Source organism: Lagopus leucura, unplaced genomic scaffold (genome assembly GCF_019238085.1).
Source record: "Lagopus leucura isolate 7727_CA_CO unplaced genomic scaffold, USGS_WTPT01 Super-Scaffold_73, whole genome shotgun sequence".
Lineage (NCBI taxonomy): Eukaryota > Metazoa > Chordata > Aves > Galliformes > Phasianidae > Lagopus > Lagopus leucura.
In genome coordinates this window covers 81542934-81607532 of record NW_024962252.1, presented here as the reverse complement: position 1 = coordinate 81607532, position 64599 = coordinate 81542934, and the positions used below count along the sequence as shown (strand labels likewise).

Here is a 64599-nt window from a genome sequence, read left to right as displayed (position 1 = left end):
AAAAAAAAGAGAAAAACAGCTGATGATAAAAAATGGAGTCATTTCTGTACTGTTACATTTCTCTGTGAGGATCAAGACTCTACATAGGTATAAATGCCAATTCCAGCCAGACTGGGAAGGAGGAAAAGTAAGTTCATCAGACAGAGGAAGAGTTTCTTTTTGATGCAAACTGTACACAGATTGTAACCTAAGTATCACACCATTATTAAGCCCTATCCACTTACCTACTTCGTTAGTTCAAGGATTGTGGCACTTTTAATCTTTGCAATCTGGGTCACTGCAGGATTCAGGCTAATGGTTGAATCAATGCAGTGTTCCAGTTCCCACTTCCACTCATGTTCTTTGCAGCTTGTCTGTCCTCACTCAAGCTGAGTAAACATGAAGGAAGGCAGATTTCTAAGCTTGTCTCTTTACTTTTAACACTCGCATCAGCTATGGTTTTCCTTGTGTAAATGGCCGAAACCCAGTAATTGGGAATCAAAATCCCACTACAGCCACCCCTTTGCTTCCCCAGCTTGCAGACATGCAAGCTTGGAGGTGTTTGGGGTGAAAAGGAGTTTTCTGAGCTGGGATTGTTCCATGAGCAATGCTTTGAAGCAATTTGATACCTACTCTGTCTGCAGAGACAACATCACTGAGTATAGGTGGCTCTCCTATGGGGTTGCTGCAAAGTCACATTCAAATACCTGGTAAATAGCAATGTGCCAGAGCCTGAGAGAAAATGTCTGTGGGGAAAAATAAGGTCAATTCGTAGGGAAACCTCTTTGCAATGGAAAACAGGCTGGTGAGGCAGTCTGATGGCAAGACAAAAATTATACCTCTCATGAATTGTGTTAATTCCCTGTATTCATTTCCTTTATGAAAATGTGGGAATAGGCAAGAACCTCTGTTGCCTAACACCCACCTGTCCTGCTGGAATAACTGGGCTTGCTTTGGCTGCCTACTGCAGCTGGTTAGGTCACCTCTGATAGGAAAGAGGAGGATGTGTGCATGGGGAGGAAACCTGGAATTTAAATGACCAAACCAGTCAGTGTGATCCTTGGGCACTGTGAGAGGACTGGAGGAGCCCAGGCTGGATCCAGGCCTGGGTACAGGTTCGGGAGCTATGGAGATACCTGGAGGTACAGCAGGGAAGGCAAAGGGGGGTGGTGATAAATAGATCTCCAAGGGAAAGAAATAAGCATGTTCGCACAGACGTAACTTTGGTCAGCATTTATATCTAGTTGGCACTGAAGTTTTATCATGTAGAATATGATTTTGCTGTTGATATATGCATTGCCAACAAAACCTGTACTCTGCATACAGAGTGAAAAAATGTTCATGCCAATACACTCTGTTTTGCTTTGTATACCTGGACTGAAACATACCAATATAACTGCTGCCACGCCAGGAAGGCTTACTGCACTGCGCTGGCTTAACTAAAGTAGAACTTATGAGCACAGATGAATCTTTGAAGACCTGGGGATCTTGTCTGGAGTCAACAGATCTTCTGCTGGTGGTTTTTTTTTTTTGTTTTGTTTTTTGTTTTTTGAGATTTTTTTTCTCTTCTAGTTTTTGCACTGAAATTCTTCTGTATTGTCAAATAATCCTTCTCAGAGTACTGTGTGCACTTAACAGTGTGTGCTGATTTGTTTCCCAAAGGTTTCTTTTCAATGTGCAGGGCTGCTGAAGCTTTGAAGAGAAATCTTGGATTACTTTTTTAATGAGGTGTGGAAAGCAAACTGTGGGAATAAGTGGACTTGGCTGGGCTCTAACTTCCCCAGGTCCCTCGGGAGCTTTGAGTATCCAAGGGATGCAAGAGCTTGATGTTAAGAATATCTCAGAAACATGAAGTTCCTGAAGGAAATAATAACCATCTTTTCATGCATCCTAATCCCTTGCAGCTCCTGAGATTTTAGGCATTTATACTGTATTCCTTGCTTCAGAGGAAATATGCCTGAAAGGAGCACTTAGATGATTTGCAATAAAGTCTGTAAACATTATAAGGCAATAAGATTCAGTTCTAAAGCAATTAGTATCATTATAATTCATAATACGTCTGAAATACTGGAACTTCAGCAAAGCATCAGGGAAGATTGTGACCTCCCTCACCTCCTGAGCAAAGCAGAGGCACGGTCCTGAGTGCCAGGGAAAAGAATAACCCAGGATCGTCATACCTCAGCCCTTGGGAAAGATAAGCGAGGTCCAGAAAGTATGAGAAGCATTTCTGCACACGTCAGTGCAGAGAGGGGACATACTTTTCTCCAAAGTGCTTGAAATACTTCATCTGTTTAGGAGGAGATACAGCAGCAGTAATCAATGAGATGTTGGCTAAGAACTTGTGAAGTAGTGGGGAGGATTTTATATTGAGAAAAAATGCGGGGGCTTGTACACGTTTGCAACCATCTCTCTTTAACAGGAATGAGATCGAACGGTCCAAGCACTGCTAAAAGCAAAAAGGTTTCCTCCCTGCTCGAGTGGGAAGGATCTTGCCTTCCCTACCAGCGGCACCCAGGAGCTGCCCAGGAAGCATGCATGGCTCTGCACACGCGGTGCGTGCTGAGTGTGCAGCCACCGCCTGCCCAGCGCTGACCATAGCCTCTCTCAGTGCCTGCTCCAGCATTCCTCCGGGAGGAGAGGCTCCCAGCAGCTCTGTTAGTAGTGGGAGGGTGAGTGCGCAAGCTTTATTACCTGCCGCCGCCAGCTCACCAGGAAAGTATGCCATTCCTGAGTCGACAGATATGTAGCTGCTGCTTCTGTTTAATTATCATGGGCTGCCCTGCCAGAAGCACTGGCCCACAATGTCCTTCAGCTTTCCATTGCTGTATGCAAAGCAGGAGCCTCATGCTGCTTTGAACGGGGTGTTATTACAGCCGCTGCACGGACTGAAGTGCAGAGTAGCAATGGCTTTGGCTCTTTGCTGATGAAGAGGAACTGATTTTGGTATGTCTGTGACTCACAAACTCTGTGCCTGAAATTTCTATGACATTTGAGATCTCACCATTCTTAAAAATAATGATTGAAAGTCCTATCTGCAAATGTGGTGCATTTGTGGGTTTAAATGGAGCATGTGGTGCATTTGTGGTTTAAATGGAGAATGTGGGAGAATGGTACAAATGTGGGTTTAAATGAGGAGGTTCTCTCTGTCCCTTCCCATGCCCATGGATGAGTGCTGCCTGCTCAGAGGCTGACTGATGTTGCTTCCATTTCAGTGCTGTGCTAAAGTCTGGTTATACAAACACTGCTACAAGCAAAGAAAAAATACAGCAAAAGAAAGCTGAAGGATTAAGAAGAGAAAAAGAGCACAAAACCCAGCCAAGCCAAAGCCACAGGAAATGGAGTCTGAATCCAACCTCAGGAGCTAGACTGAAAGGGATTTAGCTGGAAAGAAATTGTAGCGAGGACTTCAAGGAGAACGACAAGGCTTAGTCCTATAAAAGTCTTGCACGTGATGAGTCCTTATCCCACAAATAAACTCATCTGCAAGGCACTGCAGGAGCTTGTTAGGTCTGGGATTGGGGGAGGCTGACAAAAGGGTTAGTAGTGCTGAGAGCGGAATTACAAGGTAGGAACAGAGTAATGTGGGGAATGAGGATGGCTGCTGTCAGCCTCTGGGTTGCAGCAGCCTCACCTCACAAAGACGGGCTGCACGCGCTCCTGCAAGTGAGGAGGAAGTTGTTTGCAAAACAGCAGCTCTGGTTGTGATCTGTGTGGTACGCTTCACATATGCTTATTTGCCATTTCTTCTGTTTCAGGCAGGATACTCCTTGTTACACTGGACTGCTTCCCAGCCTCCTGTAGGTTTTGGAAAGTGTCCCGTTCAGCTGCCATGTGGAAGGCTTTGAACTTTAAATGGGAACAGGCGCAGTGCAGCTGAGGGGGAGTGGGGGGGGGTGGTGCTGGCAGTCCTCCCTCCTCTCCTTCCCTCCCCAGTGCCACCTCAGGAAGCTATCCTGCAGCTCTGGAGCCTTGGGGGAGGCTGCAAGGAAATGTTCTACACAACGGGAATGTGTCCTGAATCAACAGGTGACAGTGGGATTGCTCTGTACAAGATCTGCTGTTTTCTTCCCCCTCAAGGAGGGGGCACACAGGTGGAGAAAGTGCCACCTGTATCAGCTCCCCTCTGACTTTGGGCACCTGCCCAAGCAAAGCCTATTGCTGCTTTGTACCCAGTGGAAGCGTAGTCATACAATCATAGAATCATTTGAGTTGAAAGGGATCCTAAAAGGTCATCCAGACCATCTCCCTTGCAATGAGCAGGGACATCTACAGCTCAGTCAGGTTTCTCAGAGCCCTGACCAGCCTGACCTTGAGTATCTCCAGGGACGGGCATCTACCACCTCTCTGGGCAACCAGTTTCATAGCCTTACCACTTACATATCACATATTTATTTGTTGATAGGTGTGATGCTTGCATAGTGCCTGACCTAAAGAGATGAAGAAGTACCCTGTGGTATGGTCAGTGTTGCCATTGATGCACCCTGTGCTGTCCTTACCTGCCACAGTGTGTTTCAGAAGATCTCCTCATGGGCCTAAGGAGCTGCAGGAAGTTGTTGGTGCGCTGCAGCATGGCAAGCTGCTTTCTCCACTTCCTTCCTTGCACTATTGTGTAAAGTTGTAGTCAACAGCATAGAAGAAAAACAGAATGCATATTTTTTCATCTTTCTTTCAAAAGGCCTCACTGGGCTTGTTCTTTGATGCGGCAGGACTGTGCTTCGGTTATACTGCCTCAGTACTGCTCCTGGTACTCAGCACCCCAGCTGGGGAGGTACAGCCATCCTGTCCACCCTCCAGCATTCCCTGGGATGGATATCAGAAAGGCAGATTTCAGAAGGGATAGAGAAAGCATGCCATCAGCTCACATGGGGATTTCTCATTCAGATGTGCCTTCAACAAAGAAGCTCAGACATCATGGGGCTCAGGTCCACGATGCTAGTGGGCTTGTAGGTTTTGGAACATTCAGGATAAGAACTTTTTCCTTTATGGAATGCATCAGGAAGAGAGAAGAACCTCACTTGGGTGGGGTACAAATGGAGCAATTTAAGAGCAGCTACTTTTACAATACTTATACTTTTGAGAAATAAATTCTTTCCGTTATGTTTAAACGCCAGCTTGGTTCTCTTGGGCAGCAAAATGCCTTCTGGCTGAAATGCTGGACTGTACACAGAAGTGGGCTAATTTACTGACGGGAGACACTAATATTTAAAAACTGATCTTGAGGAATGTAATCAAGTTAACTGACACAAGAATAGCACAAGAAATATGGCTTATCTTGTCTTTTCCTTCAGTAATGTGGAAAAAAGAAGTAAATACAAGACACCTTTTGACATGTTTTTGTCTTTTGTCATAACACCCAGTGAACTTTGTTGAATATCTGAGTGAGGGAACAGCGCTGTGTAACGTGGACAGTTGTGATGTTTTGTTCTTGCTGTATTTCCCATCAGTTCAAGTGTGTCCCTGCCTGTGTCACACTACTGAGCTGACAAACCCACAGCAGCCCAGAAGCTCTATGGAATTGCCCCTTATTAGGCACCCTGGGGTGGCACTTCGCCTCCTTCTTCTCTCCTGCCTCACTCCAAGGTGCTTTGTCGTGAAAACAAACCTTAGTTACTTAGTTGCAACAAGACAGAGCTGAATGGTTGCACTAGGAAGGTTACCTAAATGCGGACCTCATATCCATTTCAAACAGCAACGCAATTGAAAGATCAGTGGTCAGGGATTTGTGAAATGATTTACTGTGTTGGTGACCATGGAGATACTTCATGCTGATGGAGTGTTCTTTTCTGTCACAAGAGAACAGCTGTTTTCATCTAGGGCCAAAACCTGAAGCCATTATTCATTTTATTACCTAGGCAAAATTCTCATTAAAGCCTTGAGGGACTTGCTTAAGGCTCAGTATTTCAAAGGAGTAATTCTGTGTTTAGAACAGAAAATAGAAGATAAATCTCTGCAAACATCCAAGCATCTCTTTAGGCTCTTACAGACACAGAAGGTCCACCACAACGGAAAGGGGGAAAGTGGATTCAGCCACAATTCCCGCACTTACTGCTTGCCAAGGGATGAGTGCATGGGCTCCTCCTGAAGATCATACTATCAGAGCTCTACCAAGATATTCCACAGCCTTGAGGCTGTGTACAGATTTCACACTGGCCTGAGGGTCCCGCAGAGAGAGACTGAAGGAGCAGAGAACTAACTGATCAGCAGATATTGCTGGTGTGCACCGGGTGTGCATGGTTTTATCTCTACCTCATTTGGAGATGTGGTGTCTGTGTGCACACAAGTTTCCAGTTGATTCTGCATGTATATCCTAAAGATTAATTGGGTACATTTAATATGTGTAAGTGGCTTACCCACAATACGTTATACTTCCATCAACCTTGCCTAGATTTGGCAGTTCCTTAGGGCAGGAACTATCTTTCGTTGTGGTGCATATATGGATGATAACTAAAAATGTAGTAATGTATGTAAGGAGAACAGGAAATGACTGTAATTGGCTTGATGTTTCCCGAGAGTCTTAAAAGTTCCTTGTGCAGCAGACTACAGCAGAACAACATCTGTACAGTGAGATCTGTCCGATTTCAAAGGCCAGTTCTCAGTGTTTGATTTTCTTCCTGTGAATTTTACCATCTTTCATCCCAAAAACAATTTTTCCCTCTTCATCCATATGTTGCCTCCCTCTTCACCCATATAGTGAAACATAAGAGTGACATTATTCTCTGATTTCTGAAAATTGAATCGATGAATAGAAACAGTAGCAGCCTGGGTTTCTTGATAATAAAGACAGGCTGCCGAGAGAAAAAGTGGAGTCACTATCCCTGGAAATGTTCGAGAACCGTGGAGATGAGTCATTGAGTGACATGGGTTAGTGGGCATAGTGGGGATGGGTTGACAGTTAGACCACATTATCCTAGTGGTACTTTCCAACCTAAATGTTTCTACAGTTCTGTGATTCTATGAAAAGAGATTTTTTGAGTATCCAAATTAGCATGAGATTGTAGCAACATAATTCACCTTTGCACCGTGAATGGATGAATTACTATTTGCAGGCTGTTTTGCAGTGATCCTTCCCTGGGCCCCTATCATCCCCAATGAGGTGCCAGGAAGAGTGAGAGGTGACTGTTGAGCATATTCTGGCACTCCCAGCTCCAAGGCAGGAAGCCCGTGGTTACATTAACACTCTGAATTTGGGAGCAGTGTACATTCTCTTCTCTTCACCAGCTGGAGCAAAGTGCATCTCCAGATGTGTCCCTCTCCCTCCAGAAATGTTATGCATTTGGCAAGGGGCAGTCTCCTCCAGCATTAGGTGAAATGGAGAGGAACAACCCCCCCTGTAAGGGAGGAGAAACAAGCACAGATGTGTAAGATGGCCTGCAGAGAGCCCTGCGGAGAGGAGGGCTTGCCTCAAGACTCTTGCCCTGTGGACACTTGCAGGTATCCTTGGAGTGTGCCTGGCACAGAGCTTTATCTGGTGTAGCAAGTGACTCACTCACAGGCTTGCTATGCAAAATTCATTATCTGTGATAAGGCTAAACACAGACCATAACTTCCTGCTGTATGCAGCACACTGAGAAATGCAAGAGCCTATCAAAAAATCAGAAAAGTGGCAGAAGAAAGTGTTGGTGTTAGCTACAACCCAGTGAGCATACCTTTTCTTTTTCTGTGGGCTTTTCTGTCTTTCTTTTTTGAGGTGGGGCTGTCTGGGACTGCAAGCTGTGCTTCCAATCTGCCTGCACGCATCACAGCTGTGTGAAAGCTGCCGGGGGACAGCAGAACTGTGGTCGGTGAGGTCAGGCTGCTTGCTTGGGTTGCACTGCATATTCTTTCCCCTGCCAACACACTTCTCTGCACCCCTCCAGCACACTTTGGAACAAGCAGGCTCTGTGCAGTGGTTCTCCTCGCGTTGCAGAGAAACCTCCTTGGGCGGTCGTCAAAAAGCCAGGCTCAATTTAAATGAGGTGTACTGGCAAGGAACAGCAAAGGTGAAGCTTTTCCTTTGAAAAAGTGTGAAGCTGGCTGCTGCAGTCTGCTGCAAAGAAGATTTTATTTAGAAACACACAAATGTGGTCATGTAAAATACCATTCAAAATGTAAGGCAGCAGAGCGCTTTCTTGCTGTGGTACAAATGGTTTGAGGTTTAAGTTAGACAAGAAAAAGACAAGAACATTTATCTACTGTGTTTCTGCTTTTCTGTTGGGTTCACATGATGCTGTCTGATCCCATTTTTTTTGCATCAGTTCCCCTCTCCATAACATGAGTTTTCTGCTTTCTCCATGCTTTGAAATGCTTTCACAGGAAGGGTGGTAGGTCTCTCTTATTTAAAGATGGGTATTGATCGTAGAAATATAAAAAAACCACTTCAGTACTTACAGCTAAATAGGAAAAAATGCTTGTAAGGTATCTTTTTGCCATGATTGGATGCTGCAAAGACTAACATATTAATGTTTGTTTTACGCAGCAGGACTTCGGTGATGGAAGAAAATCAGTGTGTAAGTGTTGCAGCACAGGGCATGGAGAGCAGCAAATGTTTTCACAGACTGATCTGTCTGATGATTTGAACAACCAGTGAGTTCTGCCTTTCAAGCATTACAGAAGAGCATCCAGGGCTTCTGCTTGAAGACACTAGTCTTTCCTTTCCTAGAGCTGAACAGAACTGAGATTTTTATTCTCATTAACTCAACCTCTGTAGTTCCCTCTAATGAAAAAAGGTTTCTAGTGTGTTGATGATGATATGATGATGATGCCCAAGTGGGGCATCTAGCAAGGAGGATAAAAGGTAGGCATGGAAACTCAACTACATCTACCCTTGGATCCGCCATCAGGCAGCACTTGGACTTGCAGAGACCCATTGAGAATGTGGTGGCTCCATGGCCTGAACCTGTTTAGAGACACCTGTATGGAAAACTTACACAGTGGCCTTGTGTTCTGACACCAGGTAGAGGCTCTTCACCTGCACAGGATAGGATCCAGAGCCTAGCTACCCACAATTACTCCTCTCCATTTACTGACCTAGGTCTTAATGTTGAAATGTTCCTTGATGCTGGAGGTCCTCAAAGGTCCTCTTGCCTCCTATATTCACACATCACTGCAAGAGCCACCTGCATGTCCAAGGGATGAAGGCTCCTTAAGAGTACAAGATACTGAAGATACTCTTCTGAACAGGTGAGAACCAAATGGCTGGTACCTGATCTTGTTGGTACCTGTCCATGTTACTGTGCTTTGTACTTCTCTACTCTGATGGTAATAGTGTCATTTTGGTTTTGTTTTCCTTTCTTCACCAGGTGCAACATGAAATGGAGGTGATTTAGCTGTCAGTTGGCTGCCAATCAGTCACCAGGGATGTGCTGCTCCTTGACTGCTGTCAGCCGGCATTACAGGACCGGTTCTGATGATGTATTTGTGCTACATTACAGATCTTCAACTCAGAAAAGAAAACTCTCTTCCACTGTCAACAAATTTGGCAAACCACAGTGGTTTGATGCTAACTCTTGTACTGGCAACTCTGCTGTGCTAGTGGGGGTCACAGTGCCCCAGTCTTGCTGAGTGATGGAAAAATCTTTCACAGCAGAAATTATTTTTTCTACCAAGCTTAAACCACGAGAAGTGCTATAATGTATTTGGTAAGGAGACTGAGAAAGCTAAGCAAAGCTAACGTACCACTATACAACTGGGGGTGTTAGAGAAAGCACTGTGTACTCTAGCTTTGTACAATTTAATAGCCATCCTGTTTCACACCTGCAGTGGTTATTCTGCAGTCATGGAACCACTTCATTTGTGTTATAGGCAAAGGCAGCCTGCAACAGGCTTCAGTTAGATGAAGAGATCATACTGTCAACAAGAACAATATTTGATTACTAAGAGATGGAGTCCCAGCCAGGAACAACACATCTCCAAGTTTTACGCCCTTATGATCAGAAGGATAATCTATTGATAATCTGATTTTTAGGAAGAGTAACTGGAAAAACAGTCCGGGAGCAGCTGAGATGGCATTCTGTTGTGTGTGTCTGGTGAAAGGATGTATTATCACAGTCCCCAGCGCTTAATCATTGAGTGCAATATGCAGAAATAGTCAGAAAGTTGCAGACTGTGCTGAATGGGTTGAAAGGTTGTGGGAACATGTTCTGGCCCAACCTTGTGCTGTGGTGAGACACAGAAAAACCCTCTTCTCTTGTTCATTCAGCATCATTTTGCTTCCTGGAGCAGAAATAATTTCCATTACTCGTTTAGGGTAACACTTTTCTAATGCATATTACATGGAAATTTCTCAGCTGCAGATTTTTGGCCCTGCTCAAACACTGTGAAAAACCTTTAGTATATTACACAATGAAGTATTTGTAAACACAGCTGACTGAAGTTTAACAGGAACTTTGGCCAGTTGGAAAATAAACCAACAGCATATTACATGACAACACACCAGTCTGGCATGAAACCTGCCTGTGGCTCTTACCAAAATCCTGAGACCCTGGAGTGCGTCCAGAGAAGGGCAACGAAGCTGTGGAGGGTCTGGAACACAAGTCTTATGGGAAGGACCTGAGGGGAAGCTGGGATTGCTTAGCCTGGAGATGAGGAGGCTCAGGGCAGATATTATTGCTCTATACAACTGCCTAAAATGAGGTGGCGGTGAGATGGGGATCAGCCTTTTCTCCTGGGTAATAGTGAAACAATGAGAGGGAATGGCCTCAAGTTGCACCAGGGGAAGTTCAGGTTGGATATTAGGAAACATTTCTTCACAGAAATAGAGGTGATGCACTGGCACAGGCTGCCCAGGGATGTGGTGAAGTCACCATCCTGGAGGTGTTCAAGAAATATGCAGGTGTGGTACTGAGGGACATGGTCGACAGGGATGAGGATGTTGGGCTGAGATTTGGGTATGGTGATCTTAGAGGTGTTTCCCAACTGTAATATTCCTATGAAAACTGCTGCAACAGACCCCAAGGCCCACTGCTGGAGCAGGTGGGAGAGCAGATACCCGAGAAAACTAGGGTGAAGAGCTTTTTGGTTGCCTACCTGTGCTATATGTGCAGAAAAGGCCCATCAGGACTGGACACTGTGCCAAACTAATGCCCAGTTAGGTAACTTAGTAACGCCTTGCTGCCTGCTTAAGCCTACTTAGGTGAGGGAAAGCAGCCCACAGCCCACACTGTGAAAGGCCCAAGAGCAGTGGGAAAGCGGAGTCCAATTTTGTGCCAGTCCAGAAGTGAGACAAGGTGAGGAGGCTGCCAAAGGGCACCATCAGCTGCTCCCTCAGCTGCAGGCTGGCGGGAGCCCACTAACAGCCACACATGTGATCAGAGCTACTCATACAACAGCTGAAAACTCACTTTCATGTATAACTGTTTCCCAGCTGCCTTCTCGTCACAGAATCACAGAATGGTTTGGGTTGGAAGGGATCTTAAAGCCCACCAATCCCAACTCCCTGCCACGGGCAGGGATGCCCCCCCAGCAAAGGCTGCCCAGGGACCCATCCAACCTGGTCCTGAGTGCCTCCAGGGATGGGGAACCCACAGCGGCCTTCCAGATTGCATTCACTTAGTCAGAGTGGGCTGGCATGTGTGGACAACTGTCCCCATGCACAGAGGAAAGAAACTGGAGGATATGGATAGGAGCCTAATACTGAGGCACAGAGTGGGCCTCACAGGCCCTGATCTTTCTTATATGTACCCAACAAGCACGTGAAAGCTGTTTCTCCTGCCAGTGGCACCTCTTATGCAATGTACTTTGTTCTTTCAATTTTGTTCTTACATGGAGTGATTTTCCCTCTGCTCAATTCTGCCAATGTCAGAGTTCTGTTTATCATTGCAGTCCCACTTCTTAGAATAATTGCATATGCACGAACAACCAATTTCTAGTAATGCAACACTCAGTTTTCACATGACCACCTTGCTATCAATTACCTACAGCAAATCAGAGCCTATACAAGCAAATTAAGACTCATTTCATTTATTTCAGTCGCGTTTTCAGGAGTCCAATAGATTCCTTAATCTCCCATACACACTGTCACTTCCTCCACCAGTAAATTAGCAGAACAAAAGTAATGGTGACACTGAATAATTCACTAATACACTCTGACAGTATTTTATAAGCTCATCAGCACAGCCTACTTTGCTTGTGCTTCAGTGTATGATACAACTGGCCTACAGGGTATTGTAAGTTTTTGTTTTTTTAATACTTATCACCTTTTGCAGGAGCAGAAACAGAATGATGAACAAAGGTTTTATCCTAATGGTGTCAGAGATAGAAGGATGAAACCCCAAGCAGACAAGAGCGTACTGTATTTCACTAGTTACAGGTAAGTTGATATGAAAATGACCAGCTTTACTCAGTGAGCTTTGTCTTTGCTGCTTGGATTTGTGAGTCCAACTCTTCTGCTGTACTCTCAACAGTACGTGCGAACACACTTGCAGGGCAACCAAGGAGTTACGAAATTTATGGTCCAAATAAAAAATCCAGGCTTGGTTACAGAAGTGGATTTTTGAGGATACTTTACCAAACAATTCAGTCTTTCTTCCTTAGACACAAGGGGAGAAGTACAACATAAAGTTGACTCCTCAAGGTGAATGAAAGACAGTGGCTTTGTCTTAATGCTGGTAGAACGACTACAGTAGTACTTTGGTATGAAGGAATGGAGCGCTCCCTTCACTGTTTTACTTAGACTTTGGGAATATTTTGATCTTGTGTATGTGGAATCTATTAAGCTCATTAAAGAGACCAAGAGATAATTCAGTCTCATATCTGGATTTCTTTCATATTGGATGAAAAGCCTATAGTAGTAGAAATATCTTAAACCTAAATGAAATAAATAAATAAATAAATAAAATAGTCTGAGCTAATAACTGAAAGATAAACAAATTCAAAATGCAAATCAGAACCTTTTCACAGCGAGTATTTCACCTCTAGAGTAATTTATGTACAGGTGTAATGGACCTGTATCACCCGTTGTCTTTAACTCAAGAGTGAACTAAGAAATGCTGTAACTTAAGCAGAGTTAAAGATGTTATGCTGAAGTTCATGTAACAGGGTATTTGAACTTTGTTATGCATATCTAAGTCTAACTACCTGCACTAGCCTGGGGTAATAGGTCTCCTGTCATAATCTTGCTGTATTTTTAGTCCTTGGAAAAACCTGCAAGATGTGTAAGATGAGACCTGCGTATATATACAGTTTGGGAGACCCCTCTCAACTATGGAGTAGAGTTTTTTATCAAACTTTCAGAAAGATAATTTAGAGATATGGCTTGCTAGCTCAAAACAGCTCATAGCCCTTGATACTTAGTTTGACAAGTGTCTCAAGGAGAGCACAACTTATCTTAAAACTTAACTTGAAATGTGATTTGTACATGTGATTCTTCTTCTGTGCTCCTGCAGTGATTATTTTATCACATTGAGATCAAGGCACTTTGACACAGAAGAATGTAAATTTCAGTTATTTTACTTCTTTTGGCTCTGAAACAGGCTGGCAACAGCTTAAGGTGAAAGAAATTACAGCTGATGGTTCACAAAACAAATTGCTCCACTAAACAGGTACTATTTAAAAGGAAAAAATCTCACATTCCCAGTTAAGATTATTCATTTCAGAGGTACACCATCAGTGTAAATCATCACTAGGCAGCTGTTTACAATATGAAGAGGTAATATTTTGGGTGTAGAACTTTCCTGCCAGAGGAAAATATTGTGAAAGGTATGGCAGAACATAAAACCCTATCGCTGTTGAAATGGCTGACAAAACACTCAAATACTTTGAGAGGGTCCACATCTGCTTATTCTGCAACAAGTAATTTACAAGCTGAATAGAAAAATCCTGCACAGAAAACTGGCTGTAGGGAAGCTAAACAGTTTCTCTGATTAATTGTAATTAAGACAGAATTAAATTGCAAACCTCCTAGGTTGCCTCTGTTATATTTCTTTGCTACTCCATCTACACAAAGTATGTTAATATTAAACTAACAGAATTTTTTATTCTTGTTTTACTCAAGTTATTAATTCAGAAAATCAGTTTAAAAAACATTTTTTAAAATGAAGAACTATAAAAAAGTGTCCAAAGAACTACACTCTCTTTCCTGCTTTCTTCTAACTTAATAACATCTCCTCAAAGCTCATACAGTAATGGCTTGTAATTTAGTAAACAAGAAGAAGTTTTCCTGGTCCTTATACATAGTAAGTGCTCCCACTAAAAGCTGCAGCTTGATGATGACTAGTGTTTGGTTTTTTTTACCCATTTACTTTTGCTTTGTAGCTGTGAGAGAACTTTTACAAAAGCCAGTTTCTTTCATGTCATTTATTTCCTTGCAAAATACAATACACAGCAAATAAACCAGGATCTTAATCCTTTCAGCTACTGCACTTTTCAATGCTGTAAAGTAGGTGGGAAAACTTCAGTCAGAAAACATGGGTTAGTTGGAACACATCCCCTTTAAATACCTCAGCACTTTTGCAGCAAAAAGACTTAATTGGGATTGTAGTTTTTTATTTATTTATTTTTAAAGTTTATAGAAACCATCATACCAAAAGACAGAGTAAATACTCAAATCTAAGATACAGATCTTCTACAAGCTACCCCTGTGGAAACAATGACCTTGGAATCAGTATCGTTCGCCAGCAGGCCAGTGAACTTATTTCAGCTAGTGATCTTGTTCCACCAGTACCAGTGATGACTTCAAGATGGCAAAGCATGTAAAATTTTAATCTGTAAACTTTGTGAAGTGCTTTCTAAAATGTGAAGTGGCCCCCCATTTACAAGCTATTATTTAATAAATACCATATTATAAAAGTGTCATAAAGGTATTTTACAAGCAGTTATTAATGTCTTTGCCTCAGGCTAGATCTGTAAGAAGTCACCAAGCAACCAGTTGTTATGGAATGCTGTTTGGCAATAATTTTTGTAACACACCTTGCCCATATTTTATTTCAGAGAAGTGACAAGCTGTCGGCCTCTACAGTTCTAGTGCTAATGGTCCAAATGCCAACTATGTTGGTAATTACTGAAGTTTTCAGCCTTTGAGGAAAAAAGCAATGGCAAGAAAAGTAAAGGCATTAAGTACTCGATTATACCCTCTCTTCTTTTAGACTATAATCACCAGTTGTGCCATTGAATGGAGATGGACACAAGGGCATTTAAAATTCTTTTGTATTTATACATTCAAAACCTCCTTGCTGGAATTGAGTAGATGGTGCTGTAGGAGGACTAACTGGAAATGCCATTCAGCACGAAGTAGTTCAGCTCTTCCTCCAGAATGGGCTTCTGGGCATGCAACATTTACTTTTCTGGAGGGCACAATGTCTCACACAGTATTCTTAAACAAAGAAAGTTTCAATGGCAGACTAGTAACATTGAAGGATAAGTTTCATGTGCCTGTCAGCATATGCAGTTGCTCTCTTTATAACAGTTGTCACGTAAAAAATTCTGTTTTCTCTATCAAAATGATCCATTACCTGACATGAATACAAGAGCAGGAATCTCTACGTATCATACATATCTTCCGTGCTCTGATGATTTCAAGTGTTAATAGGCTTTAAAACAGAAATTTACCAATGTCCAACAACAAACTGTGTAATGCTGGCGTATTGTTCTGTCAGTGGTGCTAAATCTGGTCTCAATGCCACAGTGTCAACATCCAACATCATCAGGTGCAACAACCGCACACTACTTCAGTCAATTCTGTGGCTTTCTGTGGAAGTATGTGCAGATCTTCCTCATGGAAACTGAAGTGGTTACAGCCTGTAAAAAAACCAAAACCAACAAGAAATGTTTCTGAGTTAACAGCTCGTACGCTGCATAATTCTTAAAGTCTCCCCTCCATCACTGCTCCAGTTTGCGTTGCTTCTTAAATAAGATAGTAAATGACAGGTTCTTTACTGTAATCTGTTTCTCTCACAGATAAGAAGCTTATTACCTACAGGAAACACAGTCTAAAAACTGGGTTTGTCTGACTGCAGCTCCACCTTCCCTATCACAGCTTTCAGGGCTGTGGATCTCCGAGATGCAATGGATCAAGGAGTGCTGCACAACAGAGGCCACTGGCATCCCAAAATTTGAGCTAGAATATACTACGTGGGAGAGATAATTATTGTATGGTAATCACTCTCCGGGGCAAATCTTTGTCTTATGTTTAAGCAGGTACACTGTAAATCACAAGCACTTGCAGGTTTTCTTGGTACCACTACAAGATGAAGAGTTCAACTGCTGTAACCCAAGGTGTGGTGGTTTGCACACTTCACACCTTGTAGAAGTGCTGAAGGAGATGTGAGATATTTCAGCAAAATAAACCTTAAACATGGCAATAACTTCTAATATCAAATATTCACTTGAAAGTATAATGAAAATATGACAATTGGAAATTTACTTGGAAAATAGTGAAATAATATCCAGTAAAAGATGCTTTAGGACCTAGAGCCCAATTAGCTCATGGTTTTAACATGGGTAAAAAACTGTTTTGCTGCTTGGGCTAGAATAAAATTTAACTCTTTCTTCCAGTGCTAAAGCGGCTTTTCAGTAATATAAACATGCAGATGTGATGCTGAACAGTAGATCTGCCAGGAAAGGTGTTGCCATTTGCTTCTCAGAGAAGAGCTGTATTTCAGAAGACAGCCACATCCTTCAAACATCCAGCTGGGAACTATGAGGATTTCTTAGTTCCTGTGTGCACTAAGTTCTTTTCAAAGGAGGTACAAGACCATCTTAAGAATTCTCCTCCTGCATGGAGGGGATTAGTATTTTGCAGCATTAATATACCTAGATTATTAGGTGAGAAATCATCTCTCTTGTCCATAATCAAGGAGAACAGACAATTCTCCAAATGTTTGAGTAAGAGAGATCTGACCATGTGTAGGAAGGGGACAGTGGTAGCTAGAGATAAATTCTTTCATTACCACTGTCCCTGATCATCCTACTTACAGTTTTCGGTGAGGTGGTCACTACTGCAGCCTCGTGACGTTTTGTGCTGGAGTTGTAAGATGATGGGGGGCTGCCAGCTTTGCCAGTCCGCAGCTTCTCTCCCAGAGCAGACAGCCAGTTTTTTCTTTCTGGTGAACTATTCTCTTTATCTACTACATCTGAGTCTCTCTCGCAGGGAGACTGCAAAACAAGAGGGGGAGTTTGAGTGCTGGATGGATTAACAAGGCTTCCAGAAAAAGAAAGCTCTTTTGGGCTGTGGCTTGATTCTTCATTATCCAAGTCAGCCAGATTTAGAGAGCCCTCATCACAAGCTCTTTGGCCTGCAGCCAAGTGACATAAATTTAGCTTGGACTTCTTAGCCACATGGTCCAGTTCAGTCACACAGCTACAGGCCTGCAGACACTTCTGCCCCGCTTCATCTTCCTTGCTGCAGTCCAGCCTTCTCTTGGCACGCTTTTCAGCCTGTGAGTATTGTGCTTTAGGAGTGCTAGGTGTTTCCAAGAGACTTTGTGTGACTTCTGCCAGGGCTTTTCTAGGGGAAGGTGTCTTTTTTCCAACTTCTGGGGAAGAGCATGGAGTCCTGGCAATCCAGTGTTTAATGGACATTTTGGAGGAAGGCACCAGTTTGGGAGAAGCACGTGGGCTGGCTCCACTCAGCTTTGCTGGTGTACAGACTGTGGCTGTTTGAGTTTTGAAAGAGACTGTTGGAGTGTTTGTAGAAAGAGGAAGGTCTCCAGAATAACTGGGAGCACAGGCAGCTGGACGTGGTGAGGAAGCACATGGGTTGCCCACTGAGAAAGCCTTGGCAGGAGTATCCTGTGGGCTGGCTGAATGTCCTAATGGAGCAAAAATAAGCAGTCTAATGAGGAACACAGAGCAGCAGATTAAAGACAGCCCTTTCATAAATACCTGTCCCAGCTAGGAGATTAATTCAGTGCTGGCCCTGATTCTCAGATACACCTTGCTGAATTAGATTGCATGGATGTTTCTTTTATCAGTTAAACTGATGCAAGTCCTCCTTAGAATCCTGTATCACTTGGCTAAGTATAACACAGTACGTTGGTTTAATGTCTGACTTTTATTTCTTCTATGACTAGAACCCTTACTTAAGCTGCAGCTGAGGGACTAATGGATAGAAAAAACAGACATTGAATCTTCTAAGTTTTCTAGCCTTGCTGGCAGCTTTGCAATAGCTCAGTCCAGACAGCTCTGTTTTGGGAAGCTGCCTGAAAACAAGGCTGGCTCTCTATCTGTAGCTGGTCAGCCTATCTGCCCAATCTTTAACAGTTTCATGATTGAAAGAAGAGACAAAGGTACTGTAAGCAAGTCCCATAGCTAATTACACCAGGAAAGCTTTATTCTGCAATGCCATACCATATGAACAGTGCTCCTAGTCAAGTGTCAATAATTGCAATTTTTTAAGATTAAAAAAAAATGAGAATGGGAAAGTATATACTTTCACCTTCTTGTCTTTTTGATGGAGTATTTTCTGCAGTGCTATATTAGGACAAAGATGGTAGTTATTTACCACACCCAATGACATGTGAGAAATTCTTCACCTCCTCAGCAAGGATTTAAATTCCCACGAAAATAAAAATCTGTCACTGGATTTCTTTAAAACAAATGATCCCCAGACAAATACGTCACAATGGCATTTGTGCTCACTAGTCAAGCTGTTAAAATCCCCTGCTTTTAAAGCAAAAGCTTCTGAAAACCCAGCTTATTAAAACAGTAGTCATTGGTAGCTTTACACCTAAGACCTCACCAAGGACCTTAACAGTAACAGTGGGAATCATATATAGCAAAGATCTCAGTCTGCAGCAATATTAGAGAATTGTTTTATTTATAGGACCTTCCAACAGAGACACATCAACAGGTCTCTTAGATGCCTGCTTTCTCATTCATCTAACTTGGGGTGATTCAATTAAGTAGGATAGCATATTAATTTCTCCAAGCATTTTCACTCCTGAGCACAAGAACTCTGACTGCTTTGTTTTTTTTCCAAAGGCTTAATCTGAACTCCTAATTTTCAACATTAGCTGCTGTAAAGTACTTCATTAGGACAATGAGAAATCTAGTGTGAATAACCTGACATTTTCTTTAGGATGTTGGGCTGTCTCACAAATAACATGTCAAGTGAATACCTACATGACTCTTTCATGCCATAATAAGCCTCTTTTGATCCTTCCTTTTATTACATTATCCATCCCTTTAAAATAAAGGGCTGGTGCATGAGAGAAAAAGGAATATGACATCGTATTAATGGATCCCTCTACAAATCACCTTAAAGCACAGAGAGAATTAAAGGCTCCTTTCCAGACAAAATGTGCTACTTCATAATAACTTATTTCAACTTGGACTAAGAGAAAATCACTGCCAAGATTAGGTCTCTCAATCTTCACTTTAATGAGCACTTACAGAACAATAATATCTCAGTTGGGAAACCCAATGCATTTTCAGAATTAAGCTCCTAGAGGTAGAAGAAAAGAAGCAAGCTCAGCAGTTCTCATTCTGTAATGACCATCTACAAATCTGTACAGCAGAAATGTGGCATGACCAGCTGGGTTTGAGCACTCTCAATCCCATAGCAGTGTGAAAGCTACACTGTGGAGACCCTGGATAACAGAAAAAAGCTGTTATGAGGGCTGGAAGGGCAAAACGCGAACTAGTTACATCCCCAAACTTAAGAGAAGGAAGATGAACATGAAGCTTTTTTGTAACTGCATACATTATTCAAGCTTCTGCTGAGCCAGTCTCAAGCTGTTTCCCTTCATGCTGCCACTCCACGTAGCATTGCGTGTTTCTGCATACTGTAAATATCTGCAGTCAAACTGCATAACACCAGTGCAGATATTTCCCACCTTCTCTGCTGCAAATTCTCTAGAGTGGTATTATGAATCTCCAGATTTAAGAGTCATGAATTTTCCATGCGCAGGCCTGCTCCAGAAATTTGGTTACACAAAAGCATAGAGAAAGTACTGCAAATTAGGGAAATCACAGAATCAATTTCCAAAGAAAAGGAATCTCTGCTTCCTATACTTCATAATATAGGTCAACAGTTAATGCACATTCTCAGCCTCATAATTCATTTCACACAAATGGGTGGAAAACTACCTAGATCTCATCCCAGCAGGCCTGAAATACAACTTAGTTGTCAGCTCTGAATCAGTCTCTGCAGATAACTCCTATATTCTAACAGCACGTGCTTTGTGTTCAAGAGCCAAGGTCAGCAGGAAGCCTGCTGTTGTGTTTGCAGTGTCTGTGTACTTCCTTTTCCCTCCTGTGTTGCTTTAATGCATCAAGAACCAGGAGAAATAAGCTATTTTTCTGCTATAATTGCCAAAGCTGACTTGTAAAGTTTTAGCATACAAATCACTTTAGATTTCAGACTTCTACACTAGACTCACATTTACTTCTCTTTTGCAGAAATTAATACACAAAGTGTACTTCTCAGCCCCCTCTGAAGCAATGTGAACGCTCACACAAACCATACACCACCTACAGAGCAGAGCTGGCACTCTCCCTGCTATTGTCTTGCAAACTTCCTGCAAGACTGTTACTCACTGGCAAAAGGTTAGATGTAATATTATCCAATTAGTGGGATTTGGAGACCTTCAGCCTTTATTTGTGTTAGCCAAAGTGAAATTCATTCAGAGAATGACTAGAAAAGATAGGTAGAACAGAGGAACTCACATCAACAGCTGCTGGAAAGCTATTGTATTGCAAGTTTCAAAGCCACACTACAGAGCAGCTCTTCTTATTTCTCTTTGTCAGGGTTATTCGCCTCTCAACCACCCTACTGTAACAAAATGCAAGTTTCAGGCAAGTCAAAGTAACACTATAATGCACGATTCCTTTCTTTTCTCTGGGGTACTGCCCAGTGAACAGCTCATCTTCCAAAGAGCAGCAGTAATTCACAACCACGGCTCCACTACAGACATCTAGCTGAATTTTCCTGCTGGCAGTTCTTTAGATGTATTATCGTGATCTTGACCAACTTTAGACATTCCTGAGCGTGGCAGATCTGCCTGCTAGCTGTGAGAACATGCTGGATGGCTTGTCTGACCAGCTAGGCTTTGTAGAAAAGTTATGCATTTGAATTGATGGACATGATTGATCAATTTTGGAACATTAAGATTACATTGTGATTGACTACATGCATTTTTGAAGTACTTGCACTAACTGCCATTTGTCTGCATGGACAGTCAGTTACAATGAGACATAAAATTCATAGCAGCAGCAAAGAATGCTGCCCACAGTTTAACAACTGGGCAGGAGGAAAAAATTCGGAGTTCCCATGCTATGCCATCAGCCCTTTACAGGGTAAAATATGAAACTGGAAAAAGAACATGATCTTACTTCTCTCAGTTACCATTTGATATGAAAAGAATATGACTTGCTGCTACAGCTAACAATCAAATCATTTTTAGCTGGAGCTGTAAGAATGCAACTGTGAAGCAGGTGATTCTGGCTTCCAGCTCCATTGGCTGAAGAAGTCCATGCACACATGATATCTCCTTTGGCCATTCAATTATCAAACACTGCTGATGCCCACTGAAGACCTGGCTGCCTGACCAGTTATATTAATAAATATTTACTTTGCAAGCTGGTCATGCAGACTTCAGCATACTGTAAGCTATTTCAGCCAGCTCATCTTAGTGGTAGTAGAAGTATTTACAAGTAGAAGTGTTTGGCTGGCTTTATGAACTATTGCCTAATATGAAAAAATAGAAGACTAGGACAAGCCAAAGGATTTCACTGGTGAGCAGCCAAATTTCAGAAGCCATGCTGCAGAGCAAGATATCACAGGGGCCTTACCTGCTCCATCTTGTTCTTCTGATTTCTTCTGTGTGACCCAGCCCACCAACCTGGCTCTGTTGGACACTGACTTTTCCTCCTCAGGACAATGTTGTAGGCGCCAGATCCTTACGGTGTTGTCATCAGAGCACGTGGCAATCTACAATACAAATGCATTTGGGAATGGCAAGGCACATTCTGTGGGTCACGGGCCAAATGAGCTAGGACAGCTACACCCAGCACACCATGCCAACATATATGCAGGGCGAAATCTGCTTGAGGAGGATACAAGATTTGTCCACTAAACAAACAGAACAACCCAACTCTATTCCACTACTGTACCACAAACAAGTGTTTGCTTTGAAGGGGAAATCAAATCTTCTGGGGAAATCCCAGTCACCAGTAACTATATGCCTTGTACAGCTCTATAACAGAGGACAGCCTGCTCAGGAAGGGCCAGTGCATGTTTTGCAATTTCCATTGCTCAGTAGCTAAAAGTAGCCATGCTGCTTCTTGCACCTGCATCTCTGTCTTGTCTGTTATTCAGGACCTTCTCTGCCTGGGGACAAACTTTCGCAACACATAGAGAAGGTGACATTGGAAGGCTGTTGCATTAGCCTCAGGCGCTATCTCTACAGACTCAGATGTCAGCAGTATCTGGCAGAGAAACCAACCCTGCTGCAAACATTCACCTAGATTCCTGTTGTGGCTTCACGTGTTCCAAAATGATCTGTGCAATCTATTTCAAACAAGCAGTAGCATCTAATCTACTCTTATACAGCTCTCTTTGGACAGGTTATCTGGTGACTCACATGGGAATCAACAGCAAGAAGGAAATGCTGTGGCTGAAGATCACAGTAATCTTGGATAGGAAAGTACCTCTACTGTGACCTCTGTGACACCAGTATTACGCTCACAGAAAGCAACTTGGCCTCTCAAATCACTCAAAGCAGCTTCTTGACCTTTCTTAGCACAGTGTCTTCACTTTCTTCACACCTCATGATCTGTACTGTGACTACCTAATTTTTATCTGTGTTAGTACAGATTTTAAAGGCTGTATAGGTCTGCATTTCCAAACCATGATCAGGACTTTAGGTCACACAGACAACAGACTTCATCTAAAATGCCAATTTACATACTACTGTGCATCTTACATAGCTAAAACAATTATCCTTGTTTGCCTGCAAGACTCCCACTCTCCTACATTGTGTAAAGCTTTTCTGAAGACCTAGTGCTGCAGTGAAAGCTGGGCAAAGTATCCAATTTGCTTAGTAACACTGAAGTGCAAAGAACTATTATTGGGGCACTGTCTAGGATTAATTATGATTACTTCTCATTTTGATCTAGATCAATCATTTAAACCAACATCTTCCTGCAATTCCCTTTCTTCTAATGATACTTGGAGTATTATTACTGACAATTTCACTATGAATTTTTGTGTGTATATACAAATATTTGTTAGGAAAACAGTTCTGAGTATAAGAACAGTCATGAGGGAAGAGTCTACATGATTTTTGAAGGGCATACTCCTTACCACTCTGTACCATACTGGTAGATATATCAGTGGTCAGGCAGCTATGTATGGAACCACAAAGCAAGGCTTTGGCTTTTGAAAGATTCAATGAAATGGTTTTACAACTTTGCCCCTCACAGGTAGTAAGACAACTTCTAATCAGAAGTCTTTGTTCATTTACAATTTGCTAAGTCTTATCAAATAGCCCAAATTATTAAAGAATAACGAAGAAGTTCTGTTATATTCATGTAACAAGTTTGGTTCACTGCCCTAAAAAAAATGAGCATGTTTGGAAATTATTATCTAAGAACTTCCTCCCAAATAAACAAATATTGCTGTAATTTTGAAAAGCAAATGTTGCCATAGCACCTCTATTACTTGACGGTGAAGAAAGTTTTCCAGAAAACAAACCTTAGTGAAGTCTGAAGGACACCAAGCAATGGAGGTAACCTCTTGAGAGTGGCCAACAAGGATCCGTGGAGGCAGGCTGGGTTCAGAAACCTTTGAAATTCCAAAGAAAAATAAATACAAAATCAGAAGACCACACACCACTAAGAAAGACCTTCACAATCCACCTGTGAGGCATACAAGACAGATCACAGAATCATAGAATCACTAAGGTTGGAAAAGACCACAAAGATCATCCAGTCTAACCATCAACCCATCACCACCATGCCCACTAAACCACGTCCCTCAGTGCCACAAATGATAAATCCAATTGCCTTCTGCCTACAATCACAGTCCATTGCAGCTGAGAGGCAAACCCAGACCCCCATCCTTATTCCTTACTTCAAGGATTTCTTTCTGGCACTGGCTGCCTAGAGAGGTGTCATACCCTCTTGGGAGACACCGCAGCTCTGCAACTGTGCAAAGGCAAGATTCTCTGTAAGACTGAATGCCTCAAAGCAAGGGAACACTTCCAAAGGGATGGTGTTAATAAGGACAGCTACTCCATGACAGCTGTTCAGTAGCCCATATAGAACAAGTCCACATTTTCACTTCAGCACTTCATGGACTACCAGAGATATCCCAACACTCCTTCTTCCTCAAAACACATCCCCAGACTGCATACTGTTGGCAATTTCTTCTGAGAGACAAGGACTTACAGGGTTCTAAGGATCAGTTCACATTCTATTGCTAAAGGTGAAGCAGCTGGTCAGCAGTGAGATGCACTGACTTGCCTGGAAACACTTGTTTAATTCCTGCTGCATGTGGGATTTCTGCCAGAGCTGTCAGCACAGCATACTGTGTGAAGTGGTATCTCTGTCTCTGCTAGGTAAGATGCTTAAAAGTTTGGGAAGATCACACTCTGAATGAGAATAGGTAAATATATTCAGCTGCTATTTTAAAAACAAACCTAAAACAAATGGTTTAAAAATAAAGAACAACAAAGTCCAATATATGAATACTTACTGACTTCATAACTGGTGGCTGCCAATCAAATGAGCCAGAGAACCTCTAAGAGTTGATTAAAAAGTTCCCTAAAGCACACGTGCTCATTAAACTTGGGTCCTTTTCTCTTTTACCCTTCATAGAAATCTTTTCCATTATTATCGTTAATCTTTATTCTTACTATTACTCTTCAGTTACAGCTTGTGTAAGTGACAGATACAACTGAAGCTCAAGCATTAGGTAGCACATGGAAGAAAATACACACACATACACACATACATGCAGATTATATTCAAGTTAAGCATGCTTTCAGCAGAGAATCCGTTCCAGATCTATGAGTCACCATTTTCAATGTGACATTATATGGGGAATTTATAAGGGGGATTTGCATACATGATAAATGAATGAACAGATCCTTTACTGTGTGGGAAAAGGAGTAGATGTTACATACAGGTTTCAAAGAGAGATGCAAAACATCAGGGAAGGCTTCTGATTTACACACATGTTTTTTCTTGTGGAACCCCTTCTACAACAACCTGCATAACCATAATTGAATATCCAGCTTCTGCATCTTCAACTTGTTCTGATATAAACAGGTTCTTCATAACTGTCCATGTTTTCTTTTTCCTGGCATTGCAAAGGCAATCACTGATTAAATATCCACTAAGTGCCTTGTTCAGAGCATTCCCATCTCTGACAAAATATGTAATGCCATAGAAACTCCCTATTTAGGGAATAAGAGACAGAGGTGCAGAGAACATCTTTGTTTATATTTAATAGCAGTGTTGCACTGCACACATAACAGTTTAGTAGTCACTGACTGCTGAAAGGAAAGCAGAGGAAGAGAATTCCTCCAGCTCCTGCCAAGTTGATGTTACCCTGCATTAGTATAAATTAAACCAGTTACACCCAACTTACCATTTTGTGAACCAAAGGATGGTGTGTTCATTAGAATATGAGGGAGGAGGAGGCTAAATGACACCACCCATTGTTGGGTGCTAGAAAAAAAATGCATTAGGAAGACCTTTGTATTTCCTTCTGTCCGTGGGATGCCAAATTATTTAGAGTCCAGAAACCTTCATTTTTAGCCTTGCTTTCTAAGGAATGGAGGCTTCTGCAATAAGAGATTCTATGATTCTAAGAGGGTTCAGAAGATAATGGAAGTACGGAAGTCCAAATCTATAAAGCTTGTTTTAATTACCAGGGACATAGCTCATTTAGGTACCATTTTACAGAGAATAACTTCTCAGCTCCCAGGCTTTTACAGTCTTAGAGTTGTTTAAGAGCCAGTTCATTAATCAACAGACTAGTAATTAAAACAACCAACATAATAAAGTGAGCTTTTATTGTCTGAAAGTGATGTTATATGTCAGAGCAGACAGAAACAGTATCCTCGTCAGCAATACCTTCTAGCCACAGTATTCCTTGGGAATTGCTGACCCAAGTGCAAATTGGCATTGCTTACAAAGTTTCTCAAAGAAACAATCTGGGTAGACAATGTTTAGTTTTGTTTTTCTTTCTTCAGCAAGGACTTGGTCTGCCTTTCATGCTTCTCCGGATATGGAAAGTTAGCACTCTCCTTTGAGTTCTTTCCAACATTACCTGCTAATTGCTAGTGAAATATCTAAGCACGTATTTTCAGTGCATAGTAAATCCTCATCCCAGAGAATGTACATGTGTTTCAGTGTCACTAAAATCTGCCAACATTTAAAACAAATTAAGAAGGCTTTGAATATGGCAGACCAGAAAAATAGACTGAGTTTTGCTGAAAGTCCCACTTCCTAACATGACTATGGAATTAAAAGTGATTATCTGATGATTTACTTAATAAATATTCAATATGATCTGTCACCCACACACGATAGAAATAGACAATTCATATGAAGCAAATGCATTTAAATGTATTTGCTTAAACTTTGAGATGGTACAGTGTCCTTGAATGCTCTTGACCCAGTTCCAGCCTGCTTCCCACAAAAGTGCCAAAACACGTGAGTGCAGAATGCACAGCCCAAGTTTGCATAGGTATTTTTGCTGAACTCACACTGAAGTGAGAAAGGCTAAAATTACACTGCCTGACGTGGAACTGACCATGTTGCTGCACTCTGCTCCTGGGTAAGCAACTTAACTGCTTACAAGAAGTGTTCTTAGAAACAAAGGGACTACATGCTCAAACCATGATCAGTTCAGGGAGACTCACTGCCCTCAGAGCTTTGTATTGTATTTTCAAATGCATCATGAAAGGAATAACCAAGTCAGCATTTCCTGGAATTACCCCAAACCTAAGCAGTCACCTGTGACTTCTGTTTATCCTACTTGAGATAAGAAGTCCACTTTATTACCGAATGGCTGTAGACTATGCAGAACAGAACTTGAAGCATGCCTTATTCTGAGGTCCCTGCTTTTAACTTTGTGACATTTGCATTTCCTACACGTCAGTGCAAGATGCCAAGTGACTAAGCCTCTCAGCTGTCAGACAGTGCTTTGGAATTTTGCTGAAGGCTCTGGCTGAGCTCTTGCTGTAATACAAAGGCTTTAACTACTGTAAATTTAGTATGAAAAAAAGTTAGTCTGAAGCAAGAGCTAGAAAAAGGAAGGAGGAAAAGAGTGCCCCTTAAATACTTAAAATTTAAGTTTTTTCTAACATACTCCATTGCTAAATATGAATCAAGAATTGTCTACTTGCCATAGCCACCTAAATCAACAGGATCGAAAGAAGACTGTACTGCCCATTAAAACAAGATTAAGATCAGCAACTTGCAATAACCAGCAGTGATGAGAGACATATTGATGGCAGGAGGTTAGCTCTATTTTACATTAAATAGTTAGATCTAGCCTTGACTGCACACTCTGGGCACAACATGCCAGGATCTAACCCTGCAATGCATTAAGCAGGAGTGAAGGCTGGGAGTGCCCTGTGTGAACATGAAAAGCAAATGAAACCAAAGAGCTGAGCAGATCTGGGCAGCCAGCCTGAGGCTACACACTTGGGTTTCTCCCAAATGTCTCACCTTCCAGATGTACGCGTTGCAGTCACTTGAGCCACTAACCAGGAACTGGTCATCTGGGCTAATACTGGATTTGATGTAAAAGGTAGAATTCTGGTGTCCGCTGAAAACCGCCACTGTGAGAAAAACAATGAAAATAAAAACAGCACTCAACACACAGCTGTGGGAGTTGGTTGCATAAGCAGGGCTGATCTGACAGGCTTTTCCTGCCTAGCCATGTATATTCTAGAGAAAGCAGTTGTACTGCTTCCTTGCTACAGGGCTGGGAGCTCCAGCTGGCAGGCAGCAGGAGGCATCACTCAATAGGAGCCCTTCACATCTCCCTGCATGAAGCTGCTTTACCCAAAAGGTTCTCTTCATAGCATTATTAAAATGTGTTAGGTTTATCAAAGCTTCAGTTCCACTCATATATATCACAACCAGGCCAAGACATCACCTGGGCTACCCTTTGCTGTTCTTCCCACTGCCACCAGCCAGCCCCACTGTGTTAACAAGGACAGTTGCACAGAAAGCTTCCACTGAAGAAACTAAGGCTACTCCTTTCCCTTGCTGCCAGCCTCTTTGTCAGCCAAACGTATTCCATGTCAGCTACACTCGTCAATCATCTATATTTAACGTCCCAGTAACACTTCACTTCAAGCCTCCAAATAGCTCCTGCTCCCTATTGCAAGCACCGGAAGAGTCAATGGCCAATGCAGGAGCTGAACGTGCATCTGGAGCACTCGGCCATGCTACACCCAGCCTTCTTATCAGGGTGGAAAGGGCAACTTTCCCGATTTAGCACCACGTGGGGCTGGCACGCCCTTGGCCAGCCCTGGCACAAAGCACTCAGAAGCAGGGATACCATGAATACTGTAGGCTCTACGAGAAGTTAGCAGTCAGTTCAAAGACTTTCAGTCTCTTTTCCATCGTGATTTTGACAAAGGTGACCCAGAGACTGGTTGCCTTTGGCTTTCTTTGAAACCTTGTGAGACCCCACAATGTACTTTGATTTTAACCTGCAGCTCTTTCCTTGCAGTAGATACAGGCAAATCCTATTACTGAAGGATTTCCTCACGGCCCTCTTCCAACTAACACTGCTGTCCCGACATTAGATCGGAGCAGCTGCCATATGGGTCCAGCCCAAATCAGGAGGCTCAGAGTCTTCCCAGCAGCTCAACCCAGCCATAGGCCCGTGCTGCCCTCTGCAGGAGGGCCAGCTCACTGATCCCCTGCCAAAGTCCTGTGCTTTTCAGGCAGCTTGATAAACTGAGGTTTCTGTCCAGGTTTTATTTGCTAACTTGTTGACACTAGTCAACAGAAGATGACAGCTAAATGTAGAAGTAGGTGGCAGGGTGGCCTGGACCTCTGAGAGAAACTGTTCTTGGGAATAGAATATCCCAAGTTGTAAGAAATCCATAACAATCATCAAGTTCTACTCTCAGCTCCATACAAGAACATCCAGAAATCTGATCTTATGTCTGAGAGCGTTGTCCAAATGCCCCCTGAACTCCTGCAGCTTGGGGCCGTGCTCACTGCCCTGGGCAGCCTGTGCCCATCGCCCTCTGGTGCAGACCCTGTCCTAACTCCCAGCTGCACCTCCCCTGACACAGTTCCATGCTGTTCCCTTGGGCCCTGCTGCTGTCACACAGAGCAGAGCTCAGCACTGCTCTCCACTTCTTGTGAGGAGCTTTAGCTGCCATTTGGCCTCCCCCTCAGCTCCTCTGCTCTGGGCTGAGCAAACCCAGGGACCTCAGGCACTTCTCACACACCTTGCCCTCCAGACTCTTCCCCATCTTTGCAACTCTCCTTTTGAAGAGGGACAGACCAGGGGAGTATTTCCACATCTCAGCAGCAGCACACAGGGCTTAAATCAACAAATGACCTATTAATATCTAATACTTGCACTACTTCTCCACTTTGGCAGCATCTCCACTCAACTGACTGCTTTCCTGAAGAGCATACAGAAGAACACATTGTTCATTTAATTTCAATTAACTGGAAGACTGAGAAAAGGCAATGGAAACTAAATCATATGTCTGTTTGGAACGCTTTTAATAAGATTGGCTGCTTTCTGAGAAGCAGCCACTGGCCTATGACAAAGAAGTTTTAGTGCACCAAAGTCCGCAAAACATCTTGTTGATGTAAAGGTCACAGACACAGAGCTGAAGGAATCTAAAAAGCTGGAAAAAGGCAAAGCATCTCCACAACTTGCTGGGGACGCTTTCTCCCTGAAACTGCCACAAAAATTAAATTTAACAGACACCTTAAAATGTCTGAGTATAGTCTAAGAGGTGATTCCTCTTTAGCTCTGATTCAGAGCTAAAATCCTAAGAGGTCAGAGTGAAAGATTCAAAACTGCTACAAGCAGGCAGTGAAACTTGTCTTTCTATGCTCTCTGTAATATCTCATTAGCAATGCCAGTCATCAGTCCATAACACAGTCCTCATCTCTGAGCTGCCTGGCAAAACTGCTCCACCAGGGTTCCAGCAAGTGCTGTGAGCACCTAGGGCTGGGAGCAAGCTATTTGCATCTATGCCGACACATTGCTCACAGTGCTCTTTTCCCTGCTGATCAAGACCAACTTTGAAGCACAGGCAAGCCAGCTGCTTGATTTTAGTAGATACCTACTCTTGTGGATCAACTCAGAAACCTTATTGTATGCAATACTATTTTTACAGGTTATTTCCTCTGATATTATTCTTACCTGGAAAGGACTTTAAACTTGTCATGTTGAACATATAGATACTGTCATCAGTGCAGTTAGCAAACAGATTAGCACCAGTGGAATCCAACACGAGACTAGAATACCCTAGAGACAAAGAAAGAAACATTCCCAGTAAATAACTCCACCAAAACATTTTGGAAAACAGGCATTGTCTAAGAAACGTCCAGAGAGGGAAATTTGGAAAGGATCTCTGTCACATAGGAGATTGTCATTGGAAAGATCACTTGTTTGCCAGAACACTTGCTGGAGAACAAAATGTTTTAGCACAACATTGACATTTTCTCATGAGGATTCAGAGCGCTATTCAGAGAGAATTCTCAACTTCAGAGCAGGCAAACAACCTATTTGATAGTTTCAAGTGGGTATCAGGAACATCCAGTTGTAGAAGCAGAGGTTAAAAATACACATAAATCCTCATGTTCGGTGGTGTTGATGGCAAGTTATTTCAGTCAGCTCCTTGAAGATTTCCCTCATGTTTTTGGGACTAATACTGACCATTACTACATCAAGATGGTTATTAGACAAGTCATGAACAATTACTGTGTTGTATTGTAAGGTGCCAGGTACAAAGTCAGAGCAATACGAACAGTATTGATTTTATACCAAACAGTTGCAAGTATTGCTCTGCTCTCAAAGACTATGATGTAAAAACCCACCCTTTCTGTTGTCTTTGCAAGATACAGTGCAAATAGAATTGAATCATCCAATAACTTACCAAGTTTGCGAGTGCTGGTGCCAGGATAGTAAAAAGACTTGAAAGGCACAGGATCCTGCCGGTAAGCAGTATAGTTCTTGCGCAAGTCCCACACTTTGATCACACTGAAATATATGAGCAAAGGTGTCTACAACTTGCCAAAAGTCCAACCCTCTTTTGCAGCGCAGACAGAGCCTTCTAAATGCACAGGAAGACAGGTTGCTCATTAATAAGGAATGCCCAGTGATGGCACAACGGGGCGAGAATAGAGCAGAGATGTGCTGAAAGGACAATTGTTCTGCTGAGCACGGATGAGGAAGCAGCATTGTTTTGTGTAACTAACACAACACAAAACACAAACCCACAAGCCAACTTTCCTCAACTAGCAAAAGGACATAACAAGGATGCCATTATATTCTGTTTTTTTTAAATGAAGCTCTTTGAGGTTTCTCTTGCTCTCTAGGAGCAAGCCTCTATCATGCACCATGGGATGTAGAGTCAGTATTATGTCTCAGGAAGGCTCTGGCCACAATGAAACCTGCTACATAACCAAAGCCTGAGAGACTAATCTCTGTGCTAAACAGCAAGACATTTTCCTGAGCTCCAAGATGCTGCAACAGATCTGGCATCTAATAGAATGCATCCTTTGTAACTCGACACAACATTTTCTCAAGCACACCTGCACAAATTTAAGGCTTCCCCTTATTCCCAATCTTCCCCTCGCATCCCAAAGCAGCTCCTTGTCTAACAATAGTCTGCTTACTTGCCATCCAACAGGTCTGTGAAAATAAACAGAGATGATGGGAACTGTTCTCATACTGCCCAATAGCTAGTGACACTAAAATGAATATTTACCATTTAGGCACAATTTGTTCCAGCACAGCAATCTTGAGTAAGAAAGGAAAGCACTATTCAGCTTTGGCAATGCAAGCAGGTAGCAAGTTCTGTTAACTCTACCTAATACTAGGGCTGCCCCAAAAGTAATGCATTCTATTTATTATGTTGGCCCATGGTATCAGAGGAGCAGGTTGGAGTCCAAATGATGGATGTGAGCAGAGTGAAGCAGTAAGAGATATGTTTCAGCAGTGGCAACAGCAATAGAGGTCACCTCTACTGGTGCAGATATTTGGTGCAGATGGGCGAGGCGTGCAGGATCCTGTTCATCACTGGGAAAAAACACATAGCTAATGGTGGTGACTATGTTGGAAAGTAGTGTTTTGTAGCTGAGAATTTGCTCTATCAAATAGTGTGACTGTGCTCTACATACCTGTTATAGTTTTCATGGAAATAAACAGGAGGCATTACTTCTGGAGCAAGCTATATAGTAATTGTAGCTTTGTGAGCCACTGTGATCTTAGAAAAAAAAAAATCTCCCAATCTTTCTGTGTCACTAAGAAAAACAGGCAGAAAAGCACAGAAAAGTAGGCATCTTCCTTCCTTACCCATCAACAGCTCCTGCAGAAATAAGAGTATGCTCGTCTTGAAGCAGCACCACAGTTACACTCTGCTGGAAATCCTTGAGGAGAGAAAAAAGAACTTTGTTTATTTTCAAGGTCAGCAGCGTCTTGCTGCTAAGTTGAAGGCCAAGTGAATATCGAGGACACCACCTCTCAGCCAATCTACACTTCTCTTGGCCGTAGACCAGACTGAGTTTTGCTCTAGAATTAGCCTGAGCTTCTTGGGCTCCCTCCTGCCAGTTTGCTTTGTGTTCTCCAGCAAGCTGCTCGCTGCAGGCAGGAGAAGGTGGAATACCAGATTTCATTTAGAAGACAATAATCCTTTAACCCTGCTTAGCAGTGTGGCTAAAGGACCCACAGGGAGTGGTCAGCATAAGATTACACCTCACAGGTCAGAGATAAGAGAGTTCCACTGGAGAGGTTAATAGATGAAATAGGAGATCTTATTCAGGAGAGGCTGTTGTTTTTGTGGTCACATTTGGGAGGTGTAATGTGGAGGGAGTAAGAAGGGAAAGAAAGGAAAAAAAATTGGAGCCCTTCCTTCTCACCCTTCGAAAACAAAAACTGTAGCCACTCCTTTTCTCTCTGGAAAAAAAAAAAAGATGTATTTTCACATGGCATTTACACAAAGATGGCTCTGATAACATGTGCGTTATTAGACAACAACATCTAAAATTAGCCAGAGCAAGTGACCATGACACAAAAACCCAGCTCTGCAAAGACAAATTAGTGTTTACAGAATTCAAGCCAAATATCTCTCACTGCAATTACTTAGGAAGGCCACTATGCATAACACTGTCCTCAGAGCAGAGGTCTCCTGTCTTCCTGGCACATACCACCAAGGGAGCAAGTCCTCTCAGGTTCTGCCTCTTCTTCCTCAGCTTGGAAGGAGTCTGCTTGTCAACCACGTTGTGTGCTCCGCTGATTTGATTCACCTGCCTGTAAAATCCATCTGGAAGACAAATACATGTAAATTGTTAGTTTCTATGCCTATTTAATCTTGCCACCATTTTCATGTAACAGGCAGCAGCTTGGAATAAATCCCAAAAAGCAGCTGAGACGAGCTTTCAAAATCTATTAGTAATGTATTCTGAAAACATTAACTGCTACTTGTGTACAAAAACTATGAGAACACGTTCCAGAAAACTGCTGGTGGCAGGAAACTGAGAAGTACGAGGGCATGAGCTGACTGGTGAGGGAGAAGCTCCAGGAAGCAGAAGAGTAGAACAATCACCCTGCACTTAGGCGTTCCCACAACACCTTCAGTCGCTCCCAGGACTCACAATCTCCTTTGTACCTTCCTACGCTGGTAGGAAACTTTTCAGCTTTGATTACCTCCTCCCCACCACCAATGGCTCTGAGTGAATTGCTCTCACCCAGCCCAGCTCAGTGCTGTCCAACACAATGATGTGTTTTGTACAGCCTTATTTCTTTAACAATACACAGGGTATTATCAGGGCAACACAGACATCAAGCTGCCAGTCTGAGAGAACTGCAAAGTGAAAAAACATGTCTAACATATTCTAGCTATTCCATACTCTCACTGTACTAAGGCAGTCCCTGATTACCTGATAATCTTCTTACCTAAGTATTGCCTATGCTGTAATCAAAAGCATTACTCCAATAAGTACATTGGAGCACTATTTCTACACGAGCTATGGAGCTTTATTAATACATATCTGAAAGTTCAATTACCTTTCTTGTTGCATCTGGTGTCCCAAACCATGATGTTTCCATCTCTGCCTCCGGTACAGAAAACAGCTGAGAAAGAGAGAGCTATTAATTCCCAAAAGCTGAGAAACTGAATCCAGCATAATGCCATCTATGTGCCCCTAGAACTACAATGATCAGGCCTTTGGTGCTTTCTGACTAGTTTCCTTATGGTCTTTCCTTAGTGCAATCGTAGGAAAAAATTGCTTACAAAGAGTATTTCCAGATTTATGTTTGTAAGTAAGGTGTAAGTGACTTCAATGCCATGTCTTAAAATTGCCTGAGATCAGAGATGTGCAGACATCATCAGATCACTGCAAGGTTAAAACGTTGGTTAGGTCGCTGCTTAGCACACCTATGCTATGTGCAACCAACAGATTCCAAAGCCCTTTTTTAGCCCCATAAGGATAGAAGTTGTAGTGGGAAAGAAGGACAAAAAAAAAAGTCAGGAGGGAATGCCAATTTACCTTTCTCAAACCTAGAAAAAGCAACTGACTTGAGGCTACACTGGTGACCTTTGCATATGCCAAGCAGCTCCCCAGCTCTCACATCCCACACCTTGGCTGTCTGATCTCCTGAAGCAGTGACCTTCAGAGGAAAGAATAAAAAGCTTTCATCATATTATGCACACCACTGCCAAAGCATTAGGAATAAACTTAGATAGGAAAAGGCTTCTTACAATCCTGTGCTCTCCAGGTACCCAGGCAAGGTCAAACACAGCATTTGAATGAGCCTGCCATTCTGACAAGAGAACAAAAGCCATAATTAGTTCAGTGCACGTTCAGTTCAGCACTACACTACGGTATTTTGCAGGAGGCTAATGAACATCAGACATCAGGAGCTGAAAATAGGTTACTTGTTAGCAGCTTCCCTCAGGCATGGCAAACACACAGCTATTCATCTTCCATTGCTTTTGTAAGAGCACACTCACATGGCTGCTCTGTAAACAGGACTCTGCAAAGTATGAAAAGATGCAAGTACTTCCCAGATTAAGTTTAAACAGCCTGCATAAAGTTTCCTTTGGTTCCACCACATCCCATACTTGTCACTTCAAATGAATATCATGTAATACTTACCCTTAGAGATCAGTTTGGTGGTATTTTGAGCTTCAGTATCATACAGTCTGACAAATCCTTCTTCATTTGCAACTGCCAATACATGCTCAAAATTTGGGGCTGTAAAGAAATTTGAAATGTCTATTACAAGGCTGATCCACAGTTGTGCCTCTTCCCTTTGTGAGGGGAGTACAGGCACTTTAAGTGCGGTGCACACCAAACTGATAGCTGTAAAAAATAAATTAGCATTTACACAGCGATTTCCACTCTCAAAATGCAGAAATATTGCCAAGCATTTATTTCTAGACACTCCATACTGAAACTGTTGTATATGGGAAATAGAGTGGGTCAAGGAGCAACTTCTAAGATAGTGCCCTCTTTCAACAGCATTGGTGACAGATCCTTTCCTCCATCTTTATAACCTATCCCCTTGGATGTTTTCCAAGTGCTTTCCTTGGATGTGAGATGGAGGAGCAGAAAGCTGCCTTGGAGAAAGGCATTTACAATCTGATTGTTGGGTGGTCCCGCATGGTGCCAGTACTTGGACTTGATGTTTCTTATGGGTCCTTTGCAATTTGGGACAGTCTGCGATTCTGTAATAACCCCATGGCACAACCAGAATACAGCACACCAGAGTTCTGCCCTAAAGGTCCCCAAGACTCAGCGTGTAGGACGTGGAGGCACACATTCCCTGTTACCAGCTCACAAGAACACCAAACCCTGCCAAAAGACCTTGAAATATCCAACAGAAACGAGTGTACAGAGGAACCCACACACCGCGACATTCCAGCACGTGGCCGTACCTGCAGAAAAGCTGCAGCCGAAGGGAGGGACGGGCATTCCGATTTCTCCGTAGGAGAGGTGATCATCTTCTCGGCTGCACTTATAGCCGTCCAAGAGATGCTGCAGGGGAAGCGGTGAAGACTGACCTGAAACGAGACAAGCGGACCGTGACTGCACCGGACTCTGCGATCCGGGAGGCCAAGGGCCCGGGTGCCGCACTCTCCGCTCCCAACTGCGGTGCGGACTCCCCGCACGGCAGCCCCCAGGGCGCGGTACGCGCGGTACACGCGGTACTCACGGTGCCCGGCGGCGCGGCGGAGCAGAGCGCGGCACAGCATGGCCAAGAGCCCGCGGACCGGCGGAGCGGTACCGAACTCCCGCCACCGACCGACCCGCCAAACGCATCTCCGCTCTCTCATTGGACAACAGCTACGCGCCGCGCCGCCCTCTCTCCGCTCGGATTGGCGGTGAAGGAAAGGCGGGGTTCCCAGACCGCGCCCGCACCGCGGCCTGTTGCGGGGAGGTGGGGCCGGCTCTGCTGTGTGCGCGGGTGGACGAGCGCGCGGGTGCCGCTGGGCCGTCGTGGCGGGAGGACGGCCGCGCACGCGCGTTGGGCGGCCGCGGGGTTCGCGATGGCGGCGGGCGGGAAATCGTTCTTGGCGGACGCGGGATACGGCGAGCAGGAGCTGGACGCCAACTCCGCCCTCATGGAGCTGGACAAGGGTGAGGACCGGGGCTGAGGGAGCGCGAGGCTGGGGTGTCGGGCGGGGCCCGGCGGGTGCCGCTGTAGCACTCAGCGTTGCGGTGCTCTGTGTAGGCCTGCGGTCCGGCAAGCTGGGCGAGCAGTGCGAGGCCGTCGTGCGCTTCCCTCGGCTCTTCCAGAAGTATCCCTTCCCCATCCTCATCAACTCAGCCTTCCTAAAGCTGGCCGACGTCTTCAGGGTCGGGTGAGTAGCGTGCTTTAATTCCGCTGGGGCAGTTCTCCATAGGTGCCTTCAAAGTCGTAGCTAATGAATGAAAGATTGACTCTGCAAGTCCCTTCTGCGAGGAACGAGAATACCAGAGCCTCAAGTTGAGCTTTTCCAAGTGCCCTGAGCCTAACTGAGCTGTGTCTGCCATGCAGCTCGCAGTAGCACACAGGCATCCATGTTTCTGTTGTGGAATCTTTGCCATTGGGTGCAGGAAGGAATACAGACTCATTCGTGCTTGGCAATGGCTGTTGGGCTTCTCTGTCTTAGTTTTTGCCACAGTTTTCCAGTCGAATCACATCTGGTAGTGTGTGCAGCACAGGCATGTGCCTTTGCCCATAGTCACTGCTATCAGTGGGTACATTTCCCCAGAAGTGTTGGACCCACATTCATAGGGCATTACTTGTGCTTTGAAGCAATAGGAGGTTTATCCCTTGTACTACAAAATAGTAGTGCATTCATATTCCATCTTTAACTGTATCAGCCTACTTGAACTATTTCTAAAGCACAGATCTTCTTTGTTGTGATTAACTCTCCGAAGTTTTTCAGAATACATTTAGTTTGGAAGTGTTTGAATCTATATTATAAAACAGCTCAGTAAAGATAAGCTTGTGTCTTCTGATAGAAACAACTTCCTGAGGCTGTGTGTGCTGAAAGTTACCCAGCAGAGTGAGAAGCACCTAGAGAAGATCCTCAACGTGGATGAGTTTGTGAAGAGAGTTTTCTCGGTGATTCACAGCAATGACCCTGTTGCTCGGGCTATCACACTTCGGTAGGTAGCACAGAAATTAACGTGACTTACTTTAAAGCTGTAACTCATTATATGTGTGCTAATCTGTTCTAAACAAAATCAGCAACTACTCAGAATGTAGGAGATGTCTTCCACTCTCATCATAAAGACAAAAGCAGGGACATCTCACAGGGAGTGAGCAGTGGGGATCTGTAAGTGGAAGAACAAGGTTTTTGCATGCTTGTATTTGTGATGTGAGAATTGTGCAGGTGGCTCCAGGCAAGATGGGATTGGTGATATTCAGATGTTGTGTGCGCTCCAAAGATAAAAGAAATGATTGTATGTGTAACCCAGGTGTATCTATACAAAACCTACATGCATTATGTGATATATTTAAAACAAGACCAAAAGGGAAGTGCTTCCATATATGTCAAAATAACTTTTGTTAACTTGCAGACTCTTTTGTTAAATTGCAAACCAAACTGATTTATGGGAACTTTGTTATACTTTCATTTATCTTTCATTTGTTGTTGTCCTAGGTGCTTACTGCTTGTTTGTCTGTAATCCACAATGTCTGAGGAGGTGCACTTGTGTTATTGATTGCTGTGGCCTTCCTAGGAATCCCGTGGTTGGAAAAACACCCACACTTTAAGCTATCTTTAATGTTGCTGTTCTGCTGCTTTGGTGTCTGTATCTCTTAACAGTACCCAGTAATCTTTTCTGCATCTTCAACTCTTGTGCAGCTGAATTAAAATGTGAACAGAGCACTCCTTCTCCCTTGTTTATTCTTTTCTCCTATCCATCCAGAGCTGTTATTGATCCCACTGTTGAAAGAAGGGAGTCATTAACAGAGGTTTTTTTTTACTAGCTCACACACCCATTTCTTTTTATATTTTTGAAATTATGCTTTGGTGCATTAGGGTCTCAGAAATGTGAGAGTGCAATGTATCTATATGTTTTCTTGTAGTTCAGTATTCTAACATCAGTATTCTAACATAAGTCTATGCTTGTTGCCTGGTGTTGAGGGCCGTCTTGACAGATAACCAGAAGTCCCAGGGATTAGCTTAGTTTGCATTAACTACAAATCAGGGTGCAGCAGGTGGAAGATAGGTTACAGTAGCTCTTGCTTTCAGCTCTATAGAAGTTTTCAGTCTTGCCCTTCTCCAGTAGCGTCAGTAAGAAAGAAAGATCCAAACCACACTTTGTGTAGGGGCACAGTGCGTTGCCAGGTAGCTCTGTGTAAATACTTACATAGAAGTCTTGCTAACATTACCATGGATGCAAATTCTTGTATTGATTCTGGTTAACTGTAAACATTTCTGAAAATACCTGTGAGGTGATTGATGGTATTGATACTTGAATTTGTTCTTTTTTTTTCTGTTGGTTAAACAGAAGATATTGTGCTATTCCCAATACTGACTGTTTCAGACCAGCATAGGATCTTAGAAACAAATGATGAAAGTCTGATGTTTGGTTTTTTTTCATTATAGTGACTCTAGAAGTTTTGCTTTGTTAGCGCTTAGTTAATGTTTATGACTTCTCAGGCATGTATCACTTCAATTTGAAGACTTAATGGGAAGGATAGAAAAGGTGGAAACAACTTTGAAGTGCCATTTCAGTTTTCCTAAACTATCAAATGTCTGACTTTTAAATTGCATGATGTATACTTTGTGTATGTGTGCAGTAATACATTTTAGCATTAAATCTGTGGCATTGATATCAGAGCTTGAACACAAAAGCGTCTAAACACTCAGTGTACCCTGTGCCATAGTGTGCTCCTAGTTTTATAATAGTTCTTGCTTTCCACTAATGATACTCCAATATGGTTACTTTTTTACTGTTTGTTTTTATTAAATAACTAACAGAAGATTGATACCAGTACTTCCACATTTTAGTTACATGCCTACTGTCAGTGTGTCTTTTTCTGTAGTGAACATAAAAGAGCACTCAATTATATAAAAAGCAAGACTTTAAGCCAGTCCTTCTGCACTTCTCTTTGATTTTCTTGTATTACTTCATATTCATTGTGCTTGCTCATTTTCCTGGTCTGTGCCTGTAGGATGTTGGGCAGCATGGCATCTATTATTCCAGAAAGGAAGAATGCACATCACAGTATTCGTCAGAGTTTGGATTCACATGATAATGTGGAAGTTGAAGCTGCTATTTTTGCTGCTGCCAACTTTTCTGCACAGTCAAAGTAAGGTGGATTTTTTTACCCCCTTATTTTTCACATTACAAAGAATAAGAACTCCAGTGTCACTCACAGAACTTTAGTATTTTCTTCAGTGGTGTTAGAACATCCTTCACAGCTGGTATGTGTCATAACAGTACTGTAGGGAAATCTGAATTCAAGTCTAAAAAAACTTTGAAATGTATTTGAAAGCTTCCATTTTATCGTTTGATTATGCACCTGTGTAGGGGTTCTAAAATAGCTTAAGTTTTGCCAAGCATTCTTGTGATGATTTTTATTATTAAAATGCAGTGTTTGGTTCTGTTGATTTTTAATCTATTTGTTTTCATTTCACCTGTGCTTTTCTCTCTGCAGGGACTTTGCTGCAGGAATATGTAACAAAATCAGTGAGATGATTCAAGGTATGTACAAATACTGAGTGATATCTGAGAGTTCTTTTTTATATGTACATATATATAAAATATCACTATACCGTTGTCCTTATCCCCAAACAATTCCAGTTTTATAGTTAAATTAGGTAACAAATAATCCAATACCTCTTCTACGTGTACTCTTAATTTGAGTTTTCAGAACACTCCTGAACTCTTAAAATACTTGATACTGCTGTGCTTAAGCTGCCAGCCAGAGAACAGGTTATTTGAAGCTAATGCAGCAGTCTGCACAGACTGCATTGATAGCAGTACTGGTAATGCATACTGTGTGTCTTAGTACTACTAAAAGCCTCTACAACAGCCCGGCAATGTCTCTCTTCCCTGTTACAGGTTTAGCTACACCCGTGGACTTGAAATTGAAGTTGATCCCTATTCTTCAGCACATGCATCATGATGCTAGCCTGGCCTCCAGCTCCCGGCAGCTGCTTCAGCAGTTGGTAACATCATATCCTTCCACCAAGATGGTCATTGTTACTCTGCACACATTCACTCTGCTTGCTGCGTCGTCTTTGGTTGACATTCCTAAGCAGGTAATTCTTTCAAATGAATTTACACAGCATGTTTAGAACAAAACAAAACCCTAGACTTTCACCATCAGCTGACATCTGAAGATAAATTGTGATGGATATGCTAAGATGATTGCTCCTATGTTGCCATAGAGACAGAGTACATTGCAGCTGCTGTCACTTCCAGATAGCCCCCTCCAACAGAGACCTTTTTCATAGTTCATAAATTGTCTGTCTTGGAAATGAATAATGAAATTGAGAAAGAAAATGATTTTTTTTTCTGGAAACTTTCTTTTTGCCTCTAGAACCCAGGCTTCCTTGCTGTGTGTTTTCCCTGCTGTATATTTTCTTCAGATAGTGGGTGTGCCTTTTACCATTCATGTGTACAAGGGAATGAATAATTCAACAGCATAGAGTATGTTTAAAAATGAAATTAAAAATTTTTCTTGGAAGACTGAGTCTATTGCTATAGCTTATGTTTTTAAACCAAGTTGTGAGAAAGCAGTGATGAGCAAAATATAATGCTTTTATGTTTAGATAATGGGCTTTGTGATTGTGATTTATATAGCAAGTATGAACGCACAGTAGCATTTGAGACTCATCTAACTAATTATTGTAAAGTCATAAAAATCTATTGGCCTTTTAAGACCATACATCTGTGGAAGGCTGATGTCTGTTCGACTTATGGCATTGATTTGTTTGAAACTTTTCAGAAATAGTAGTGAATTTGAGCTAACTGAAACAACATTCAAGCATTTTACATGCTTTTTATGAAAGTAAGCGTGGACTTAAAAGACTGTATTTCTGCAAACAGCCTATGTTGCACATATAAATCAGGAAGCCTGGGTGTGTGGGTTTCTTGTTTTTTTTTATTTTTTTTTCTGTGACGTGGTTTATATCTGTGCTGCTCTCTGTTGACTGCAGATCGTGGAGACACCTGAATTAGTGTCAAATGCCTGAAATATTTGCTGCTGGTGCAATTGTGACAATGCAAAGTGTTGACTGAGGTCTTTAGGAGTGTTTTACCAGTATTTCTGTGAGAGCAGGAAGAGCTCTCAGGGCTTCTTGGGGTATGCAGGGTGGTGCAGAGAAGTGTGCTTGAGCAGACAGGAGAAGAGGATAGCAGAAAGCAGCTGTTGGATTCATTTCACTTGCCATGGAACTGTAATACAGTCTTTGCCATGTGGGAAGCATGCAGACAGGTAATGCATAGCAGTTTCAGATGAGTGTTCTCAAAATTCCTTCATGAATATTGAATGGATTTTCTTCTAGTACAATCTCTTCCCCTTAAATGATGAATTTACCTTTTTACAGGTCCAGCTTTTGTTGCAGTACTTGAAGAATGACCCCAGAAAGGCTGTGAAGAGGCTTGCAATCCAAGATTTAAAGCTTTTGGCCAACAAGATGCCACATACGTGGAGTAGAGAAAATATTCAGGTTAATACATTTTTAGGCAAAAGTTTGTTGTGAAACTGCATTTAGTTGTGGAATTCTTTCCAAGAGAACAACTTGTAAGGGAAAGGAATGAGAAAAGAAAATATGTCTCCATGTCCTTGAATTAGGCTCAATCTGCAAAGCAGAGTAGCCAAAAATTAATGACCAATTAATTTAATAGTTAATTAAATTAATAGTTGCACTCTACAACTTCCTGAAGGGAGGTTGTGGTGCAAAAGGGTCTGGCCTCTTCTCCCAGGCAAATAGTAGGACCCGAGGAAATGGCAAGAAGTTATACCAGAGGAGGTTTAGGTTGGATATTAGAAGAAACTTTCTCTCTCAAAGGGTGGTCAGGCACTGGAATGGCTGCCCAGGGAGGTGGTGGAGTCGCCATCCCTGGCAGTGTTCAAGAGGCGCCTGGATGAGGAGCTACGAGAGATGGTTTAGTGCTTGTGGCACTGATAGGAATGGGAGGGTGGTTGGATTAGATGATCTTGCAGGTCGTTTCCAACCTTGTGATTCTGTGATTCTGTAATTGAAATAATGTAACCGAGGAGAAGTGTGTGTCACTGGCTTTAGAAACTGGTGCTGTTGATTCTTAGCAGTTGGTTAGGATACATGCAAGACGTTTTTTAGGTGCTCGTCAGGTGAGCAAGGAAGTTCTGGTTTGACTTCAGTTTTGTCTGTTTTGGTCATAGGCCCTTCCTTACAAACAAACACAACTAAACCTTTAGTACAGATAGTTTGTGGAACTTCCTTCTGTTTGCATCTTTTCCCTTCTTTTAACCCATAGGCACTGTGTGAATCTGCTCTTCACACTCCGTATGACAGTTTGAAGCTGGGCATGCTGTCTGTTCTTTCCACGTTATCGGGGACCATTGCCATTAAACAGTACTTCAGCAGTGCTCCAGGTAAGAAAACTAGATGTGATGATAATTTTTGGCATTTTTGGAAGACTAGCTATCTACTTCTGAACAGTTTAATCTAAACATTGTTGCATATCCTGGAAGTATTTTTGAACTTCAGAGTACTAGAGAGAGTCAGACTGTGTTTATTGTATGTGAACTTGAAATGAGGGAGCATGCGCCAAAGATTCTGTTTAGCATGGCCTAAGATTCTGTTGTAGATTTTGTGGCTAATAAGCTCTGTGAAAGTTTTGTTTACCTTTGGATTTTCAACCTCTCTACATAAACTAAAGAAACAGTTTGCCTCTTAAATGGGCAGTCTGTATTCTGCTTAAGGCACTTTGAAACCACTACTTGTGTAGTGTTTTAGTGTGAATGAAGGGAATAGAGAAGCATAGAGGCTTTGTAGTTGAGAAGGAGCAGACATTCTGAAACAGGTAAAGGTATCTCATTCTGAAAATGGAGATGATACTGTCTTTTATGTCTTCTTGAAATGCCTTAATGAGTATAGTGAGCCTGACAACACTGGTTGCAGGAAAGAAGAAAAGCAGTATGTTTTCGTTAGTTATTCTGGCATGTCTTAATATGCTCAATAGCTTTTTTTTTTTCTTTTTTTTTTTTTTTAAGTCAGTAAAATCTTAGGGACAAGTCTAAAGATCTCCAAGTTCCTGAAACATCAGCCTTTAGACCTGAATACTCTTTTCCTGTGTACACCTAAGTTGTGTTTAGGAAAGAGGAGACAGTCTCTGTGTTGGTGTGTGTATAGGAATATATGCTAAAATGGTAGGATAAAAAAATATGAAGTAAAATAAGTAATTTTAAGAAACCAAGCACCATAAATCAATATAGATTTTGTACAGGAATATACTTGAAAGTTTCATAGTTTAATTAAGTTATGTGCTGTTATGTCTGCTTTGCCTTATCTTCATTTAGGAGCAGCGGCTACAACTGCAAGGTCGTTTGATTTAGTAAAATTAGCACAGGAGTGCTGTTACCATAATAACCGTGGCATTGCAGCTCATGGTGTGAGAATTCTGACAAATATATCAGCCTCTTGTCAGGATAAAGGTAAATGAGAGCAAGGACAATGAAATAAATTTATTTGCAATCAGGCTTATGCACTTCATGTATTATTAACTGGTTTTGTCCATGAATTTTTCTGTAAGTCTGTCTGATCCTCTTCATCTGGTTATGGGGACTACAATCTCTACAAATGTTTTGTGGGATTTTGTGAATGGTTGGGAAGATTCCATTTTCTGCTGATTTGTAAAAAAGATAATGGAGGCAGTAGAACTGCTAAAATAAAGGCTTGTCTTACTTTTGCTATAAATCACTGAATTGTCTGTTAGCCTTTGGTAGCTCTTGGCCCAAAATCTGCTGCAAAGGAATAATGGAACATCTGGAAGTTGTAGTCCAGAATTTTATGCTCACCCTACAAATGTCACGGTTAATGTGACTGCTGAATAATTACCTGAGACACAGAATTGCTTCCAGTTAAAGTAAGTCAGAATCATTAGAATATTCATGTCACCAATACCACAGTAAGCATTACATTGATTAAAGTCAGGAACTGTGAAAGGGAACTAACTGATTGTTTCTTTTTCTTAGATCTTCTGCCTTTGGAGCAAGATGCTGTTTTTGGCTTAGAATCTCTTCTTGTTCTCTGTAGTCAAGATGACAGTCCAGGAGCTCAAGCAACTTTAAAGGTGACAGTACTATTGTGTTTCATTAGCACTGCTGTAAGTTATAGTAATGGTTTCTGTAGGAGAAGAGCTAAAGCGTATCAGATCTTTCTGGTGGAAACATACATACTGACTGGAAAGAAATCAGTGTTTTTCTATGTCTTGTCAGTAGTTAAGAGTTCAGAGTGATAGCACATGACTGCGGTGTGATTGCTTTCAACTCTAGTATAAGTTATTTTCATGGAGGGGAGAGAAGGTGGACTTTTCTGAGGTACAGCTGTAATAAAACAAACTTGAATGAGGGATGGAGATGTCTCTAGAGAACAAAGAAATTCTTGGGAAGGGAGAACCCACTTTTTCTGAGATGGGGATGCAATCTGCAAGATAGATGCTGCTATGAAGTATTTTTTTAATTGTCCCACTTCATGACCTGCTACCAGCAATTTTATTTAGTTATGTTCCTGTAAAGGCATGAGAAGAATTGTTTCCTGGTATCTTTGTGCTTTGAGTTTAGAGATGGATGCTTATGCTCTAAGGAAGTCTCCTTTTTGTGTATTTTTGTAATCACACTTGCAGCGAAGTGTGTGTTTTGATTTTACTTCTAAGTAAGAATTGTATTAATTGTACCTGTTGATGTTTGTGAATTACAGATCACCTTAACTTGTATGGTGAAGTTGGTCAAGTGCCGTCCTCACCTGAGCCAGTCAGTGGTTGAATCTCTGTTGACACAGCTGCACAGTGCTCAGGATGCTGCTAGGATTCTCATGTGCCACTGTTTAGCAGCTATTGCCATGCAGCTGCCTGTGTTAGCCGATGGCATGCTAGGAGATCTGATGGAGCTCTATAAAGTGATCGGACAATCTACCACAGATAAAAAACAGGAACTCTTGGTAAGACCTCCTTCTAGAGAATAAACCTTGATGGACAAAATCATAGAATGATAGAATGGTTTGGATTAGAAGGGATGTTAAAAACCATCCAGTTCCAACCTCACTGCTGTGGGCAGCGATACCTTCCACTAGAACAGATTGTTCAAAGCTTCATCCAATCTGGCCATGAACACCTCCAGGGATGAGGTATCCACAGCTTATCAGGGCAGCCTGTGCCAGTGTCTCACCACCCTCAAAATGTAGAATTTCTTCCTTATATCTAATCTAAATCTACTCTCTTTGAGTTTAAAGCCATTACCCCTTCTCCTATTACTACACACCCTTGTTTTAAAAAACAAAAATTCCTCTCCAGCTTTCTTTGTAGCTTCGTTTGGGTACACAAAGGCTATATAATGGTCTCCCTGGAGCCTTCTCTTTGTCAGGCTGAACAGCCCCAACTCTCTCAGCCCTCTTCTAAGGGTGAGTGCTCCAGCCCCCCATCATCTTTACAGCCTCCTCTGAACCTCACGTAACAGATCTGTGCTGCTCTTATCCTGGGGGTCTCAGACCTGCATGCAGTACTGCAGGTGGGGTCTCACAAGATCAGAGTAGGGGGAAACAATTGCCTCCTTTGACCTGCTGATCACACAGCTTTTGATTCAGCCCGGGACATGATTGGCACTCTGAGCTTCAGTCATATGCTGCCATCTCACATTGAGATTGACTTCAGCTAACACCCCCTAGTCCTTTGCCTCAGGGCTGCTCTGAGTCCATTCTCTGCTCAATCTCTATCTGTGCTTGAAATTGTCCCAACCCAAGTGCATGGCATAGCATTTGACCTTATTGACTAAGAATTTCATACAGACCTACCTCTTAAGCCTGTCCAGATCCCTCTTGGTGGCATCCTTTCCCTCCAGTGTGTTGACTGCACTGCATAGCTTGGTGTCATCAACATGCTTGTTGAGGGCATACTCAGTTCCACTGTTCACGTCACTGACAAAGATGTAACAAAGTGCCAGTCCAGTACTGACCCCTGAACACCTCTTGTGACTGGGGCCCATCTGGACGTGGAGCCACTGAGTGTGACCACCCAGCCAATTCCTTATCCACCAAGTGTTCTATCCATCAAATCCATATCTCTCCAGAGAAAAGAATGTCATGGGACAGTGTCAAATACATTGAGTGAGTCCAGTAGGTGATACATGAAGGAAGAACAACACTGTAACTCCATCTGCATAAACTACAATGGATAGTTTTTCTCCTCCCAAAAGGTTAGCTAAAGGCACTTGTTAGGTCCCAGTTGATATGCCAGCCTATAGTCTCATTTTCAGGTTGTTGTTTTAAATAGTTCAATTGGATAGAATTGAATCATAGATATACGAGATGTGATTTCAGAGTTGTGTTGGCTTATGCAGTGTATTCTAGAGTTCCCAGCAGATGGCACTGCTTAGACAAAAGTTGGGGTAGTAAAATAAGGTTTGCAGAAGAATAAGATGGCAGTTAATTATATCAATTTACATGTGGTAGTCTGGCATGCATTTTAATATACTTTAAAAGACAAAAATACTCTCATTACATCTATTTAGAGATTAATTTATTTTTTGAGAAAGAAATTACAAGCTTCCTGCTTATTTATCTGGAGCCTTTGAACTATCCCAGTGGGAAGTGGCAGTAAAGGTTATTTAAATTAAAGTGAATTTTATCTACAAAAAATATTCTGGTTGCCCCAAATATTAAGATACATGACTGAGGAGAGTTCTTCAGTTAAAACGTGTATTAAGTCTTTTATGTAGATCCAGGTCCAAAATCAAGCAGATTGTGCTGAGATGGTTGGGGTTTCTTTTGTTTGTGGTCGTTTGTTCTTGAAATACAACCTTATTCCTAACCTCTCTGCTCTTCTATAGGTTTCTCTTGCCACAGTGATATTTGTTTCCAGTCAGAAAGCTTTATCTTCAGAAATTAAAACTGTTATCAAACAGCAGCTTGAGAATGCCTCCAATGGATGGACAGCCTACAGGATAGCCAGGCAGGCTTCCAGAATGGTAGGTGAAAATAAATACCTGGAAGAAAATGGTGTTGTTGAAAGAATTCCAGTGATTTCCTTGAATTGGAAAAAGAATGTAAGGAAGGAAAATAATAGGGCTCAGAACATAGAAAACAATGTGGGCGGGTAGCTGCGGGGAATATAGCATTTTCCTTCTTAATTCTCTGGAATGTTGATTCCATTCAGAGTGGTCACCCCATCAGGTTGGTTTTCCTAGCCATTCATCTTTCCAGAGTGAGAAGAGAGAAGCTACTGACTTGGTCTTTATTTTTTTTATGAGCACACCTAATCTTTATTTTCTGGTTGACGTTTAGAAAGTACTACAGGCCATCCTGATTTATGCTTCTCTTCAATGTGAAGAAAGATTGATTTTTTTTCTCTCCCCTTCAATAGAACCATAGCTGGGGTTAGAATTATGCAGAAAGCCTGTTAGGAGATGAGGGGGTAATCTGAAGCAGATAAGGTATGCGTTGCAGAGGGGAGGACTGAGTACAGCACTGCTTCAGTACATCAGCCAGGGCTCCTGATTTTAGCTCTGGTCTGACTTGATAATAGTTTCAAACCCAGTGCTACTGTGAAGATGAAATATATGTTTTCAGTATTAAAATAAATACATTTCTAGACTTGTTTCTTATCTTGTTAAGCTGTCTTGTATAAATAATTACTTCATTCAGGCTTATCTTTCCATAAAATAAGGTTTAGTGGTTTTTTGTTATTAAGTTTGTAATGATTAAATGACTAATAAAAGGTTCACTGGTTTTATTTTTGAAGTATGATTAATTCTGGGGAATTGATGTTCTTACACAGCAATTACCCACAGCTTTTTTTCTTGTCCCCTCTTCCAAACCTTATCATTACAGGGTAACCATGACATGGCCAGAGAACTGTATCAAAGCCTGCTGACTCAGGTGGCTTCAGAGCACTTTTACTTCTGGCTGAACAGTTTGAAGGAGTTCTCCCATGCAGAGCAGTGTCTGACGGGTTTGCAAGAGGACAACTACAGCTCAGCACTTTCTTGCATAGCTGAAGCTTTAAAATCGTATCACAAAGGAATAGCATCCCTAACGGTCAGCACAGATCTTCTACTGTAGTGATGATTCTGTGTACCATGGCAGATCTGTTTTGTTTCTGTTCTTAAACTTCTTAAGAGCTGTTAAGGGTGCCAATCTCTTTTTTATGAGAGGGCTGCAGGGAAATCCCCTTTAAAACCCAGAGAGATCTCTTCAGAGAGATCAGCAGCTAAGTTCATTTGCTAGATTTTTTTTTTCCCCAGTTTTCCCATTCCTCACTTTCTGCCTTGATCAAATCATGTGATACTTTTTTTTTTTTAACTTTTTTCTTTTTTTTCTTAAAGTTACTTAATTTAAGTGCTTAATTGTCTTCCTACTGAGTTCATATTGCATTGTATTTGACAATGTGATCCTGTGGAATTCTAAGAACAGTAAAGCCACACCAATACAGTAAGAGGAGGGAGAACAATTCAGTGTTGTCAAATCCACAGGAATTTGGAGGTACATATTTTAAGCAAGTATTTTCTGCTTTTCGAAAGTAGGGAAAAAATAAGGCTGTGTGTGGTGTCTCTGAAAAACAGCAACAGAGGCATTCATGACTATGGACTTCCATTTCATGCTGTCATCTTAACAAAAGGTGTTCCATCTTCATACAGCACTTCTAAATGAAGCAGCTTACTACTTTTGCAGTTGTCAGTGTCATGTCAGCTCAGATATTAGTATTAATAAAGCTCAGATATACTGTTTTTTAATAATCTGCCACTTGGATAACATGGAAGGTTATAAATATTATGCCTTTATCCTCTGAGAGAAAGCTCTGTATTTGCCTTTAAGTTGTTGGCTAAGTGGATAAGGCTTTTCATTCAACACTTAAGGCTTCTCTAACATCTAGAAGCCATTGGAGGGGGCATCTAATTGGACATGAATATTTAATACAGGCAGGGAAGTGGTTCAGCAAATTAAATTGTCGTTCCCTGGAGTCTGGTTTTTTTTTTTTTTTTTTTGTCATTGAAAAACTACTTTCCTCATCTCTTCTACTGGTCTTCTTGAAAATTGTGGTCCACAGGTTTCAGAGAGCTAGAGAAGAGGAAGCTGCTTTATTTTTATTTTTGTGGTTGTTATTTGCTAGCTGTTCCTGACTTATTGCATCTCTCTTGACAAATTTCTCCCTGTGCTCAAATCTCAGCTGTGAAAGGAGCCTTTCTCAGCTTAGGTCTTTGTAACTCAATGTTTTTTTAAAAGAGGAACAAAGTGTCACTAAGGATGCATGGTAGTCTAACTGCAGAATACTTCAGCTGTCCCTTCCGTCTGACTTCAGCTTTTCTGTTGCTTCTGTTTTAGTGTAGTGCATGACTCAGCACTGTTGGTGCTGCAGACCATTAATGCCTGTGTAGTTGGGCCACCTTGTAACTACACAGTAATAGTTACCACCTACACAGTGGTAATCCTGCAGACGTTCTGCAATGATGACATATCCAGACAGTGACTGATCTTATCAGAATATTTCTCAATTCCTTCTTGATACACATGCAAGAAGGAAGGTTGCATTGGGTGTATGCAAAGTGTTTTTTCAGGTGAGTTTCTCCTCTTGAGGACTGAACCTAACTTCTTTACAGATGAGAGAAATGTGTGGGATGGGGAATTATAAAGTGCATAGGCCCCCAGTCCCATCTGTCTTGCTATGTGCTTTCTTGCATAGTTAGCAAAGGTTTTGAAATAGGACTCTTTGGCACAGAACTTGCATTTCCTTAGAAACTCCTGCTTGTTTTTTCACTACTGGTAAAGTAGAGACAGAGCTTGAACAAAGCATATGTACGATGAAGTAGTGCTAACTCAAAACATGTTAAGTAGTGTCATTTGAAGAACTTAACTGAGCTGAAGAACTTTCTGTGTCATTTTCAGAAGAACTGTAACTTAGTTATTGCCCGTGGCTGTATGTGTTGCGGGTAATATAAATTGCAGTGTTAATGAAGCAAGCTTGTATCTCTGTCTACAAGAATCAAGTCCAGTTTGCTGTACTGAGAACTTCTGGCTTTTTATAGTGGTTGGTTGATATTTCCTTAGTTTCACCCATGGTAAGCCAGTTCTCAGATGACGTGGGACACTTTGTGATAAACTTATTTGTTTTCCTGCCAGCAAAAGAAAAAAAAAAGTTCTTGATAATGTGTTGGATGCATCCTAGCTTGGGTTTTTGGCTTGACTAACATCAAATATTGAGTGCTGCAGTTTGCCCTCCTGGGTGTCTTCAGCTGTCACAGGTGGTTCCCCAAGTCAAATGAGCTCTTAGGGAACAGAATTGCATAGAGCGATAACCTTAGATTAATAGCAACATGTCTTTCCTCCTGGAGTTCTGTTGATGATTCTTGGTTGTCACTGCCTTCATCAAATATAAGGTGCCTTTGTGGTACACAGTTCAGAGCAAGTCAAAGGTGGTTACTACTGCTTTTAGTACTGGGTGGCTTTAGCTGGTCCTTTATCATTCTGGCTCATCCAAAGATTGACTTGCAGTCCTCTCTGCTTCTTTGCCTTTCAATTCAGTGTGCCCTCTCATGGTAGGGGCTGTCTGGACTGCGTGGCTTTAAAGGTTCAATAGTTTGCCCTTTGAAGAAGGGGCAATAAGTGCCCAAATGGCTCAAGTCACAGTTGTTACAAGCATGATACACTTGATGGCTTAGTAATTACCTAAATTTTTCTACCTTGTATATTTGGTATGATTTAAATTAAAGTTTGTTTTCAAAAATCAGTTTTAGTAGTGAGCCAGAGAGTATAGTTGTCTGAGAACACAGTTTAGTGACATTGCGAAGTTATTTTACTATGTTTGCTTTTGACCTCAATTAGCAACATTACAATTACTGTGTTTCAGGCTGCAAGTACACCGCTTAATCCTCTGAGCTTTCAGTGTGGATTTGTGAAACTCAGGATTGACCTTCTGCAAGCTTTTTCTCAACTTATTTGTACCTGCAACAGCCTGAAAACAAGTCCACCACCAGCTATTGCCACAACGATTGCCATGACATCAGGCAATGATCTCCAGAGGTGTGGACGCATCTCTAACCAGGCATGTGTTCTTGTCCCACTTTTGTATAGTTATGTTTAGGATATCAGTATGTATTTTGCTTCTCAGCAGGTATCATAGGTTAAGGTTAGAAGGGGAAAGTTTTCACAGAGATAGCGGTGAGGTGCTGGCACAGCTGACCAGAGAGGTTGTGGATGCCCCATCCCTGAAGGCATCCAGACCAGGCTGCACAAAGCCCCATCCAACCTGGGTTGTTCAAGTTAGTTTTGTTTTTAACCTCAAAATGGTATGCTGTTTTGTTGTTTGTTAGTTTTTTGTTTTTTGTTTTTTTTTTTACGTGAATAATATCTGTTTAAATCATGAGTAATACTCTGTCACTGAAATGCTTTTTATCCATGGGAGGAGGGAAAAATTTTATGTATCTTTGAGAGTGTGTTTTATTTCTTCAGTGGTGTTGAATAATGTAGTGATTTTCTGGATGCGCAGGCTGTTTTTCTTCTGTTATTTTGACTGGTAAAATTGTCTCTGTAGATGAAATTATCAATGGAGGAATTCCGAAACCTGGCTGTGCGTTATGGAGATCTGTATCAGTCATCTTTTGATGCAGACTCAGCAACTCTAAGGAATGTAGAACTGTATCCTTTTAAAAGCTCAGAATTTGTCCTCTTATATTCTCATTGGGACAGCACGAAGCTTACCAGTCCCTTCTCTAGTGAAAGCTAGCACAAAGTCATTTCGAAGCAGTTAACATAAGTCAGGTTACTTAAAACCTATTTGGAAATGTACATTGATACTATTGTTCAAAATTACTTCATGAGTGAGTTAGGTTTTGAAACAGCATAAAATGGGATTTCTATAAGTCTTTGTCTGTTTACCAAAGGAATAATGGTAGGATTACTTCACAAAAGCTAGAGAAATAAGGAAAAGTGCTAGTAAATAGTACTGTATTTCTTGTTTTAGGAACCAAGTTTGTAAGACTCCTAGCTCCTTAATATTAATATCAGACAACAGCAGAGCTGCCTGTTGATTTCACATGCAATTGAAGCTCTGATTTTGGATCCAGAATCTGCAAAGTAAGTTTTAGAGTTAACTTTCTGCTCCTTTGCTTCTAGTTTCTAAACTCTTGGGACTTCAAATCTAGGAATTCAAGGAATGTTCAGAGAAGCCTCCTTGTGGCCCCTTACAATTTTGCTCTGGCCAGGCTGGAGGACCTGCTGCTGTGCTGTAGCTGGCAGGTTAGGGACTGCATTTCAGGTTCTGCTTTTTATACTTACTCTGCTCTTGAGAGCTGTAGTGCATTCATCTTAAATACAGATTTGAATTAAAATAAGAAAAGACTTTTGATCTGTTGCTGTGAATTTTAATTCTTGCTTTTCTGTGTTAACTCTCATGCTTGTAAGTGGAAATAGCAGGTACGTGTTGGTTTCCTTCAGAGTCCTGGAAATGCATGCATTAGATTAGTACAAGATTTTTAAGGTAAATAAATAATTTCTGTTTTTTTTTGTGTGTGTAAGCTTGTACATATCAGCAAAATCACACTGAAGCAGCTATGAATCAAATCATTCTTCAGAACTCCGGGGCTGTGATTAAAGGGAGGATAATGTGGCTAGACATCTTTATAAATGTGCGTTTCTTGTAACTAGAAATAAAATTGGGCATCCCAAACATCTATCCTACTCATTATGAATTAAGCACTGTTTTGAAGATGCCTTAATCATACTTTTTCCTACTGTGTCCTTTAAAAAGTTAGGTTTCTAGGAGGTGGAGCTGTATTCAGAGCATTAGATTATAAGATTCCGTATTTATTAACTCTGACTGACATTGTCCATTTTTGTTGAGTTGTCAGGCTTTTTTAAAAACATTATGAGTGCTGCAGGCTGAAATAAAATCCCTCAGGGAATTAAGCACACCCAGACTGTTAGAGCTGTAGTTGCTTCAACTAGGAAAGGATGGGAACACAAAGTGCTGGATAAGCTGGAGTTAAGAAAGGGCTTCAATATGTGGAGCAAGTCTGACTGGGAAAACAATAAATCAAACAGTTTGTTAATTTCTTAATGAATTTCAAGTTGTAACAGAGGATGGTCTCGTTGGGCATGTTTCAGAGTGAGCCTCTTGGGCTGGGATGAGGAAAGTATTTTAGGCACAGCAGAATGTTTTATTTTCTAGTTTCCAGGAATACAGTTCAAATGGAGCAGCACATGTTGAGAGTGAATATGAAAGGAGAATGATGTCTGTATTTAATCATGTACTGGAAGAAGTGGAATCCCTCAACAGGAAGTATGCTCCTGTGTCTTACTTGGCAAGTAATAGCTTTACGTATATGTTCTGTAGATGAAGGTGCCTAAACCTCAGGTGATAAAGCAACTGAAGAGCACATTTCAGTTATTTAATGTAAGCTGTTAGTGGTACAAGGAACTCGGTTCCTAAGGATATACTCTAATACTTGAAAAAAAGGTTTTGCTAGAACATCTGTAAACTTACTGGCCTGATTAAAAACATGGTTTTTAAAATCCTTGTATTATGAGTGTAGCAGGTGCTGATAAATGTTAGGATAGTTAGAGGTAATACTGAGTCTCTGTCAAACTGATCACTTTAAAATACTGAAGTACTGTTTATTCATGCTGCTGTGGTTCAGGAGTTCCACCTGTAGCGCACACAGTGCTGGAGGGTCCGGCACTAGCCCAGCTTCAGTGTCTGAGCTGTTGGCAGTTAGTGCTGTGTGGCTGGAGTGTAGTGTTTCTCTTATCAATACAGGTCATCGGAAACACAATGTAAAGTGTGCTGAATGCAAAGAGGGAGCTGATAAGAGTACTCCTTTACAGTCCTAATCTGGTGTTGTTGTCTTCTGTTAGTGAAAATCATAAAGCACATTGGTGGAAACAGGGCAGCTCACTTGTTAGGCACCTTCTTGCCTATTTTTTGCTAAATTCAGCAGTCCTTATAAAATTCCAATTTGCGCAGAGAAGTAAATTGCCTAAAATGTAGCCAAGGTAAACACTGTAAACTTAGTTGCTGTCTGTTCCAGCCCAGCTGGGTGATTTCAGTAGGGCTGCCTTTGCTGATGTTACAATGCAGTGAGGGAAGGAAGAGCAGATAAAAGACTTAAAACTTATTTGCACCCTGTGAAGTTGTGGGATTTGCCAGGAGTGGATTATTGTTTATTTGAGGGTTTGTGTATTAATTCTGTGTTAGGAGTGTTTTAAGCAGATACTGCTAAGCTAACTCTATCACTGGGACTGAAATTATCTAGATTTATATTTTTCTTGGCCTGCTTGTTCTTTCCAGAGCAGAGTACCTTCTTTGTAAAGAAGAGAGCATAAGCATAAGCTGAATGTAGTCACTGCCATTGTAGTGGCTTCTGTAATATGACGGTGTCAATATATTTCTGAACTTGTGGTGGAAGCTACTGCAGTTTCATTACCTTAAGTGCATATCTTTTCCATACTGTCTGAAATATTCTTATTTGCTTTGGCTCTGTTTCTTACAGCATACAGCTTGTCTGTGCAGTGCTGTCATTGCCTTGCTGAAGGTACCCCTTTCTTTCCAAAGGTACTTCTTCCAAAAGCTGCAGTCTACAAGCATTAAGGTAAGTGTTGATCAAATGTGGCCTAAAATCTCTCCTTATAGAACCTACTTCATGAATAGTCATACCGAAGGCATAAAGCTTCAGTATTTTTGTATCTGCAATACAGATCTGGGCTTGCCTGTTAGGAATAGCTTAAATAATGTCTGCGTCGTAACTGAGTACATATATAATTGTTATGAGGCACTAGGCTATGATTTAATCAAACAAATAGGATTCAGTTCTTTGATTGCAAGATCTTAAAATAAAATCTGACTAGTGATTTTTCTTGGTTCTGTGTCTGCAGAGCAAATGTTCTAGTCTTAGGAAGACAACTTTTATAAGCCTGAGTTATTTTTCTTCAAAAACCAACATTTGCTATGGAATGGAGTTGTAATATTTATCAGTTAAGTGAGTGAGAACGGCAGTGTGATGCCTTCAGTGGCAAGTTAATTTTGTATTTTTAACTCAAGATCCTTTTTTTTTCTGGGGAAATTGTTAGACTGGAGATTGACACTATTTAATCATACAGGTTTTTACTTCTGTATTTGTCTTCATATGCTTAGAGCTTACTTGTGGAAATTTTATAGAGGACTCCTTCTTTTGAAGGTGTTTAATTAAAGAAGGAGATGCAAACACCATGCCTGGTATTGCTGATGATGTTTATAGATTTTAACAGTAATTGTTTCTGCTGCAAAGTGAATGTTTCCATCTTCTGCTTTTCTCTACCAAATCCTTCCTTGAAGTTATGCTATAAGAAGGTGCTCTGTTACATCTTGTAATTATTATTGCTTTTAAGGAGGCATGAGGTTACATATTTGTCTGTCGTCTTGTGTTGTAGCTTGCTCTATCCCCATCTCCAAGGAATCCTGCAGAACCTATTGCAGTACAGAACAATCAGCAGTTAGCCTTAAAGGTAGAAGGAGTGGTTCAGCATGGATCTAAACCAGGCCTCTTCCGTAAAATCCAATCAGTCTGTCTAAATGTATCTTCAGTACTGCAGAGCAAATCTGGACAAGACTATAAGGTATGGGTAGACAAGAGCAACAAGGAGTCTTAGGCCTTCTCAGTGTATTTTTCATCCTTTTCAGCTTCTGGTTGAAATTAATGTGTTCTTGTCTAATCCTCTCTTGGCATTTGACATTTGGGCACAAGTGGGAGCTGGTCATAGTGCTTGGAAGGAATCTGGGATTTCTGTGCTTGCTGTATGCTGATAGCTTTTTAGTAACAACTTTCCTTCCAGACTAAAGAGACCCTGTGATGTTGAGAAGAAGTCATTAGGAGTCTGCTTGACGTAAGGAAAATTCAGTCTAGCTGTATACCAATGAAAACTCCAGAGGCACAAAAAAGAGGCAGGAACAGATCACTTATTGCATAGCTGCTGTAACTGCTTACCCTTATTAAGGGTTGGTTTTTTTCTTTTCTTGTAACAGTCCTGTTAATTTCCATTAATCCAGTGGAGTGCCTTATCAAAGACTGCATGTCTGCAGTTCAGTTTATGCTAATGTAATACTTAGTGCAAGGTCTGTTTTGGTGAGTTTGGGGGTTCTTGAGGTTTAGGGGGGAAGTGAATTGCTTCTAAAGCAACAGGATTATAGGAAGTATGTCTGAATTGCATTATTGCAAAACCAGAACACTGGTAAGGGGAAAGACTTCATGTTAGCTACCTTGCTTTTATTGATAGATGCAAAAAAATAAAATTGCATTTATCTATGGAAAAATATGTCAAAACTGATGCAAGCATACGTGTGCATTGGTTTAGGAAAATTGAGGACAAAGGTGGTTTTTTTTTCCTTTCTCTTTCAAACAGAAAGTAGAAAACTGATTCTAGCAGGTTATATAAAGTGGTAACCTTTTTTGTGTTCTCAGATTCCTATTGACAACATGACCAATGAAATGGAGCAGAGGGTGGAGCCACACAACGACTACTTCAGCACTCAGTTTCTGTTAAACTTTGTGATACTTGGCACCCATAATATTACAGTTGAGTCCTCCGTAATAGATTCCAATGGTATTGTTTGGAAAACTGGGCCTAAAACAACTATTTTTGTTAAATCTCTTGAAGATCCATACTCTCAACAAGTTCGTCTTCAGCAACAGCAAGGACAGCCACCATCACAGCAGCAACAACAAAGAACAGCATACTCACGGTTCTAATTCCTGGAAGTGACTCTTGTGGTCAGTGACTACTTTGTGCTGGCTAAGGGAAGTGATGTTTTCTGTCCCCACTTAGATTGTTGTGTAGTTAGTTCTGTGGCTGTGTATGTACATGTTCCCAAATGCACGCATGCACATACCCACAACCACAAATAGCTGTAAGGTCCAGGAGATGATTCACCTACTGTATGTGCAACCAGAGATCTGAACTGTTTGTGGTTGGTGCTTTCTTCATTGAAGTCTCAGGTTATTGTCTTAACCACACAATCTTTCTTACTGTAACACAGAAAAAGAAAGCAAAGATCTCCAGATTAAAGGGTCAAACAACTTTTTATGTTGTGTAATGAATGTTTGTTTCTTGTTCTGTTATTGATGGATATTTTGCTGAAAACCTGTGATGTCAGCATTTCAAACCAGCTCAGAAACACTGGGGAGCAGAGTTTCCTCGTAGGTCGCATGATACACAGTGTGTAGCTGAGTGTGTGAGAATTCTAGTAGAAGAAACTTAAGCCAGCTCCGATCTTTCCCTGGGTAAGTCTTTATTTTCTGTGAGCCATTAAGATTAACCTTGCTACAATTCAAAAATGCATTCCTTCTCCAAAAGCACTTTGTTCACCTGATCTGCTAGGTGTGTACAACTTCAGAGATTTGCATCAATTCTAGAGCCAGGCAAATAGCACTGAAATCTGAAAATCTGAACGCTAGGGCTTGGGTGTCAGAGGGAAATGTCTTATGCTGGCTCATTTGCAGGCTAGATAAATATGTAGGCCCTGAATCTATTAGAAAACATTCATTTAAGCAAAGTAGAGTGTTCTAGGTTATGTAGATTTTGCAGTAAACTTATTTCTTGGCTGCATTTTTGTTTTTAAACACAGTGTGTTTTTATTCCTCATACAGGGTGAGATACACTTGGCAAACAAGAACCAAGATTTTTCATAGAAATTAATTACTCAAAATAGCAAGAAGTGAGAAAGGATGTTAAAGCTGCAGCAGCATACAGAAAGCTTCTGCTGATGCCATCAGGGTAAATATGATCCTTTACTATTAATAAAGAAGTTATCTTAACTCCTGTTTCTGGTGCCCATGCCTGAAAATGCACAATGAAGGATCTATAAAGTAATTCTGTGATATGGGCCCAAGTTAAATCTGGTTAGTGCTTCTCAGCAAACGAAATAGTAACTCAATTGTTGTGCATATTGCACACTAATAATGGCAGATGGTTCAGATGTCTCAGTCATTGGGAAAGTAAGAAAATATTCAATGGCCAGACATTGATCTTGAGCCTCCTGCAAAGAATTCATACAGCAGAAAAGCTTATGCAGACAGATACCAGTTGCATCATTATGTAATCTTAATGGTAAAGATTATGCTTTGATCTAGCTTGTGTAAATTGGGTTGGGAAAGGATGGAGCCAGTGATCAATTCAGATGAATTTGGAGTTGTTTGTAAAACACACGGTTCCACATTAAGCCAGTGGTAATCATTTGTAGGGTCTAGAATTGAAGCTGGTTTCCCTGTGGGTGATGTAGCCGGATTTTCTCACAAGTGGAGAAAAGCTCAAAACTGGAAAAAGCACATCCTTGTAAACGTGTGCTCAGACCTATCAGAAGGTGTCATTTCTGGATGCCTGGCCAGTCTCTTGCTTGAGGCAGTGTGGATCCTTAAAAAGAGGTAGGGATAAGAAAGGAATTTGCTTCGAATTCTGCCCTTGGAGCTCAGAGTGTAATCTACTGGAATCACTTAAATGTTTTTCATAAATGGTTCTCTGAAGGTGGCATCTTGGACTTCCCTTTTGATTCTCTTGGGTACTCACTCATTTTGCCTGAGGACTGAAATGCCTTAATTTAGCTGAAGTTTCTGTATTTGTTAGTGGATATATGTATATTTGGCTTTAGATCATGTGAAACTGTACAGGAGTCTGATAGGTCTAGAAACAAGTTAATGGTCCTTTAAGCTTTTTAACTGAGTTTCTTTCCAAATGTCATAATTCTAGTTTATATATGTAAAGAATTAGTAGGATTTTAATTAAACACATTGCATTCCCCAAATCCATTTTGAATGGTTTTAATGCTGTAGCCCTCACAAAAGTGCAGTACCTCTGGAGCTGAATACTTCAGTCAGCAATGTTAAGGAATAATTTCACAGATGGAAGACTTGGGGATTTTAACAATATGTATAAATATTTGAGGGGAGTGGGCAAAATAATTGGACAAAAAAAGCCAAGAACTGGGCATGAGCTGGCAGTGTGGCTTTGCAGCCCAGAAAGCCAACCGTATCCTGGGCTGCATCAAAAGCAGTAAGTTGTTTTTGTTTTATTTAGCACCAATGTATATCAACCTTTACACCTTTAAAACTGGATGCTCTATATCTAAAAGCTAAAGTGTCATTCTGAACTTGTATGGCTATTAACTGTCACTGTTCTCACTACACTACCTAGAAATACTTGCACAGACAGCTATTGAATTTACACTGGTTTGGGGGAGTAGCTTCTAGAGCAGGTACATATGATATGTAAGAAGAGAATGTAAAATAGTAATCTTTAGTCTGGTGAAATTCCAGTTGTTCAAGCTGGATTAGTATAGTACTTGGAATGATTAGAGGAAAATAATTGTATTTTGCTGTTGTCCTCCAAATGCGTTCACCTGAGTTGGAAAAATTCTCAAGAATAAACTGGAGCCTGTATGCTTTTTTTAATTAACTGTGCCTAGTAGGCAATTTTTTCTCAAATTGGCTGAATTTGTTTCAGCAGTAGTCTTGAAATCCCTTCTTTCTTAAAGATGTGTGATTCTACCATGTGCTCTGAAGTGAAAGCATGTGCAGGTGTGTGTATGTATGAGATTGCATGTGTGTGTTCATGGAGAGAGATTCTTTTATATGGAAGCATTCTGCCTTTGGTATAGCTATATTTTTTTTTGTATTTTTGCTGGCCTGCAGTGCTTCTGTTGTCTCCCCAATCAGCATACTTACACATGTGCCCTTTTAATTCTTAGCAATATCTTCTCAAGGCTGTTCTTTTTATGGCAGTGCAGACGTAGTCTGGTATCTGCCTTGTCCAAACCCAGAAGCTGGTAGAAGTATATGGGAGCATGGAAGGAGTGAATTTAGGACCTAGTTAGCCCACAGAACAGTTCTGTGGTGAGAATAGGGCCTACAAACTGGTCCTTCTCTCTGCTTGACTGTAGTTTGGCTTCCAGCACTATTAGAGCTGCTCTCCATCCACACAGATGCCTCCAAGTTTGGATACTAAACCAGAGAAGACTTATCCGGAGCCTTACTTATTAACCTCTCAGGCAGAGAAAACAGTAGGGACCAAAGTAGTTGTGGAAAGTGTTACCTTACTTTTCCTATTAGATATATTTATAGTGTTCATTACCTTCTGCCTATGTGAGTTTTAAAATTAGGTTCTGTTTTGTGTTACAGGGAAATAAATCTTAGCGGCAACCGTAGACAGCTTATAGTTTTTAGCCTTCCTAGGGGCACCTCCCTGATAAAACAGCAGCTGGTCAGACTCACTGTTGAAATTACAGATTTCAGTATTTCAGTGAGCAGTTTCCAGTGAGCCATCCCTATTGCTGTACTGCATACTTCCAGAAAATTGCTCTGTTCTGCTGCCTGTCAGCATAGTGTTCAGAAATAGAGTGTACCTTATTTGCTTTTAGAGGAAGACTTGATCTACCTCTTGCTTGCCCACCTCTAAGCAATGCTGTCCAAATTAAGGATACATTGTTAATGGAGTTTCCAGTTAACCTCAACCTCTTGACTAACCATGGTAGATAAGGTAAGAAAGGGTTCACTGAACTTCAATGGCAAGTCTTTCCCAGGGTAGGAAGAGTCCATGGCAGTGGTTTAAGCTCTTGAGTCTACTGGATGCTTCTGTAGTTAGTTCTTTTTTTTTTCCCTTTTGTCAATACTGAACCTGTTGATCCAGTACAGCAATTTAAGAGGTGCTGCATTGTTTCCATTGTACAGAAATGAAACTGAGGAAATAGCCACTTCAGCCTGAAGTTTTTTTTTTTTAATGGATAGGAAGTGTTACATTCACATTCCCTTAGATCTAAGATTGAAGCCTTTTAAAAGGTAGTATAATAAAAGACATTTTGTGGTGTGTTTTTTTTTTTTTTTAATGGATATTAGTGGTGGCTGCATAACTCTAAAGAAGGTAAGATAAAGGGTGGTTTAAAATTTATTTCTCAGCCGTTTGGTAAGTATGTTGCTTGCTGCCAGTCCATCTTATGGGTTTGTTCCCTGCTCCCTAGAAGTAATAAATTCAGATACACAGTTAATTTGAAATTAGTAGATGTCCATTCTTAATGCATTGCTTTTAACTACAGGGCAAAACCAATGAATAGTTGTGGTAAATATAAACAAAATGATATGTGAAAGTTTAGACTGCCAAAGATGATGGGTTAGCAAACTTCAGGGTACTTTCACACTTAAGGCAGGCTAGCTGTGTGTTGTTGTTGCTGAAATGGGCTCTCTGCTAATTATTCCTGCTTTTGTCCTTCACATTATAAGATTATCTGGTTAAGGTTTTCACTTTGCTAGGGTATTTTTCCAGCTGAATCAGTAGGTCTGTCTTGGCTGACTGTAGCAAATGAATCACAGCCAGTAGAAGGGGAGTGCTATGGAAGAAGTATATCCCACAAGTCACACTCTACTGTTGAACTGGCTGTGCATGAGTAGTGTATTTCTGTATTTAACACGAGTCCAGAGGGAATAATCTGTTTAGTGGTATCTGAACTGTGACATTTCTGCGTGATCAGTCTGAGAGCAGAGTTCACTGGGATGCAGTTGCTACCAGCTGGCTGTCTGGCCTTCTCCTCTGCTGGGAGTTGCCTCTCAAAAGAGGGGGAGCAGAAGGGAAGAAATGCCCTTTATTGAGCAATGGATGAGTCCAAGGCTGCACTGAGATGTCTGAGTACTTAGGATGTCCTCTGTCAGCAGAGCGTGAAGCCAACAGTTGTATGCATTGGCAACTGTCTGGCTCATAGTTTGACAAACTCCTGAAGTATGCAGATGTTAAAGGTACTGATTTCACATAATCTTCTAGCTTTTGTTGTTATTCCTCCATACATGCTTTGAAGTTTTGGCTAAGAGCCAGGCTTTTGTCACTTGTCCTTAAATCCCCTGGAACTATTTTCATGGGCGCTTGTAGAAATTAGTCTCAGCTAATGATAGTTTGACAGTGCTCAAACTATGCAATCGTCTTGCTGAGTAAAGTGAAAAAGCAGCATGGATTGTGATGGATAGGAAATTGTATGAGTTCTAATAACTCACAAAAAATGCTGCTTGACTTCTTCAGAAGGCCTCTTTCCATCGTTTTGTGAGGGAGGAGCAAAACCTATTGTGATTGATAATGCTAATTGTTGTACTTCAGTGAAGCTGCCACCCTGCTACATGTTTTTCGAAAGCAGCGTGAATTAATCCTGCCTACAGTGTGCAGACTGATACAGTAAGTTTATTTTATTTCCTTTCTTTCTAGCATATATTGCGAATAATGAACAATGTGCATTTCACCCTTCCAGAGAAAAGGGTTTGCTTGAGGGTATGAGAGGTGCAGAGCCTTTCCTCGGTTAGTTTTGTGAGGGTTTATGTGTTAGTGTGGACACAGTGTTTGGGTACCAGTTTCTGAGAGGAGTGATTCCCAGTGCACCCAAGCAGTAGTGCAGCCACACAATGGACCGCCTGGAGGTCTGTATGTCTGTAAATATGCATACACCAGGTTAAAACCAGAAATGTACTCTTTTTTTTTTTTTTTTTCTTCTAAAAGGTGGGAAGATACAGGGAGGATAAGAGTAGCTTAAATGCTAGTAGGTTAGTTGGCTTTCTGATGTTTCTGCCTGACCAGAAACAGCACCTAACTACTATGTGTTGGTTTTCCCACTTAAAAGGAGCCAGAGATTTGAGCTTGCTCCTAATGTTTTGCTCTTCAGAATTATTTTTTATTATTATTCTAATGAAAACTTCTCAAAAAAGCCATCCTTAGGCCTAGTACTTGTATCCTGGTCTATTTTTCAATGTTTTCAATGTACTAAATGGCAGATGAGAATGCTGACAATTCATTGGGTGCATTTATGCATATATGTAAACACTGCCTTGCCAGAAGGCAGCTTACCAAGAGGGATATGGTAATTTAAAATCTGTTTCCAATGAAGCCCATTCTGTAGTATAAACATGGTGAGCACTCACTGTGACAAGACAGATGGGAGAGCCCTCTGCGGAGTCTGCCTCATCACCTGAGCTGCTCCTTTCTGCTTCTCTTGGGCTTCGTGTTTTCTGAACCATCCCCTTATCATTGTGGCTAATAGCATTTAAGAGCTAATAAACAGTTAGCCACTATTTATTTGTGATGTGAGGTACCTTTCCTGGTTCTTAGCTATGCCCAGCCACTTAATTTCTGCTGGCAGAGATGAGAGCTCTTTGATGGGAGAAACTGCTGGGAGCCTGAGGCTGCTTCCTGCTGGGAGGCAACCCAAGAAGGAGCTGGCACTGACAGCCTCAAATACTCTGCGATGCAATTGGAATAAATTAAAAAAATAAAAACTCCGTTTTTAGTCTCTTGAGCTTTTAATTTGAGCCGCTTCTCTGCAGTCGAGATGGCTGTAAATAATGATTTGCATAATATCGTTCTGCATTTTTATTTTTAGTACTTGGCTCCAGGATGTGTGGCTCCAAAAAAGAAACAGCCAGCAAGTACCAAATGTACAATATAATCTGTCCTTCCAACAATATTGTTAATTCGGTTAGCTCAGATTTGGCCTTCAGATTCCTAATCTTGTTGGGCTAGGTGTATTGAGCCATTCAAGGAGTAAAGGAACAGTGGAATGTAAATAAATGCAGCAAACAAATAGAAGCTTTCCAAGATGTCATCCAATCAAATCTGTATAAAAAGAAGCTTGTGTGTGATGTATGAGTGAAAATTGCTAATTGACAAAAGTTGATCAGCAGTGAGTTAGCAATTTAAAAATGTATCACTGTGATTATCACCTATTTCTTCATTGCCCTCTACCTTTCTGCACAAAGAAGAAACTGGGTGCCCTCTGATCATGCTCATGGAAGTGATTACTGTTAATAAAAATTCCAGTTGACTGAGTATATGTCATTGAAATATTGAT

At 41.5% G+C, this 64599-nt stretch overlaps 2 protein-coding genes and 1 long non-coding RNA gene across 4 annotated transcripts; 2 read left to right on the top strand and 1 right to left on the bottom strand.

The window, feature by feature from the left end:
- Positions 1-2684: 2684 nt before the first annotated feature.
- On the top strand, positions 2685-5308 carry LOC122190652. The gene is made up of 3 exons (XR_006182195.1): positions 2685-2922; positions 3735-4005; positions 4382-5308. It is a non-coding gene; the product is annotated as an uncharacterized LOC122190652 (long non-coding RNA).
- An 8943-nt stretch (positions 5309-14251) lies between these two features.
- DTL (denticleless E3 ubiquitin protein ligase homolog) lies at positions 14252-36353 on the bottom strand. The gene is made up of 15 exons (XM_042886372.1): positions 36278-36353; positions 36000-36125; positions 35218-35316; positions 34821-34882; positions 34609-34729; positions 34127-34192; positions 33268-33383; positions 32417-32490; positions 30996-31099; positions 30260-30364; positions 27577-27689; positions 23588-23677; positions 21685-21823; positions 16867-17702; positions 14252-15690 (listed from the first exon to the last, which is right to left on the bottom strand). The coding sequence occupies exons 1-15, from the start codon at positions 36315-36317 to the stop codon at positions 15625-15627; spliced, it is 2157 nt and encodes a 718-aa protein (XP_042742306.1). The 5' UTR covers positions 36318-36353; the 3' UTR covers positions 14252-15624.
- A 255-nt stretch (positions 36354-36608) lies between these two features.
- On the top strand, positions 36609-57816 carry INTS7 (integrator complex subunit 7). 2 transcript variants are annotated; one of them, XM_042887197.1, is made up of 20 exons: positions 36609-36702; positions 36797-36926; positions 37573-37719; positions 39737-39874; positions 40223-40269; positions 40630-40829; positions 42120-42242; positions 43033-43150; positions 44078-44212; positions 44753-44850; positions 45477-45716; positions 47600-47737; positions 48600-48806; positions 51613-51807; positions 52297-52400; positions 52770-52838; positions 53932-54064; positions 55253-55351; positions 56169-56354; positions 57197-57816. In XM_042887197.1, exons 1-20 carry the CDS (start codon positions 36612-36614, stop codon positions 57482-57484), a joined length of 2886 nt encoding a protein of 961 aa, XP_042743131.1. In that variant the 5' UTR covers positions 36609-36611; the 3' UTR covers positions 57485-57816. The 2 variants fall into 2 exon arrangements, 1 of the variants encoding a protein (XP_042743131.1); XR_006181626.1 differs by lacking the exon at positions 57197-57816 and having other exon boundaries at positions 53932-54042; positions 56169-56254.
- Positions 57817-64599: the final 6783 nt, after the last annotated feature.

What these genes read in the sequence shown, in the direction of transcription:
- DTL (XM_042886372.1), bottom strand. Translation starts at nt 36,317, where the DNA reads ATGCTGTGCCGCGCTCTGCTCCGCCGCGCCGCCGGGCACC. An exon ending in CCGCCGCGCCGCCGGGCACC is followed by an intron (nt 36,126 to 36,277) that starts GTGAGTACCGCG and finishes GTCTCGTTTCAG; the next exon opens with GTCAGTCTTCACCGCTTCCC. An exon ending in AGAAGAACAAGATGGAGCAG is followed by an intron (nt 17,703 to 21,684) that starts GTAAGGCCCCTG and finishes TTGCTCCATTAG; the next exon opens with GACATTCAGCCAGCCCACAG.
- INTS7 (XM_042887197.1), top strand. Translation starts at nt 36,612, where the DNA reads ATGGCGGCGGGCGGGAAATCGTTCTTGGCGGACGCGGGATACGGCGAG. An exon ending in CCAGGCAGGCTTCCAGAATG is followed by an intron (nt 47,738 to 48,599) that starts GTAGGTGAAAAT and finishes TTATCATTACAG; the next exon opens with GGTAACCATGACATGGCCAG. An exon ending in GTGGACGCATCTCTAACCAG is followed by an intron (nt 51,808 to 52,296) that starts GCATGTGTTCTT and finishes TTGTCTCTGTAG; the next exon opens with ATGAAATTATCAATGGAGGA.